This window comes from Dipodomys merriami, unplaced genomic scaffold (genome assembly GCF_024711535.1).
Source record: "Dipodomys merriami isolate MVZ:Mamm:240054 unplaced genomic scaffold, mDipMer1.0.p SCAF_24, whole genome shotgun sequence".
In the NCBI taxonomy this organism is placed as follows: Eukaryota; Metazoa; Chordata; class Mammalia; order Rodentia; family Heteromyidae; genus Dipodomys; species Dipodomys merriami.
The window spans coordinates 17,848,149-17,919,659 of NW_027203826.1; the positions used below are offsets into that span (position 1 = coordinate 17,848,149).

The 71,511-nt window shown below is 44.6% G+C and overlaps 1 protein-coding gene across 5 annotated transcripts; it reads left to right on the forward strand.

Annotated features, from left to right (window-relative positions):
* Positions 1-11,088: 11,088 nt before the first annotated feature.
* Rgs8 (regulator of G protein signaling 8) lies at positions 11,089-51,338 on the forward strand. Of its 5 annotated transcripts, none has more exons than XM_070034305.1 (6): positions 11,089-11,293; positions 22,678-22,751; positions 28,393-28,494; positions 29,227-29,291; positions 44,434-44,600; positions 45,985-51,338. In XM_070034305.1, the coding sequence occupies exons 1-6, from the start codon at positions 11,192-11,194 to the stop codon at positions 46,165-46,167; spliced, it is 693 nt and encodes a 230-aa protein (XP_069890406.1). In that variant the 5' UTR covers positions 11,089-11,191; the 3' UTR covers positions 46,168-51,338. The 5 variants fall into 5 exon arrangements, with proteins under 5 accessions (XP_069890406.1, XP_069890407.1, XP_069890410.1 ...); XM_070034306.1 differs by lacking the exon at positions 11,089-11,293 and adding an exon at positions 21,483-21,515; XM_070034309.1 differs by lacking the exon at positions 11,089-11,293 and adding an exon at positions 22,241-22,277.
* Positions 51,339-71,511: the final 20,173 nt, after the last annotated feature.

Below are 71,511 nucleotides of genomic sequence, written 5' to 3' on the forward strand. Positions count from 1 at the left end.
TCATGCATACAAGGCAAGCATTCTACCACTGAGCCACCTTCCCAGCCCCCAATGAGTACATTTCTTATCAAGCATTGTTGCCTCCTCCTTTGTTTTTACCCTACCATCCCTTCCCATGAAACTTTTATCTTCAATTAACTACTAAAAATCTGGAAATGGAGCAGCGAGTGGCTATAGAGGTAGAGTGCTAGTCTTGAGCAAAAAAACGTGCACACGCATGCGTGCACCATTCCCCCCTGCCCCCCACAAGAATATGAGTGACTACAGCAGTTTTGTAAGGAATTTAAGCTTGGTCTTCAGGGCTCCCCATTTGAGCTATGATTTCTGCAGTTTAGGGTGCTAACAAGGAAGAAGGGCTGTTTTCTTTCAGAGTGCTCTGCACAGAGTAATTATTGCTGTTTATTATATAATCTGTCTACTTGTGGTGGTGCTAACATCTTGGTTCATTTTTTTAACCTATGGAGATCAAACCTGCTCCAATGTAGATTTCCAGCATCGATATGAAAAAAAAAGACCAACCCTTTTTTTTTTTTTTTAATAAACAGAACTCATAAATGCTAAAACATTCCTTAGATGTTCTTATCAAACACCTTTTTCTGTCTGTGGTTCTTTGGCACCAGGTAATTGTTTTATGTACTCAATGGGGTACTAAAATCCATATGTAGGTTCCAAGTCAAATGTAAAGTTATCACTGGCCACAGAAAAAATGAAAACCAAATCAAACCAACCAACCAAACAAAACCCCTTAAACACCCCAATTCAGTGTGTATGAGTGTTTGTACATGTGTATTTCTCCATAGCAATTTCCCTATACATCTATGTAAGTATAAGATTCTCTTACCCTTCATTCTGAAATTATGTCTTTTATATATCTGTTGTATTTCAGTTATTTTATTTTATAAAATGATTATGATAGTTGATCTCATTTAAAAATATTATTTGTTTTTGTGCTGGTACTGGGGCTTGAACTCAGAGCCTGGGGTGCTGTATTAGCTTTCTTTGCTCAAGACTAATGTTCTACCACTTGAGCTGAAGTTTTATTTCTGGCATTTTGGTGGTTAATTGGAGATAAGAGTCTCTCAGACTTTTCTGCCTGGGCTGTCTGGGAACCACAATCCTCAGATCTCCATTTCCTGAGTAGCTAGGATTAGAGGTGTGAACCCCTGGTGCCTGGCTCCATAAAAATGTTCTTCTTTTGAAAAACAAAAGGTTGATCACCCTGTGATTGCTGAATGGGAATGTAAAAAGTGTCCTTAGGCTGTGATTCGCATGTTGGCATCCTGAAGCATCAAGAAAGATGAGTCCTTCCCATGAGCAGACATTTTGGAACAACCCTCTCCAAAATTAGACATTTGGGTAATTTAAGGCATGAAGTTATCTCACAGAGCTGTGTTTGCCAAGTGGAATTGTCAATGATAGGTGTGTATGTGTTTGTATATATTTTCAAAAAAGAAATGAAGTGAACCACTTTGGGGAAAAGAAGAGTTGACCAAGAATTTTAGAGGAAATAAACACAAATGAATTTTCTAATACTGCCCACATCGTATTTAGTTGATTGTGTCAGTTTTGCTTTTAATATTAGAAATGAAGTAGTAATGAGCAACTTAAAAATGGCTAGTATTGATGGACTGGGAAGGTGGCTTGGTGGTAGAGTGCTTGCCTTGCATGCATGAGGCCCTGGGTTCGATTCCTGAGTACCACATAAGCAGAAAAAGCCGGAAATGGCACCGTGGCTCAAGGGGTAGAGTGCTTGCCTTGATCTGAAGAGCTAAGGGACAGTGCCCAGGCCCAGAGTTCAGGCCCCATGACCGGCAAAACCAAAACAAAACAAAAAAATGGTTAGTATTGAAACAATAAAAAAAATGGCTGGTCTTTAGGAACTAGAGCTTAAACTGGGGTTAATCCATGATGTATCAGTGTGCTTTTGCTGTGTAACAAAATATCCTAAAAATTTGGTGGTTTTAGACCACAACCACTTATTGCTCTATAATTATGAGTCAAGTTGGGCAACCCTTCTGCTTTGGGCTGGTTTTATTAATCTTCTCTGGGCTCACTCATCTGTCTATAATTAACTGGTAGATGGGTTGTTGGCTAGATTTTCTAATATGATTTTCTAATTCATATGTCTGGCAGTTAGTTGGCTCTTGGCTAGAATAAGAGTGTTGAGTAGATCATGTGTGTCTACTCATCCAGGCAGTCAGTGCAGCTTCTTCAGGTGTAAGCTACAAGATCTAAGAGAAACAAAAGACAGCAGGCCTAAACTCCTAACAGCTTTTCAAGTCTCTAATTTGTCACCTGCCTACACTGAGTCAGTATGGGAGAGCATATCCATGAGCAAGGGAACAGAGAGCTGTGACTAGCGTGGGTCATCACATCAACATCACCATGACATCTGTCAATGATCTACTAGCAATGGTTTTATTAAATCACTATGTGGCTTTTGTCCAAACAATTAGACCAGGAAGAGACATGGAGCACTGATTTATAGACCTAGAAACAAATTTATAGATAATCTAGTCAAGCCCTGTCATTAAACAGAATAAGAGGTGGAGACCCAAAGGAATGAAATGATGTAATCAGACAGAGCTAGGAATGAACACATATTTTACACATTTGTGGCTGTACTCCAGGAATTGAGTAATTTGGAAAAGGCACGAGACTCCATTTCATCATTGATATTTTGAGCAGCCAGGATAAGATAAGGAAAGCAAAAATAGACAAGAGATTTGGTCCCTGCCTTATGGAACCTCTTGTCTACTCGAGTGATGCTGACGGGAAAGCAGGGGATTAAAACGTTGTGTAATATTTGAGGACAAGCATGGGATCTTATAGGAGGTCCAGGGAGTCATGAAGGACAGAGTCAACATTATATATAAACTCATTAATTCCCACAACCCTCAAGGCAGGTATAATGAGTATCCTTGTGTTATGTTAAGTGGCATGCTGGAGGTCACACATAACTGGTAAGTAACTGAATGTGGTAAGAGTCAAAGTCCATACTTCTAGAGAGTTCTATCTGCTCCCTGCGCAAATAGATCAGGGAGAAGTGGGAGTTGAAGGATGAGAATAGATGTCCTGGGTACTTTGAGTTCTATTCCTTAGAAATAATCTTGAGATTCTTTTAAGACCTCAACTCTGTCAATGAGATTTATGTCCATAGGGGCCCAAGTGTAGGTAGAGTTAAAGGTTCATGGGTCTCTATATAAATTGTTCTGTGTGGAAGTAACGCTGTAGCTCAAGTGGTAGAGCGCTCGCCTTGAGCTGAAGAGCTGAGGGACAGCGCCCAGGCCCAGAGTTCAAGCCCCATGACCGACAAAAAAAAAAATGTTCTGTGTGGTAGAGTTCAGCAGCTTTCTTGATTTGACCTTGAACTACATCTATCCATCTATTGATTGATCCATCCATCCTATTTTCTTTCTACCTAGAAGTTTCTCTTTCCAGAACCTTCTAACACCTTCCTGACTAGGGGTAGATTATTTTGGTTGTTTCTACTGTTTATTTCCTGTCTTTCCTCCAGTGGGCAGGCTCTGCTTTCTGACTTCCAAAGATGCTCTTCTCTTGTGATGAGAAATGCCTCCTCTTTCCTTTTCTTCCCTTAAACCTTAAGCATCAATAGTGTTTTCTGTAACAGACAATATTAAGTGGGAAAGCAAAGAGAACTATTGTCAGAAGAGAATAGTCAATGAGAGGTATAGGTACTTTTTGCTGGAAGGAAAACTTGCCTAGGAAGAGAATCTAACAAATTACTTAAGATTGAGTGCTTTCGCAGTCACTTGTGGTGAGCTGTGTGTGCATGCATACGCGTGTGTGTATGTGTATGTGTATTACTTTTAGGGTATATTTAGACCTTACATTTCACTGAAAGAGAACATGTGATTTCTGATTTTGGTTCTCAACAATCTTTTGCATGTCTACATTGTCACTATACATTACTTTTTTGTCATAGAAATGTAAATGCAGAAATGTGTAAATTTAGAAATGCCCTTACTACAACCAAGAACAGCCCCAGTGCCTTAGTTTTCTATTGCTGCCATAACAAATTACCACACACATAGCGACTCAAATAACACAGATTTATGATCTTACAGTTCTGTAGCTTGGAAGTCTCACAGGGCTAAAATTACAGTGTTGACTGGATTGTGTTCCTTTCTGAAGGCTCTTGGAAAGATGTGTTTCCCTGCTCTTTTAGATTCTTAAGCTGCATTCAAGTCCTTAGGACTGCTGGACTGATGCTCTTGCTAGCGGGTGCTCTATCACTTGAGCCTGACATGACTGTCCTTCCCTCTTTCCCTTCCTCCCTCCCTGCCTCCCTCCTTCCCTAACTCACTCCTTCCTTCCTTCCTTCCTTCCTTCCTTCCTTCCTTCCTTCCTTCCTTCCTTCCTTCCTTCCTTCCTTTCTCCCTTCCTTCCTTCCTTCTTTCCTTCCTTCCATGACCTTTCTCCTCCATATTTTTTTGTTTCTTCATTAAAAATGATATTTAATTTGTAGGAGCATCAGCTATATCATAGGCACTGTAATAAAGCCTGGCAACAAACGGATGCCCTCAAGTAGTTTATAAGTGAATGGGAGAGTTCATTTTATTTTAAAGAAAAACAAAACAAAACAAGATATTAGTGTAAGTTTCTCATACATCCAACATCTTTAATTTCTCCCTTTTCATAATTGAGTCTTTTCCCCCTAAAAACAATACATATTCTAAATGAAAATTTCCCAAGCCATCCCCCAACAACAAATCCTCAAAGAAACAACTGTCCAATAAATAAGTGGGCTAAAGACTTAAAGAGAAACTTCTCTGAAGAGGAAAGAAGTATGGCCAATAGACACATGAAGAAATGCTCAACCTCCCTAGCCATAAAAGAAATGCAAATCAAAACAACATTGAGATACCACCTCATTCCAGTTAGAATGGCTAAAATCAAGAACTCTAATAACAACAGATCCTGGAGGGGATGTAGACAGAAGGGAACCTTACTGCATTGTTGGTGGGAGTATAAACTTGTTCAACCACTTTGGAAAACAGTATGGAGGTTCTTCAAAAGACTCCACATAGAACTCCCCTATGACCCAGCAATCCCACTTTTGGGCATTTACCCAAATGTTTACAAACAAGAACACAAGCTACCAGCACGACTATGTTTATTGCAGCATTATTTACTATAGCAAAGATATGGAACCAACCCAGATGCCCCTCAGTAGATGAATGGATCAAGAAAATGTGGTATATATACACAATGGAATTCTATGCCTCCATCAGAAAGAATGACATTGCCCCATTTGTTAGGAAATGGAAAGGCTTGGAAAAAATTATATTAAGTGAAGTAAGCCAGGCCCAAAGAAACATAGGTCCCATGGTTTCCCTTATTTGCAAGGTGATGTTAGGGAAATGAACCCTAAGATATGTATTCAAATGGTTTTTTTTTTCTTTCATGAGATTGTTTCTAACACATTTATAAGATTATTTCTTTGTTGCTTTGTATGTCCCTCCCCCCCTGCTTTCACTGTATTTGATGTTGGTATAATTTGTGGAGGGGAAGGGAAAAAAACAAATCATTTAAATAGGGATACAGGTGGACCCACTGCAACAATGAGATGTACAAGTTGTTATGTTGAAAACGAACTTTACAACTTTGGTGGGGGGGCGGGGAGGATTGGATTGGGGGGGGAGGATGGGAAGGGATGGGAAGGGGAAACAAAGGAGGAGGCTACAATGCTTGATAAGAAATGTACTCATTATTTTGCCCATGTAATTGTAACTCCTCTGTACAGTATTTTCACAATTAAAAAAAAATCTGCTTTAAAAAAAAAAGAAAATTCCCCAAGCCTCCCATCTATAGACAGTAATAATGTGCAGCTTATTTAAAAAAAATTTTTTTTTTGGTCAGTCCTGGGCTTGAACTCTGGGCCTGGGCACTGTCCCTCAGCTCTTCAGCTCAAGGCAAGCGCTCTACCACTTGAGCTACAGCGCCACTTCCGGCTTTCTGGTGGTTTATTGGAGATAGGAGTCTCACGGTCTCTCCTGCCCAGGCTGGCTTTGAACCGAAATCCTCAGATATCAGCCTCCTGAGTAGCTAGGATTACAGGCATGAGCCACCAGTGCCCGGCTTAATATGCAGTTTAGAAATTACTTAATTTTAGGTCTGTGCAATCACACCACAGACCATAGTGTGGCCTCCTATTCTATCACTCCTCTTCACCACGATAGTGCTGGTATTTCCTGGCCAGGGATAGGTAGAGATTTTGTTTCTGCCTTATCAAACCTGGTTTCCTTTCTTCCTTGTTTCTGCTTTTCTCCCCCCACTGGATTATTTAGTTCTGTACTTTCTGAAGGCTGCATTTTCTCCTTTCTCACTCTCCTAAACCAACTCCTTGATAGCACTTTCTCCTAAAGCTAAATCCTTTTTTGTTGTTGTTGGTCATATGGCTTGAACTCAGGACCTTGGCACTGTCCCTGAGCTCTTTTTGCTCAAGGCTAGTGCTCTACCACTTGAGCCACAGCGCCACTTCTGGTTTTCTGGTGTTACTTGGAGATAAGAGTCTCATGGATTTTCTTTTCTTTTCTTTTTTTTATTGTGAAAATACTGTACAGAGAGGCTACAATTACATGGACAAGATAATGAGTGCATTTCTTATCAAGCATTGTAGCCTCCTCCTTTGTTTCCCCTTCCCATCCCTTCCCATCCTCCCCCCACCCCCCCAATCATTCCCCCCCCCAAAGTTGTAAAGTTCATTTTTTGACATAATGACTTGTACATCTCATTGTTGCAATGGGTCCACCTGTATCCCTATTTAAACGATTTGTTTTTTTCCCTTCCCCTCCACAAATTATACCAACATCAAATACAGTGAAAGCAGGGGTTATACCGTGGGGGAGGGACATACAAAACAACAAAAAATCATCTTAGAAATATGTTAGAAACAATAGCATGAAAGAAAAAACCATTTGAATACATATCTTAGGGTTCATTTCCCTAACATCAACTTTTTTGACCTTTTCTGCTTGACTCATACATATACTAGTTACTGCAAATAAGGGAAACCATGGGACCTATGTTTCTTTGGGCCTGGCTTACTTTACTTAATATAATTTTTTCCAAGCCTTTCCATTTCCTAACAAATGGGGCAATGTCATTCTTTCTGATGGAGGCATAGAATTCCATTGTGTATATATCATGGATTTTCTTGCCTGGGCTGGCTTTAAACCAGTGCCCGGCTAGCTAAATCCCTTTTTCTTCTCAGTTTAGTTCTCACTTCATTTATTCTATCAAATAACAGAAACTCGTACATGCTAAGAATTTACTTGTCTTTGGAGATATGAAGATGAAACAGAGTCCCTGCTCCTTAAGACACAATTTATTTTGGTTGCCTTGCTAGGCTAATCACACACTGCTCTTGCTGTTGACCCTTTTTCTGTTTATTCCACTAAACCAAGTCTTCCTAACCTGTTCATTTAGCAAGCCCTTCTATAAGCAGAGTGTGTCTTCCTCCAGACTTTGGACAGCCTTGAGACTCTACTATAGTGACCATATAAAAGTATATGTGCCATGATGTGAAGATCTAAGACAGTGCTCTGCACTCTGGTCCTCCCTGTGTGATGATCCCCACCAAAAATCAAGGTATCTGAGTTACTGCCAGTTCAGTGGCAGAAAGTTCCTTCTATTGTGTAGCCTGAGTCCCTCCTTCTGCAGGAAACTTCTTTTCTCCCCTGAACCCCTTTCCCTTAGAAAAGAAGGATATGCATGAGAACAAGAATGTGAAATCAGAAAACAGAACAAAATTATTGATAAAGGGCAAAACCTCTTGGTAAAGAAAAACTCCAGGCTAAGGCTGCCACTTCGCTAAAAATCACAGACAGCCTCAAGAGTTATCATGGGTTAAACTGAACTACTGTATTAGTCAGAAGCTTGCCCCCACCCAAGCTTGTATTTCGACTATTGTAATCCACGGATATGTTTTGACTTTTGTCATCAAGTATCAATAGAATTGATAGTATCAGTCATGCTGACCAGCTCCAGATTATGTTTTGCTTCTACTTCTGCAAACTCAAGGCTATGTTTTGCTTCTGTAACCTTGCTTGCTTGCTTTGGCAAACATCACCTACATGAAAATCCTTCCTATAAAAATCCCCCATAAAAAGCAAATGGGACTGTTCTCTGAAGCTCTGTGAGCGGGAGACAGTTGCCACGTGGCTAATAAAAGTTTCTAGCCAGATTGACTGAATGCTGTCATATGTTACTGGGAAATTGGAATACTACACCTGCAGTCCTGAGACAAGCAGCATAAGCATCACTGGGAATCTGTTAGAAAAGTCAATTCCAAAGGTCAGAGAGTCATAAGCTATGTAGATTAAGATAATAATGACTATCATTGTGAAGATTAAAAGGTGTTTGTGACTTCAGCTAAGTATAACTATGCCATAGTATTGGGAAATTTATGTAGTCACCTAATCTCAATAAAATAATATTTGGGGGAAAAAAAGCCAGTTCCCAAACTCTACCTTTCTACCTGCTGAATTGGAAACAGGGAATGTCCTCTCTCAATCTGAGGTTTCACAAGTGCTGTAGAGGATCCATATGCACTGTGTGTGTGTGTGTGTGTGTGTGTGTGTGTGTGTGTGTATGTGTGTGTGTGTGTGTGTGTGTGTGTGTGTGTGTATGTGTTGTGTGTACTGAACTCAGGACCTGAGTGCTGTCCCTGAGTTTTTTGCTCAAGACTAATGCTTTACCCTTGAGCCACAGCGTTTTTGGTAGATAATTGGAGATAAGAGTCTTACGGACTTTTTTTGCTTGGACTAGCTTTGAGTCATGATCCTTAGATCTCAGTATCCTGAGTAGCTAGGATTACAAGCATGAACCATACTGATACATGGCCAGGCTTCTTAACTTTAAAGACCACTGCTCTACAGCAGGTTCTCAGTGGTCTCCAAAGCCTGAAATTCAAGGTCCACTATCTTCCCTCCGATTCTTTCTCTCATTGACTTGTCTGAAGCATTTGAGTCTTCTCTGGGCTCATCTCTTCTGACTTCTGTTCCACTTCCGCCTGCAGGTTCTCTTACTTTTCCCCTATCTGACCATTTTTATTTTCAGTATCTTTGCGTTAGCTCCTCTTTCTCTACTCCTTCTCAGGGTCCTGCTCTCAGTCCCTCCTTTCTTTCCCTCTTTGAGTGAGTTCATCTCCCATCATCTCCGATTATGAAGTGGAGGGCTGCCATCCAGCGCTGCATTCCCACCTGTCTCTTCTTCATCCGCTGTCCTGGGGTAGCAACAGAGCTCAATCAAATCCCAAGCTTTCTTCAGCCAGCCCAGTCTTTAAAATTAGTCTCAAATGGCAGATTAGAATAGTTTTCAACTCCTCTCATTCCGAACTCACCCGGTCCTCCTATCACACCAAGTCCAGCTGATTCAGCCTTGCCAAATTGCTGGCCTTTGTCCTCGTCTCTCAGATCCATTGTGCTAGTTTGGCTGCCATTCTTTTTCACATTTGAATTTGATTGGCTTCACTTTCCTCCAATTCTATCCCCCCTCTTCCCCCGCCCTGGTAAATGTTCTCAGGACATAGATCTGAGGATAAAATTGATTTGCTCAACAATTAATCTTTCACTTATTCAGCTGGGCTTACCAAAATTACATGGAACTATCAGTGTGCAAGTCAGGTGATACCTCTTCTTGGAGGCCCTCTTTTTTTAGGCTGGTTTCAATCTGTCTTCCTGTTCTCATGAGCCCCAATATTTCTATGATACCTTGGAGTTCTTAGCTCATTTATAAATGCATTTGAGTTAGTCATGTGAATCTTTCTCCCCTTGCCGGAATCCCCTGATACCACAAGAGTGTCTTCATTACCTCCACGGCATTGACTAGGTCCCCAGCATGGTTTTCTGCATCAACTTGACTGTTGAGTACCACAGTGTCTCAGGCAGCTGTGGAATGGTGATGTGAACATCTGCAGACCCCAGATGTCATCTCTGGGATCAGTGCTGTGCAGGACCTCTAGACATGGGCCTGACTCAGAGAACCAGCTTGTAGCCAAGGAAGGACCATTCCCTAGAAATCTGCAGCCATCAGACTGTCTGCTTCCTGGGGCCTTCTTGAAATCTTTTCCCCTTCATTAGTTGCGCTTCTGGGAGTTGCCAGCTGCAGCTTCCTTTGCTCTTCTCTGGCTTCCACTGTTTGTTTATTTATTTCCCTGTCAGCCTCTTTCTCTGGCTGTGCTTGTAAATAGAGCTGGTGACTGTCTGCCCAGGGCCTGTGCTGTGAACCTGCTGCCTATAGACTCTGGAACTTACATAGAGGGTGATTCTTGGTTCAAAAGTGGCTCTGGGCACTGGCCCAAGTGATCCAGAAGGTTTTGCTCCTGATCATCCAAGTGGAACTTTACAGACATGCTTCCTCCAGCCCCTCTGACTCTCTCATTCTTGTTCTTACCACTATGGTGCCCCCCTTCTCCAGCCCTGCCACATTGGGCATGGGGAAGAGGGGGCATTAGACTTACCTCAGCATAGGGTGACAAAGGACACTGAACATCTCCTACTATTTACCTGTGTCTAATGTTTTCCTTCTTTTAAAAGGTTGGAGCTGTACTTGACATAAATTATCTTGCCAAATCTTAAGCCAAAGTGGCTTTGTTGGTTCCAAGAGGTAAGAGGGTCACCTGGTAGGCCAGGCCAAGAATACACATTTGTGTATTTTTTTTCTTTCCCTGTTTTATAGAGCTTCTATCCTGGCCTGATTTGGAGCAAAAACAGCTCATCTTTTCTCCCCCATGCCCATTACCCTGCTCGATCTCCTTGTGCTCAGGTAGCCCCCTCTCCCCTCTGCCACCTCCTCTTTCTGTCACTCTCTTTGTGTTTCTCCATCTCCTGAATTCCAGGGAGCCACTGGCCCTAGGAGCCAGCTTGCCGGTGAACAAGGAGCAGAGCCATCAGCGGGAGAGCCAGGCAGGCAGTGCCATCCTGCTGGAGCCTGCGGTCCTCCCCCGACTGCGTGGCAGAGCGCATCATCTGTCAGAGTGCCCCTCTCCCCTCCCTCTGCCTCCCTCCCCTCTCCCCCCTCCCCTGCGCTCTCGCTGCTTGCTCTTTCCCTTTTCATGAGATGCAAAGCCTGGCAAAGAGCAGAGCCGGGCCAAGGCTGATCAGCATGTCATAGCAGCTATTCTAGAGAGCTGTGGTAAGGTGGCTACCCTCTACCACTCTCTCTAATGTACCAGGAGGCAGCTGTCACTCAGGGCCTCACCGAACCATGCCCAGCTGGGGCCCACACCAGCCACATCTTCCCAGATGCGCTGCCCACCCCCAGACAGGTAAGAGAGAGCAGCTGCTTCCAGCAGGGCCTGGTGGAATGGCTGGCAGAGCCAGTTTTGTTGGGAGGTGTACGACACGTTGGGGGCAGAATCCCATTTTACCCTCTCACAGAGCTTCTCAGAGCAGGGCAGGCCTGCTACCCTCAGAGCAGGGGGCAGGAATAGTTTGTTCTTCCTAGTTAGTAGGTGCTGGGTTGTGAAATGCTCTTTTGTTTTGTGTTGTCTTTCTCAGCTCCCACGGCTCAGGTCCCTTGAAAGCAGCTTTGTGGTTAGAAGGGGATCCAACTGGGTGCTGGGCTGCATTGTATCTGGACTGTGGCATGGCCTCCTTTATCTTTAGTTCCATTCATATTCTTGCTTGGCTGCTATTTAGAAGGAGTCACCTGCTCGGCTGCCTGGCTGAACACAGCATGTGTCAGTGTGCAGATCTCCAGTGCTGCCGGAGACTAACACTGGTGACACATTCCAATGCAGAGAATTGAAGGGAGATTAAAATGCACAGGTAAAAGGCTACCCATGTCTAAGCAGCAAGGTGAGGGCACAGATACCACCTACAGGAGGTAATAAGCGCTGGCTTGTCTGGCTGACTTTTATAGGAGCACGGGGGAAGAGGGTGGATCTTTCTGTGTTAGAGCCATTAACTCTCAACCCCTTGTTGGATTGCATACTGAAAGTCTGGCTTTATGGTCCTTATACATTCTGATTTGGGGATGTTTGCATTTTACATTCTACTGAAATAACAAGGAAAAGCTTAACCCATCAGATCGCTTGTTCGTACAGATTTGGAAAACTTTTAGTGTTTTCTTGGAGGATGGAGGAGTTTCAGTGAAGTGGGAACTGTACTGTAGTCATGAGATCGTATTAGTGCTGGGGAAAAGTTAACATGTTCTAAACAAGCAATGTAGTGTTAGGCTTTTGATTGGTACTACTGAGGGACCCACAAGCAAGCAATCCAGTAACCTAGCTTTTATTAAGCATTCACTCTCTGCTCATTCTTAGTGTACGTTTCCCAGAAAAAGTATGCATCTGGGCAGGGAGGCTGGCAGGATCAGGCCAAGTTAAGCTGGGTATCAGATCCTTTCTGCTTAAAAAAAAAAAAAAAAGGTTTCTTTTACATAGTGCCTCACATACAAAGGAACCTGAAAATACACTCATGTTCTGTGTTCAGTTGAATTAACCCTTCTGGTGTGAGGGGGTTAATTTCTTAATTTCAAGGTCTTTCTCCCAGAGGTCAGTGAACTCTGACCTGGAGAACATGGATTCTTCCCACAACAGTCAAGTTATTAATGCAAGGTACTCTCAGGAGACTGAGCAAGCGTGTGTTTGGATGGCTGAGCACAACCCATTATACTTTGCCGTAAGACTCCCTGCCCCCAGTTCTCCACCCCATGTGGATCTCGGTGGCAAGGGCAGCAGCAGCTTCTGAACATGCAGAGATGCTGGTGGGATGCAAAAAGCTCCTGAGGCTCTAGAGTTGTGACATCCTTGGGCCATTAGCCTAATTACTTCAGGCCCTCTTGCCCAAGGCCTGTGAGCAGCTTTGCTTTGGAGATCTGGGAAATGGGAGCAATAACAAAGTGCTCCATTTACTTTCCAAGGTTTCGGAGACTCAATTAAAAGGAATAAGATGGCCTCCCTGGTTAAGATGTACCTAGTAATTTTTGATAGGCATGTTCCCTACATTATGCTGTTTTAGCCTCCAACTTCCCAGGCAAACCATAAACTCAAGGAAGTTCAAAGGTCAAGTTCTAAGTTGTGACTGTAAAATGGCCTTATGGTTTGGAACTTCTTTCCTGCCAGTCCCATCCTAGGCTCTCTGTTAAATACACTCTCGCTTCCTCTTTGTCCAAATACTGACACCTCTATACATACTGGAAATACCCCCTGCTTTCCTTCTGTTACTTGTAGCTTGAGATATTTTCACTGTTTTGAAATTCACTGTCTAGATTTCCATCAGGATCTTTGTAGCACTCTCTGTATGCAATTTCCAAAAAGCCTTTTGAATTTTTCAACAAAAGATCCTAGAAGGAAGAGGGTCTCAGAAGAGCTGAGTGGGTTAAGGTAGATTCCTACCAGGGCCTTGTCTGTCAAGATAACATACCAGGGAGAATTTGCTCAGCATCTCTGTGCATCAGAGTGCACCCACACAGCCCTTGCCCCTCCTCCCACCCCCAGTGCACCCGGCACATGCAAAGCAGCTCACTAAGAGCTCTCAGTTCCCAGAGGACTCTGAATTGAAGAGCAGATTCCAGTGGGAGAGCTGTCCCCTGAGTCCCTGTCTACAGGGCACTATTTCCTCATGGTGTGGCTGCAACTAAATTCCATTGCTGATGGCTGTGGATTTTTCCCTTCTTCCTGAGCTAGGTAGCCGGTCCGATTGGAGCTAGAAGGGAGGACAGGAAAGCCGTTGCCTGAAGTCATTAAAAATGGAGGATTAGAAAGAGCTTATTTTATATTCAGAGGAGGGGGAGAATGTTGAAGCTGCTTTCTGCCAACAGCTGTGGACCCTGACAACAAATGGTAAAGCTTTTGTTACTGTCTAAGAAGGGAAAGAGATTGATAACCTGGCACTGAGAGATAGGACCAGACAGCCACGTTTCAATTGTGGCGGTGCCTCCTGCTTACAACCCCAAGGCTTTGGAGATACGTCCTCCTTTCTCCCTACCTCCCACCCTACTGACTTTCCTATGTAGCCCCCTGTGCTATATGGCCCTTGCCTTTTTTGATGGATGCTCTCAACATGACTTTATGTTTTCGTAGGATAAATCATTTGCTTCTCTGCCTCAGTAATTCTTCTGTCGCAGCATAGGTAGTTGGCCTTGCTTTAGTACTGTTGAGTTCAAAGATAAGAAAGTGACATCCTAAGTGAAGGTGGACCTAGCTTGAAGGGCAAGCGTTGGAGCTTGAACCCTTGTCATCTCCATTGAAGCCTGTGCTACCTTTATGACGCCATGTTGCCCCTGTGGGCACCATGCTACTCCCAAACACGATCTCATTTATCCTATTGGCTGAGTCAGGTCAATTCAACAAAAACATATTGAGCATCCTGTCAGTGTTGGGAGCTGTGAAAAGTTGTGTAGATGTAGATGATAAATATATCCTTTATAATAAGTATAGGAAATTCCATGTATCCATGCCTGGCACATTGCTTGGCACACAAGGATACTTAAGACTTAGATGAATGAATGAATATACTTCCTTGAGAAACATAGAATCTGGTGGGCAAAGAGAGATGAGAGTATCTCCTATGCTAGGAGTTGAGGTAGAGAAATATGTGCAGAGCCAAAGAGGTAGAGAGACTACTTACACATTTGAGTAGGTGGAAGAATCTTCTTGGAGGAAGCAGTCTTGAAGTTCAGCTTGAAGGCTGAGTAGAACTTTGGTCAAGGCCACTCTTGTAAGAAGGAATAGAACCAAAAAGGTTGAGAGCTATGGAACCCTGTGGTATGGGCTCAAGAAGATTAGCAATATAGAGTTATTGGAACATGAGCCTCATGCAAGGAGAGTTGTGGACAACTCTTAAGGGGGGGGGCAGGACTCAGACTATAGGGGTTTAATGTTACCAGGATCTCTATTAAACTCAAAGTAGGGGAGTTTATAGGGTAAGAGAAGAGAGCACAGATGCATTTATAATTCAAACAGGTGACCATGACTGCAGAATGGAGTTGAACTTAAGGATATATGCTGGATCAGAGACAAACTACTGTGAGCATATCAGCCAGAGACTATGCATGAATCAGGGCCATGAGGACAGGAACTGGGACAAGGGTAGTAGGCATGTAAGGAAAAAGATGCATTTGAAATCCATGCAAGAGAGTTAATCAGCAGGATTTGTCCTGGCTTGAGTGACCCAGCCAGTGGAGGAGCAGTCTCAGAGATTGATAACCAGCAATTCCAGGGGGAACTAGGGTCTAAAGTATGCGTTGAGTGGTGGTAGGGGAGAGGGGAGGAGGCTAGGGGGGTAGAGTGGGGATGTCAAATAAAATGGCTCAGGGAGACAGGAGATGCAATGCGTTTGATGAGATGTAGATTTCCCTTGCTTGTACTGGTGTGTCTAGCAATCCAGAGGCCACAATGGTCTACATAATTGGGAGAGGAGCTGAATTTGGGGAAATGGTCCATATACCCAGTGCATGTAGGAGTACAGGCAAGGATACCAGACATCATGTAAAGAAGGCAGGAAGCTAAGGTTAAAGAGAAGGGAAGGGGCTGGGAAGGTGGCTCAGTGGTAGAGTGCTTGCCTTGCATGTATGAGGCCCTGGGTTTGATTCTCTTGCATCACATAAGCAGAAAAAGCTGGAAGTGGCGCTGTGGCTCAAGTGGTAGAGCACTAGCCTTGAGCTGAAGAGCTGAGGGACAGTGACCAGGCCTAGAGTTCAGCCCCATGACTGACAAAAAAAAAAAAAAAAAAAAAAGAGAAGGGAAAATCTTCTGTATAGGATGGGCAGAGGAGATGTAGCCAACAAAAGAGGTATGGGGAAGGGCCATCAGATGAATATTAAATTTCCAATGATCATTAAATATCTAATCAGTGCTCAAAATTTCTCTCTCTCTCTCTCTCTCTCTCTCTCTCTCTCTCTCTCTCTCTCTCTCCATGCATCTATCTATGAGACAGAATTTTGCTATATAGCCCAGAATGGCTTTGAACTTGCCACCTCCCTACTTCTATCTCCTGAGTGTTACATGATTACAGACATGTACTACCAGGCTCAGAAAAAGTTATTACTTTTCATTTGAATCAAGGTCTGGCATAAACTCCATGCATTTTCTTTGTTTGATGGTTATTTGGGAGAGGTTTGTTTTTATCAGCACCAACAACTTTGTCTGAGAGGTAGTATTGTGTAATCTTGTTTCCTGATTTGCTGTCAGTTTCCTCAGTGTTGCTATATCAGTTAGTTATATCATTGCTCTAAATGGCAATTGTAGGTCTAGTAACTAAGCCCCCAAAGTTTAACTTTAAAGTTCTTTCTAAAGATAGCTAGAGGGGGAGGATAAAAAAAAAATGTGAATATAGGAAAAAGGACAGTTACTGAGTAATAAGGAGGCTAATGAAGGCCCAAGAGGAAGAAAGAAAATCAGAATGGTGACAGACTTAAAAGGTAAGGGCCTCCCTCCAGTGAGATGATCACTCTAAAATGCGCACAAATGCGTTATGAATGTCTGTACCATTTCAAGGAACAGTGACTTAAAAAGGGAATCTTTAAATTATTACGTTCTACCATTATAGCTCCCATTCCCAAACAGCTTAATGTCAGAACAGACATTCAAGAAATCCCTCTGCCAATAGAGAGACCATAGGAATTATCTTCCCCTTTTACAGATGGCAAAACAAATTGATAAAGTCAATACTAAAATAAAGATGGCTCCCTTAAAAGTCCTTTGTATTGGGCACTGGTGGCTCATACCTGTAATCCTTCCTACTCAGGAGGCAGACATTTGAGGAGCATGATTCAAAGCCATCCCAGGCAGGAAAGTCTGTGATATTCTTATCTACACTTAACTACCAAAAAGCTAGAAGTGGAGCTGAGCCTCAAGTGGTAGAGCACTAGCCTTGAGTGAATAAGCTAAAGGAGAGTACACGTGCACACACACACACACACACACACACACTCACACACACACTCACATACACGAGTCATTTGCCACTTATCAATTACTGTGGTGAACAACCTATTCTCTCATCTCTCTTAATCCTTTGAATGAGCCTAGGATATTGGTACCATTCTTATCTTTACTTTATTCCTGATAAAAACAATACTCACAATAAATAACTTATCCACAGCTGCAGATTTGTAAAATTACAGAGCTAGGATTAAAATTTAGGGTAGTCAAACTCATTGGGCTTTCCTTCCAATTCTGTCTGCTCTGCATCAAAAGTCAACCCCCCCCCTTTATTTATTTGTTGGTAAAATTTCATTGAAATTTTAGGAAGCGAAGATCATCTCCAAATATTATTATAATAGGGAACAGTATACTGGAATTTATGAAACATTTTACAGAACTTCACATTTCTCCCTTGTATCTACCTTGGAAATTAGACAGGGCAAAGGTGTTACTTGCTCATGGTCTTGTGAGTTAGTGACCACAGAGCAGATAAGGATAGGTAGTGTCACATAGCTAGTGAATGAGAAAGTTGGAATGGAAGACCTGTTTTTTTTTCAGATTCCAAATCCTGAGCGTCTCTGGTTTTCTTTCAAACCTCATGGGTCTCCTGCACTAGCTCCTGACCTTTCTCCCTGCCCCTCTGATGTTCCTTAGGAGGGTTATTACAAATTAAATATCTGAATGCTTGAACTGATGAACAGGAAATGAGGCTGCTAATGCTCAGAGGAATGACAGTGAGATGCATTTTTTTAAAGTAGAATTTTGGGCCAAGTGGCCTCTTTCTGTCCTGCCCTTCCCTGTGTCCTTCCAGTCTCCATGGAAACCCCAAATCAATGCAGTGTATGTTGATTCATGTTTCTACTGTTACTAGGAAGCTACAAAGTGGAAATTGCTTTTAAAAGATTTGTGGAGGAGCTTGAACATGCTGACCAGAATTCCAATCTAATATCACAAATGACCATTTTATTAAAAGCTTTTAATGGGGTGCTATCCTAGGTGGTATGTTGATGTTATAAATACACAGGAGGTATTTGGCAATAAACCACCTCTTCTGCTATCATGGCTTTTTAAAGTATTATATTGAAGATTTAATTCCTTTTATCTTCAATTTAATTACGTGTTCATGGCCAGGTACTTCTTTTGCTCCTGATTAATTCCCTTCTGTACTGGTTGGGCTGTTGTGATAGTTTCTAGAAGCCCTCTGTACCTGTCTGGCTCACCAGGAAATCCCTTAGCATTCAGTCCACTTCCATCCTGATCAGGAGACTGTGGATGTCTAATGTGTTTTTCTGCTATATGGAGTTTCTGCTATATGCTTGGTATCTTTGTTTTTGTGAACTCAAAATTAAATTCACTCAACGTATTAAACACCTGCTCCATATGAGGCAAGGAGAATTGATAGCAAGCAGATAAGTCACAAGGTCTGTCTTTTAGGAAGGATAATCAGTTTGGAGGATCAGAAATCCCAAATCAGAAGGACCAACTAAGACTGAGATGTAGGCTGTCAGAATCATACAGCAAGGTGGTGATACTGGGAAGGATCCTTTGGATTGAAGATGGAAGGTGTTCTGATAAAGCCTGGGAAGGAGAATTTTTAGCTGGGAAGTAGTGGGTTTGGAAAAGGAGCTGGTAGACTTAGGATGGAGGACATTATAAGTAGAAGGAATCAGGTGTGTGTGTGTGTGTGTGTGTGTGTGTGTGTGTGTGTGTGTGTGTATGAGAGGGAGAAAGAGAGAAAGAGAGGAGAGGGAGGGAGACAGGAAGAGGATATAGGAGGGGGAGAATGAGCATTGGACTATGAAGTTGGAAACATAAATGGGACCAGCTGATAGTCAGACAATGCAAGGAGCTGCAACAGAGCCCATCAGAGATGATTACACAGACGATCTACTTTATGGTGTCTATTCAGTGGGTGGCTGACATTGGAATCATGTTGTAAAAGGCTTGCAGGCAGGTGGGGGTGGGGTGGAGGAATGGAGCAGGGGATCCATCACTCAAGGGTGAAGACAGGCGCTGTGCTGCAGGATGAACAACCTTTGACAGGCAATGCCCATGGATGAAGTTAAAGAGTACTGCAGAAATAGAATGCTGGGATTCATAAGTCAAGAAGAATGGAGAAAAATAAGCCAGAAATATCTGCACTTGTTACCCCGAGTGACTAGGATAAAGTGACATCATGAAGGAAAGGAGGGGCCCTGCAGGAATGGGAGAGGAGAGATGTTGATTTAGGATACATTGGAGCTGCCCGCCTGAGGCTCCTGGAGCTGTCCAGCAGAGCTCTGGACGAGCAGCCTGAAATGCTCCCTAAGAAAGAAGCAGGACCGAAAGCCCTGATTTTCAGCAGACAGTGGTTGGCAGTGGTGAGGGCAGGTTTTTGAGCATGGCTTGTCATCAGAGTTTTCCTGGGGAAGAAACCAGTAATCATCGCCAGACAGTGAAGATATCCCAGACCTAGATTTTCAGCCAGCAAGTCAGGAGCCCAGCCAGAAAAGAATCCAGAACTGGAGTTTTCTGGCTAGGGCTCAGCCCAGGGATGCCGAGTCCACGTGGATGAGTTCTGCTGTCCCTCCCCACCTCTCAATGCTCCAAACCCGATTACCTTCCTTCTTCTGACTCCTTCCTTTAGCAGAGAAAACCAAGCTAGAATGTGTTACTTTGAGTTTAGCTTCATCTCCTTCCTAGAGGTTTTCTCCCTGTGAAAGATTCCATTAGAATCCTCCAGTGGATGGGACTGGTGTTGGGTCTGTGCTTCTCACAAGGGCGGGGGTGGGAGGGGCAGCTTTGGGGTTATTTCTTGTTGAGGAAGTGTTGGGGTAAACATGTTTGAAGTCGTTTGAATTTTCCCCTTTTCCTCATGGGATATATGCATATGGCACATACTAGCAGCCCCATACTCTTTCTTCCCTCGTTCCTTCCTTTACCATTTTATTCATCTATCTTTTCTTAAGCATTTGACTTATTGACTTCCTGTGACTATATTATTTTTCTGAAAGCTAATTGGGGATTCTGATGCCTGGTTAGTATCGATCAGCTCCCACTTGAGACTGGGGCTCATCTGCAGCCCTGCCCTCTCCCCCAGCCTCCGGGCTTTTCCATCCTGGACAGCAGATTTAGCAACATGAGGCTTGGGAGGAGATGGTACCTCACCATTTTAGCACTGGTTGAAGAGTGCCATGATGTTACTACTTTTGTGTTAGAGGGAGGGATCAGACATCAGCTCTGTCACTTTGAGACAATGACTTGTTTTGTCTTTGCTTTTGTTTTTTTTTTTACCTCTAAAGGAGGCTGATAAAGGTGATGATCTTGTCAGTTTGTGGTGAGAATTAAATAAGATAACTCAAGTGTAATGTTGAGCATGTTGTCTAGCACATACTAAATGCTCATTAAACATTAACCATATATATATATATATATATATATATATATATATATATATATATATATATAGTCACCATCTAAATATATGGTCACCTTATAAATCCATCATGGATTAGTGAAATGTTTGCCAATGAACTTTCCTCTCTCACGTCCATTATGGTACAGTGTATCAGGAAAAGGTCCAGAAGTAAAAGGTTCTCTTTTGGCTTAGGCTCTAAATTAATTTGGATTAGCAGCAGGGTTTAAGACATGAGTTACAATGAATGGAAAACTTTCCTTTTGAATCTCATTTTGTGTGCATTGCCTGAGATAAGGGCACTGTGGACATTATCGGGAGAGACAATGAGTCACGGTGGAGGGAGCACCAGCATTTTTATTTTGCCCAAGAATCAATGAATAGTTGCAGCAAAACTGTTTCGCCGTCAAAATATAGGTTATGCACCACTCTCTGCTCAGAAAGATCCGAACGATATGGTAGAGAAAGCACTTTTGTTAGCATCATTAGACACGATTCTGGTCCTTGTGCTGCCACTTGTGTTCTGTGTTATTTTGAAGAAGATCCTTTATCATGTCTAGCTGCCCTTTTTCTTGTCTGTAATTTGGGAATAACAACACCCTCTCTGACTGTGGCAGGGGATAGTTGAACGACAATATGTAGAAATGCTTTATACAAGATGGTTTACACTTGAGACAGAGTCTGGCTGGGTAGCTCAGGCTGGCCTTGAAATTGTGATCTTCCTGCCTCAGCCTCCTGAGTGCTGTACTTTGGTGATGGGCCATCAATCTGGCTTTGCTTTATACATTTTAAAAGGTTAACAAATGAAATCTATTACTTTAATCATAAAGCCACCCTTTTCTGCAGAAATGTCTGCTAGGTAGCAGACACAGGTTTTAGAAACAACTTGTAGCCAAGGTCAAGTGTTTGTGGAGCTAGTGGCTGAGCAGAAATGGAGACTCAGCCTTTGAGACTCCGGTGTCTAGAGACAGTGAACAGAAGACAAGCTTTATCCCAAAGCAGGCTGCAAACTTTAGTATGTATGTATCAAATCTCCTGGCATCTGGGCTCCATCCTGAGTTTCTGATGCTGTAGGCCTGGGTGGTGCCTGAGAATTGATTGGCATGGCCAATACATTCCGAGGTGATGCTGAGGATGCATCACTTTTGAAGACTCACTGTTTTAGGGCAAGCATGAAAAGAATCTTCTTTATGGGCCAGAGAAAAAGACGGCATGGAGCTCCATGTGGGTAAAGAGACTGGGGAGTTTAACTGGAATAGAGACAGAAAATAGGGATGATCGGGCAGAACAAAGGGAAAAGTCCCACTCCATCACAGATACAAGTAGGGGGAAGTTGCTAGGTGATGGATGAGAAAGAGAGGTGAGTTTCTGCTGGAGGAAAAACCAGGTGAGAGGCAGCAGCAGCACAGGGTTGGAATTCTGCACGTTTGGGGAGGCGGAGGAGGTGGAAATTTCTCATTAAGAAGTGGGGAGTGGTGTGCTTGGCATTGGTGGGGGATGGAGAGTGGAAATGGGCTGCCTCTTGTAAAGTAGGGGCCAGCCAAGAAGTGACACAGAGAGAGGGAGGTTAATTTCAGGGCTGTGTGGCTTGGCTTGGTAGTGCCGCACAATAGAAATTGGGAGAAAGGGGGGTGGAATTTAGATGTGTGACCTGCCCCATAGCTTTCCTGCACTCTGCATTTATCACATCACATCACACCCAGTAAGACAGCCCCCTCCCCCCCTTCCTGGCTCATTAGGAGATTTGATTCCGCTTGGATCCTGCTGTCAGCAGCTGTCTGGGGCAAGATCTTTATGCTCCCTGCTCCCTATGCGGCCATCAGCCCACAGCCGGCACAGATCTCATTAGAAGAGGGCGCCCTGGACACTTGGTTTTCAGCTCATTGGTGGTCCGAAAGAGTTAATACCTACTCTGCGCTGGGTGTGGAGAGGCAGCTGTGGGCTGTGGGGACTTCTCTCCCTGAGCTGGAGCCAGAGGAGCTTCAGGTTAGCGAGGCTGAGGAGGAAGGTGCAGGAAGCATGCCAGGTCAGCTCTGCTCAGGGGCACCTCTTGGGTCCTGCCAATGAGGATGGGCGGGCAGACTGTGCCCGGGAGCTGAGTTACCGCCTGCTGGGTGTAGGCTGCTTCAGTATTTACTGGATGTGACAAGCAGAGAGAAGAGCTTTCAGCCTGGCTGCTCGCTGCCTGGTGCAAGTGGTGGGAGGTGTGTTGTGCATGCATGTTTGTGTGTGTGTGTGTGTGTGTGTGTGTGTGTGTGTGTGTGTGTGTGTGTGTGTGAGAGAGAGAGAGAGAGAGAGAGAGAGAGAGCGCCAGTGTGCCCATGCAAACATGCCCTTCACCCGCTGAGGATTTCACTGCTAAAAGAAAGATATACTCTTTCCTCAGAGCTCCTTAACCCGCAGCTTCTATGATCATCCACTTGGCAAAGACCTGCAGGCCATGAGGACAGGTCAACGACTGTGAGTATAGTTTTTGCTTTTCTCCTTTCTCGCTGGGGCGTCTGTGTGCACCGATTTGCATTATCCATATTTAATTAACCTGCCTCTTCATGCATATTGATTGCTTTCTCCCCACTGAGGTTCTTAGCTTTCCTCCTTCTCTTTATAAATCTTTGCCTTTTGCTGTTTTAAGCGTAGTGGTTTTTTTTTTCTTCTTGAAATACCATCCCCTCCACCATTATGCCCCTGTGTCATCTGTGAGTGGATGCTCACTTACAAGGGTACGTGCCCCACAGTTTTGAACTTCCTGGGGTAAGGGGAAACCCCTTACTCCATTCCCCCATAAGTCTAGGGTTACATGGGATAAGAGTACCAAAAACGCTGGCATGAACTGGCGGTCAGGTCACAGTGTCCCACTGGCTTTCCTTTAGTGGAGTCCAAGACTGGACTCATTAAATGGAGTGGCAGTGGTGGGATCGGAGGGGCAGGCTAAACAGTGCTAGGGGAGGAGGAGGGAGAGAGGCGGGCAAGACACCTGGTGGCACAGGAAGGCAAAGCGGGATGGCAGCAGAACTGGAAAGAATAAGAGGGCGGGGATGGAGCCCTGAGTGACCTTGCTTGTGCTGTCTGTGGCATATTTGCTTCCGGTTCTCCAGGATAAGTGCCACCCCTGGCAGAGGCTTGCCCCTCTCTTGGCAGGGGATTCCCCCCTCCCCTCTCTCAGGGGTGTATCCCACAGAGAAGGGGAAATAAAGCTTAGGTGCCCCAGCCATGATTTCTAGGGGTGTTTGTGGCTGTCAAGAGCTTTGATTTCTGAACTCCTGGGCAAGCAGGAATGAACTAAAGTCAGGACAAGGATGGAGGAAATGACCCTCTCATCAAGGAACGTAATTCATGGGAGCGAGCCTTTCCATAAGAATTATTTTTTTCCTCTCTTTTCTCTTCAGGTTTTAGTAAAAGCAAATCTTTGTCCTTTATTGGATTCATTAGAATATTTTTTAAGGAAAAAAATTAAAAAAAAAAAGCCTTTGTGAAATGTTCAGGGAAATACCAAAATAATCCCAATGGCGTCCCTTGCCTAGGAGCCCTGGCTGTCTAAATTAGGTTTCTTTGCAAATGGTTTCTATGTTTGGTGTCAGAGTTCCCCAGGGAAACCCTTTATGGGTAGGCCGCTCTCTTCACGTGTTTCTTCTCCTCAGTTCTCTACTGGGAGAACAATGGGTCTAAGCACTGAGAATGGGACCTTCAAGAGCGAGACACCATTAAGTCAATCAGCCTTCAACCTCAGTATCCCCTCCTCCCCACCCCCACGTCCTCCTGGCTTCGGGTCAAGAATAGGCCATTTCCCCCAGGCTCAGGAAGGTCACACACACTCCATATGGTCAAGAAACAGTGGCTTGCATATTCATTTTGCAGCCTGTGCCTGCAATGGAGAAAGTCTGTGGGGTGAGTGTCTGACGCCAACCTCCCTCCCATTCCCAACCCTCTAATTCTTCATGCACTACCACTTGGGACAAATGCCCTTGGAAGGAGGTGACAACCAGACCAGCATCCAATCAAGTGATTGTGGAGCAAGCCCTCCTCCTTCAGCCCTCCTTGACCGGTCACTTGGGTCTCACTCTAGTAAGAGAAAGAGAACAGTAATTTGTGGCTTGCCAGGCCCAGGCTTCCCCAAGGACCCACGTCCTAATTTTTCTAGATGGCCAGTGGTTGGGCATCGGCGATGTGAAGCCACCCAACAGTTTCTTCTTGTCCATTCTTGGTTGGTTGTCCTTGTGAAGGACAAATGAGTGTTTATGGGGGCTGGGGTGTCCATGTGTGGGGAGGTGGCCCTTGGGTGCAGAGCCATTTGAAGGATAGCTGGATCAGGCAGTCAGATGAGAGAGGGTGGCCCCTCTTACAGCAGATTCTTTGATTTTAGGTGAGAGGACGTGAAAGGGTAAATCCCTCATCCCCGCAGTATTATTTCCTGCCCTGACGTCCCTGCAAACCAGCCCAAGGGGTAACTGTAAGCGGATGCCTGTATGGCTGCCTTACTGATGCCACGCAGGTAATGGATGATGACCTGTCTTCTTGTCCCCGCCCCTCTCCCCTTTTCTCCCCTTCCCATCACCCTTGCTGTTTGAGTCTGGTCCGAGAAGCCCCAAGGTGGTCCAGTTGCATCTGCCCGCCTGCCTAGGCCATCTATGGACTGCGCTGTCCTTGCCTGTGCGCTTCTTGCAAAGCTGTGGCCTTGCAAGCGGGACCTGCCTTAGCTTGGTCATCTCCCAGAGACTTGTCAGGACCTCTGGGCGGTGATTTATGGGGTGGATGAGGAATCATGCATGAGCTTGTACGAAGCCATTTAGGACCTCTGTGTGTTCCTGGGACAGGTGCTGTGGAGAAAGGGCAGGGAGGAAAAGCCTGTCTGCCTTGCCTTTCCTCCCTCCCTCCCTCCCTTCCTCCCTCCTTCCCTCCCTCCCTCCCTCCCTTCCTCCCTCCCTTTCTTCCTTCCTTCCTTCCTTCCTTCCTCCCTCCCTCCCTTCCTTCCTTCCTTCCTTCCTTCCTTCCTTCCTTCCTTCCTCCCTCCCTTCCTTCCTTCCTTCCTTCCTTCCTCCCTCCCTCCCTCCCTTCTTTCCTTCCTTCCTCCCTCCCTCCCTCCCTTCCTTCCTTCCTTCCTTTCTTCCTTCCTTCCTTCCTTCCTTTCTCTCTCCTTCCCTCCCTCTTTCCTTCCTTCCTTTTTCCCTCCTTCCCTCCCTCCTTCCCTCCCTCCCTCCCTTCCTTCCTTCCTTCCTTCCTTCCTTCCTTCCTTCCTTCCTTCCTTCCTTCCTTTCTCTCTCCTTCCCTCCCTCTTTCCTTCCTTCCTTCCTTCCTTTCTCCCTCCTTCCCTCCCTCTTTCCTTCCTTCCTTCCTTCCTTCCTTCCTTCCTTCCTTCCTTCCTTCCTTCCTTCCTTCCTTTCTTTCTCCCTCCTTCCCTCCCTCTTTCCTTCCTTCCTTCCTTCCTTCCTTCCTTCCTTCCTTCCCTCCCTCCTTCCTTCCCTTCTTCCTTCCCTCCCTCCTACTCCTATTTTCTTCTCTTCCTTTCCCCTCCTTCTTTTCCTCCCTTCTTTTCTTCCTTCTGTAAACTTTGACTCTTGCTTCTGCTCCTATTATTTCAGACCTAAGACAATTATAATTGAAGCCTAAGCTAGAAAGATGAAAAAAAATACAAAGCATTTTGCTCCACAAAAGGATTTCATTGAAGCCAAAAACAGTTTCGCAAACTCTGGGAGAATCACAGTTGTCTTGGTAGCAAGTGGAACTCTCTACACTGACCCCTGCTAAGCTTGTTTCATGGTTTGTGTAGATTTGCTATTTTTTGAGAGTCCTCTTAATTGCTCTTTGGGGGCAATGGCCTGATCCTTTTTCTGATGGATGATCCTAAGACACTGGGGAATGAACCAGCTCTCTGGAAGTTGGGTTTTTGGCCTGTGGGATGGCCTGAGCAGGACCTCTGCTTGAATCCAAGGGATGTGATGACTCGGGTGCCGTTTCATCAGTTGCTCGCATGGCCCAGTGTTGGGCACCCTGTGATTTGCAGGAATGAGTAGACACAGAGGAGGCTTGCTGCCTCAGGAGAGAGCATAGCTGTAGCAAATGTTTTGAAACGCAAGGAAATAGCTGGCTTCCCAGTACAGCCTGGCTGAGAGGAGAGGTGGAAGCAGGACCTGAGGGCCAATTTTCTGCAGAAGACAGGATATTTCTGGAAGCTTGGATAGTCCAGTCTTGAAAGGCTCTTTAGAGATGTACTGTGGAATATAAATTTTGTCCATTCCTGCCCATATACAATGTCACTCTACTAGTCGTTCATTGAATAACAGTTCTTCAAACAAAGACAATTTGCAGGGTTACAGATGGGAAGTCATTTGAAGTACCAGAGAGTGATTGAATTGAATGACCTCTCAGGTCTCTGCTTAGCCCCAGGATTTATGAAAAAAAAGAAGAAATAAAAAGCCAGGTGGTAAGGACTTGCTTTCTACATGGAGAATGACATTGGCAAGAACCATTTCCATGACAGGTTGTTAACACCAGGCTCACGGCAGCTCTTTTCATAAGCCAGTCTGATTATCCCAAACCTTTCCTACTTACCTTTGCCCTTGACATGAGCAGTTTCCATGATTACAGGTCAGAGGTCAGTAAATGTATTCTGTTGAGAGCTGGGGAGTAAATGTTTTCAGCTTTGCAGGCCATACGGTTTTTGATGCAACTGTCTAACTTCGCCTTTGTAGTGGAAAGCAGCATCAGACAATATGTGACCAAATGGTGCTGTGATGTTCCACCAAAACTTTCTGTCCACAAAGAGGTGCCTGGCAGGGCTATGGTTTGCCAGTCCCTGGGAAACTGAGAGGCTGAGGTTGGGAGTCAGAAAGAGATATTAGTATGATTTTTCTCTGGATCCTGTCATTAGGTAGGGCTTTTGGAAATTGAAACCTCAAATATGACTAGGAGTATAAGAGCTTAGTTAAGAGCGTGTAAGAAGGGATAAGGGGTTATTGGTTTGTATTTGTGCCAATATTGGGGCTTAAATTCAGGGCCTCTCATTTTCTCTTGGCTTTTTTTTTTCTCAAGGCTGGCATGCTATCACCTGAGCCATGCCTCCAGCCTAACTTTTTGCTAGTTATTTTGGTGATGGAGTCTTACAGGTTTTCCTGCCCAGGCTGGTTTTGAACCATGATCTTCCTATCTCAGCCTCTAGTATAAGAGCATTATGGGGATGAGCCCATGGGCTCACTCAGGCGTGGATTATTGGATCTTAATTGCGGCTTCTATCCATGGCTCTTCTCTTCACCTGTAGTCATTAGCCCTTGCTAGTCTGTAGTCATTGGTCGATGTCATTTGAATGGAAGGATGAATGGGGAGAAACCAATGGGAACTGACTTCCCTGATGGCCTGCACTTGTCTGTGTCCTGCCTCTCCTGCATTCAACTCTGCAAGCATTCCTCACTTCCAGGGCTTTGCAATTAGAAGCTGCTGCTGCTGCTGCTGCTGCTGCTGCTGCTGCTGCTGCTGCTGCTGCTGCTGCTGCTACTTGACCTTTGCCTTCTGATGGGAAAGCAAAATGTGGATTGTTATTTTGTCACCACTGTATTACATTTCCCCATAAAGAATCCTAATTTAGAAATTCTTCCTACATAATGATCTTCATTGACTTACCATCAACTTCTTGAAAGAGTAGGGTAGGGTACCCACTGCTCCCAGTAGTCATGAGAAGGAGTGAGCCTGTTCCTTGCCTAAGTGTTCTCATGTTTTGGTGGTACTACAGTCTGAACTCAAGGCTTCTTGCTTGCTCGGCTTGCTTGCTTGACTGGTGCACTACCACTTGAGCCATGACTTCAGCCTAGCCTTTTGCTGATTACATTGGAGTTAGAGCCTTATAGACTTTTCTGTCTGGGCTGGCTTTGAACCTCAATCCTCTGGATCATGGCTTCCTGAGTAGCTAGGATTACAGGTGTGAGTCACTGCCCCTGGCTTTAGGCATCCTCTTCTTGGTTTTATTTTTATTTATTTATTTTTTAGCTTTGAGGGGCCACGTGGGGGTGGGAGCCGTGCTGACTCTCGCAGCAGCTGTTCTGGGGGACCCTTCATCAGCCCGGCAGCTGTGATGATGACAGTCTTGTCTTTCTGCCCCCATGCGTGTTTGCAGGAACAAAGGGATGAGGACGCGACTGGGATGCCTGTCTCACAAGTCAGATTCATGCAGTGATTTCACAGCGATTCTTCCTGACAAGCCCAACCGTGCTCTCAAGTGAGTCGTCCGGCCATCCAGCATTCCCGGGTACTCACTGTGGGGTACCTGTGGAACACGCTTCTCTAGTAGTTGCTGACCAGATAAGCCTTGGGATAACAAATTCCCGCCTCTGGGCAGCTGAATGTGGATGTAGGGCAAGTATAGCTCAGTGGTGATGTCAGAATGGAACCCTCTTTCCCCCAAGAAAGCCTATCTATCACCCGTCACTCGTGGAGCTGTGGGTGGGGAAGGACACTTCTTGGTTCTACTCAGTTGTCAATCAGAGCTCTCAATTCGGCAATAAACACTCAAGTTCTCTAAAAATATCTTAGACTCAGAGAATCTGGATTCTGCACCTATACTGTGCAGGCACTGAATTCAGTGATGTCATGGACATGACCTGGTGTCACCCCCACACGGCTCCATGAGGGATATGGTTAGCTCAGCTTCAGAGATGGAAAAAACAATCAAGTGGGATGGATCATGAGCTGAGCCTAACTTTTCAGACTCCTGAACCACTTTGTTCCTGCTGTTATTTTGACATCTTGAAACCATGCAATTCCTTAGCTTTGCTGTTTAGACTGAAAGCCAGTACACTGAATTCCCACCTGGAAGTTTTTCCAACTATAACTGAAGAATGTACCCAAAGGATAGTATCAGAGTTGCCATTGTTCTCCTGAGCAAATCTCTGTAGCAGCTGAGAGAAGATCATTCCAGAAATTCTCAAGAGAGATGTTTCATCTTTCCTAGGAGATTATCCACAGAAGAAGCTACGAGGTGGGCTGATTCCTTTGATGTGCTTCTCTCTCATAAGTGTAAGTAGAATTCAGGTCACATCGTGTTGTAGCAAATTGTTCATTTAGTAAAAAATAAATCTGCCTCTGAGGCTCTGGTTCCTGTGTTGGGTGTCCCAGACCTCTGGGGAGTCCTAAGCATCCTGCCTGGAGGAGCAGATAGACAAGAAAATGGATTATTTAAATGCAGTAAGCCTTCTTTTCTGTTTTCTATGTTCAAAGTGTATAGTCCCAAGAAGCTTTCAGGTTCATCGTCATTTCAGCTGCAGAGAATTTAGTTTGGAAGTTGGAGTGATGGGCTAGACAGGAATAACAGTTTCGCTTCCAGACCAATGCCTACTTATAAAACAATATCAAACGATATCCTCTTCCATCAGGTTTGGGAGAGGCTTGGGCTGGCTATTTAGTCAAATGCATATGCTGCACACTTTATTATTTTCTTGTGTGGATAGCATTGTGGATTTTCGTGTGCTGTTTTATTTTGAGAAGAGAGTATCTCAACTCCTTGCACCCCCCCCCCCCAGTTTCTGCCCAGAGCACCACTTCTGCATCCCTCCTCCTCCCTTTCCTCCCTCCTCAGCTGTGGTGTCTTCTGTTGCCTACAAAAGCAGAAGGAGTTGGGTGTATTGCAAACTGGGGAGGTTAATATGTCATCAAGCTTTACAGTGGTTTTCTTCCAGTTTTTATTTTTTTCTGTGCATGACAACGTCCAGATTTGGTGGGCATTGAAATTCCAGTGGCATCAAATGAATGGGAGTGGCAGAGTAGGGGACTCCAGGCAGTGAGGGAAGAAGGGAGAAGCTGTTCCAAAGAACAAGAAGGTTTCGGTCCTTCTCTTTTCCTCTGTGTCACTCTATTATTAAAGTCTTATGGTCCTGGGAGTGAGAAGCTGCTGTGAGCTCAGTGTTGATCCCACTTGATTGGGGAAGATGGTTTGGAACAATTAAGTTGAAGGCATTGGATGTGAGCCACATTTGTGGTCTCAGTGTTGACCCAACTTGACTACAGATTGCTGGGGTGGTTTTGATGGAGGTAAATATTTCAAAGCACATTTTTCAATCAAATGCAAAAAATTAAGAGCACGTGTGTATCAGAATGTGTAATTTCATGAGACAAATAGCCATATTAGTATTTCATGCAGGAAAATGAAGCAGAGCCGAGATACAGCTATATAACATATGGCTATACCATAAGCAGCAAGCTTACACGAGAAATTTGCCAAGGTAATGGCATATGTAGAGTAATATTCAAGATTTGACAGTAGTGGGATGTGTGTGTGTGTGTGTGTGTGTGTGTGTGTGTGTGTGTGTGTGTGTGTGTGTGTGACGCCATTCAGACTATTTTTTTTTCCTGGAGCTATGCTGGGTTAAATAAGTGTCACTAGCAATTTATGCTTTCTTTTCTGGCTTGATTTTTGTCAAGGTCATCTTGGAATTTGATTTCTAGTTCCGTTTCACAACTGATTTACTTAGTTTAACTCTCTGAAGCTCTTTTCTCATTCTAAAATGGGGTTGGGGTTAGAAATGCCTGCTTGCTACCTGACATCTGTCTATGGGAAATTGAGTAAGCCTACACCAGTTGGGAAGCCTGGGCACTCTCCTGGAAGGTGTATTATAAAGATATGGTAGTATATTTAAAAGTGGTATTTTTACTTATTCAGTGCAAAACAAATCTACTCTGCAAACGAGGCTTCAGGTTTCATAGCCAATGATAATTGGTAGCAGACCACTATAGACATTTTGGAGGTCACATCAGAGATTGTGTTGTTTGAGTGAGGAGATCTGAGGAGAATTCAGAGGTTTGACACTGGACTGCCAGGGAAGAGTCTCGATTCCAGGAACGTGGTAACACTTTTCTGATATGGGAATTCTGCTAAGGGTGATGAGCTGGCAACCAGTTTGCTTCTTTGTAAAACTATCATAGAAACAAGCTTTTTAAACCTTGGAGTTCTATGCTTGTGTTTGAAGTTCTGTTTATTATTATTATTTTTTTTATTGTGAAAATACCATATAGAGGAGTTACAATTACATGGGCAAGATAATGAGTACATTTCTTATCAGGTATTGTTGCCTCCTCCTTTGTTTCCCCTTCCCATCCCTTCCCATTCCCTCCCCCCGCCCCCAATCCTCCCCACCTCCCCACCAAAGTTGTAAAGTTTTTTTTTTTTTTTTTGGGTCCGGTCATGGGGCCTGAACTCTGGGCCTGGGCGCTATCCCTCAGCTCTTCAGCTCAAGGCTAGCGTGCTACCACTTGAGCCATAGCACCACTTCCGACTTTTTTTCCCCCCCTGCTTATGTGGTGCTAAGGAATCGAACCCAGGGCCTCATGCATGTAAGGCAAACGTTGTACTACTAAGCCACCTTCCCAGCCCCCGTAAAGTTTGTTTTTTGATGTAACGACTTGTACATCTCATTGTTGCAATGGGTCCACCTGTATCCCTATTTAAATGATTTGTTTTTTCCCTATCTGTTTTTTATTTCTGTATATAGAGAAATAAATTAGAACTAATGAAGAGACGGGCTTTATTCTGGCGTTGCTGGTAGAATTTCAGGCTTTTAGAATTTGCATGCTTACTACCCTGCAAAAGCTATAGAGGAATTGAATCCCAAGTTGCCTTAAAAAGGTGTTGACAACTTTCTAGAAGTCTAGTTAATTGGGGTTGGTATTATGATTCAATTAGGGCTGATTAAGCTTTTCCAAAGGGCTTGCACCTATGCCAGTATCATTGATGAGAGGTGTGAGGAACTTATAATAAAGTTAACAAAATGTCCTAAGAAGAGCAGAGTGCCTGAATGCCTAGGTTCCAGAAAAATGTGCATTGGTCTGGAACTTTCTCCCTGCCTATTCTCCATACCCGGGCAGTTATCCTCCCTACTTTTTTATTTCACGAAATCCAGGCAATTATTTTTCCCCATTCTCAATCTGTAGAGCGTCTTTGCTATCTTGACATTGCCTGGTGTTTTGGACACATTTAAAAAAAATGTTGTACTTAGTGTCCATTATGGATTAAAACCATGTTGTGCTACTAGGAGGAGACATCAAGAAGATTAGTAATACCACAACTCTGGTGGAGAATACAGCCCTTTGAGAAGACAGACAAGCAAACAAACAACACCACACAATCCTGCATGCTAGGTGGCCTGAAGATTTCAGGCAGAATCTTGACAGTTGGCTTTACTTTTAAATTCCATCTTGTCAAGCAGTCCTAGAAGTCCTAGCCCCTCTAGGAGCAGGAGTGATTTCTACTTCATTGGGGAGCATACTTATTGGATAATTAAGTGAAGAATGTGGGCTGGTAGAACTGTATTCTCAATTTTGACCTCCTATCTGCTACTAGATAGCTGGGCTCTGTGTGTGTGTGTGTGTGTGTGTGTGTGTGTGTGTGTGTGTATGCCAGTACTGGGGCTTGAAATCAGTACTGGTGCTGTCCTTAGCTTTCCCACTCAAGGTTAGCACTCTACCACTTGAGCCACTGCTCCACTTCCGGCTTTTTGTTGGTTAATTGGACCTAAGTGTCTCATGGATTTTCCTGCTCTGGGTGGTTTTGAACCTCAGATCTCAACCTTCTGAGGAATTAGGGTTACAGGCAGGACCCATTGGTACTTAGTGTTTGGTGGTCTCTAAGGAATCCCTCAGCCTCTTGGGAGTTTGGTCTCAGGTGTGCAAGGAAGGAGCTGGAATAGGATGTATCAGAGGCCACCTCGCTGTTCTCTGGTGCTCTGTGTAGCAAATAGTGAGGCTGGGTGATAACCAGTCATCTGCAGCAGGTGGCTTGGCTCAGTGTTGCCAGGAGGGTTATGTAAAACTGCTTCTAAGTTGAAATGGCTCCAGCAACCAGAAGAGGGACCAAGGCACTGTGTTCCAAGCCTTCTTTCTCCCCTTGTCGGCAGGGTGCTCTCTGGCAGTGCACTGAATGAGCTCAATCCTGGAAGGAAAAAAAAAGAAAGCAACTTCAACGTTTTTTATAAACCTTAGAATAAAGAAGCTGGAAGGCAAATATTTGGAGTAGTTTTATTTCCAATCAGATTTGTTTACAAATGTAGAATGAAGAAGAAAAAATGTACGTAGAGGTCTGAGAGGTAACCTGCTAAGTGCTCTTTTTTATCTTCCATTTCTTTTTTTTTATCAGTGTACTTTTTTTTAAAGCTAACAAATGAAACTAAAATTGAAATTGCTGATGGCTTCATTAACTAGAAGGATTTCTAATGTGTGTTAATTTGACATCTTTTTCCTGTCCATCCACTAATAATTAGACTTGATGTCTGGGAGTTGTGCATGTAATCTACCCTGTGTGTGTGTGTGTGTGTGTGTGTGTGTGTGTGTGTGTGTGTGTGTATGTGTGCGTGTGCATGCATGCACATGCATGTATGTAGTCACTAGTACACGTGTGTTTGCACACACATGCATGCATGCACAGGCGCGCAGATGCCTTTCTGCTCTGCAGCTCATACCCAGGAGAAGGAAGGCTCCTGCCTAGTTCGTGAGAGATCTTTTCTGACAGGTCGCTAGAGGACAGGAACAAAATTGAGTCTTCTGCTTTTTGTTCTGCATGAGATTCAAGCATATGCTTGTCATTTGTCCAGCTTTAGCAGGACATTCAGTCCAGAATGCTGAATAAATTTTCTCTCCTCTGTTCTCCCTCCCCTATTCCCTCCCTTCACCCTTCCTTTCTCCCTCTATCCTTATCTCCTTTCCTCTATTTCTTCCTTCCTTCCTTCCTTCCTTTCAGTTTTCCTTCTCCCTTCCTCCCTCCTCCCCTCCCTCATCCACTCCTCCTATCTTAGTATATTTTGGACACGAGGTTGGACTCATTTCAGCAGGAAGGTGAAGCTGTCAGCTGCGTTTCTGCTCCTTGCTTTTACCCTTTCCACCTGTCTCTATACTTATGTGGGCCAGGCCTCACTCTGGGCCATCCGACCACTCCTCCCCCCATGCCATCCAGTGAAATTTGGCAGGTGGCTTTGTTTTGTGGTTTGCACAGGGGATGGAGGTTCTGTCCCTGCCAGGCCCAGGGAAGGCTAGATTGGTGGACTAGAAATGTGAGAGCATCTCTGCAGAGTTAGTATTTATCAAGAAAGGAGCTTTTAGTTGTTTTCTTTTTTAAAGAACTCATCCTCTTTGAGGGCCAGGTGTGGTGGTGCATACTTGAAATTCCAGATGCTTGAGAGGTAGATATTGGGAGGATTAAGGTTCAAGGCCAGTGCAGGGAATTATTAGCGAGACGCCCATCACAAAAACCAAGCCAGGTGTGGTGGTTTGTCCCTGCTACACAGGAGGTACAAGTAGGAGGATTGTGGTCCAAGGTTGGCCCTGGGCAAAAATTTACCTAAAAAATAATTAAAGTAAGAGCCAGAGTATACAAGTGGTAAGGGCACCAACCTAGCCAAGTGGAAGGTCTTGAGTTCAAAACTCTGTACTGTGAAGTAAAATTAAAATAAACATTAGGCACCTTTGAGATATAAAACATAGTAATTTAGCTGAGCGTCAGTGGCTCATATGTGTAATCAGCTGTGGGAGGCTGAGATTAGGAGGTTCAGGGCTCAAAGTCAGTCTAGGCAAAAAGGCTTTTTTTTTTTTTTTTTTTTTTGCCAGTCCTGGAGCTTGAACTCTGGGGCCTGGGCGCTGTCCCTGAGCAATTTTGCTCAAGGCCAGCACTCTACCACTTTGAGCCACAGTGCCACGTGTGGCTTTTCTGAGTAGTTTATTGGAGATAAGAGTCTCATAAACTTTGTTGCCTGGGCTGGCTTTGAACTGTGATCCTCAGATCTCAGCCTTCTGAGGAGCCAGGATTGCAAGCATGAGCCACTGGTACCTGGCTTCAGCAAGGCTATTAAGACTACTTCTCAACCCATAGCTGTAACTTGAGTGGTATAGCACGTGCCAGCATCCCCTCCACCGTCCCCGCACAAACCAACCAGCGATCTGTGGAAGGCAGCGGTGGCACCAGCATGCACTTGCCAAGAACTTGTAAGAAACAAACTGTTTTGGGTCTAGCCTCAGACCTGTTGAATCAGCATCCCTGTGGTGAGCCCCAAGTCTATTTTTCCACAGCCTTTGGGGATGTGTAATCACAGTGAAGCAAGAGAAACAATGCTTCCAAACTCAAGCAAATACAACGAAGGCCTGTGCCAATCTGGAGGGACAGGTGACCCCGATTTTCTGAGACGCACACAAAGACTGTGTTTTGTGTTACTCTGTCTGACGTCCTCAGGCAACAGGGCCCTTTCATGGGACACTGGGTGTCACAGATTCCACATATGTAGGGCGGGGGGTTCCATGGTACGTCAGCAACTACAGAAGAAGCACTATCTGGAGACGTAGAGGCTGAGGGTTAGAAACAGATATATGAAGTAGAGAGGCGGTTGGCTCTCATCTCCGCATTACTGTGTTACTTGCATCGGGGAATGGGGAGTTTATCGATACACTGGATCAGGCAGCAGTGAAAAGCTTATTGTAAAGGGTGAGGGTGCAGACAACTGGGCTGGCTTCCAACCCCGTCTGTCCATTAATGCAGATTACTTAATGCAGATTATAAACCTCGCTTTCCTCATCTGTACAAAAGGGGCTAAGTCCTGCCTTGTGCCGTATGAGAATTCAACATTCTTGCTGTTGTAAACTGCTAAACACGAACACTGATACATGGAGGGGTTCAACGGAGGACAGATACTTCTATTACTTTTGCCCTAACAGCACTAAATTCATTCAGAAGCCATGCTTTTCAGTATCCTATCTGCCTAAGATTAGTGTCAGCTTCCCTATCCTGTAGACAGCTTGAGGTAGCAGATTGGGGTAGAATTAGAAACACTAATAGGACTTATTTAAGTTGCATATTACTCATTCCTTTGCCTCCTGAGACTGTGGGCTCCCTGCCTCATACCTTCCTACTCCCTACCACATGTACATCAGAAAATACTGCGGGAGGTGCACTTGGCTCTTTATTTCTTCTTGGTATTGCCTTTTCTTTTCTTTTTTGGTCTTTTGGTACTAAGGATTGAGGACTAAACCAATGCTCTCTCTCTCTCTCTCTCTTTCTCTCTCTCTCACTTCCTCCCTCCCTCCCTCCCTTCATTTCTTTTATTCTTCTTTAATGCCAGTCCTAGGGTCTAGGTGCAGGGCTCTTGTGCAGGGCTAGCATTCTACCACTTGAGTCATGGCTCTATTTCCAGCTGTTTTGGTGCTTAATTGGAGATAAAAAGTCTTACAGACGTTTCTGCTTGGTCTGGCTTTGAACGTTGAGCCTTAGATCTCAGCCTCCTGAGTAGTTAGGATTCTAGGCATGAGCCACTGGTGCCTAGTTTGTTTGTTTTTGTTATTTGGTACTAAGGATTTAAAGTTGAACCCAGGGCCTCTTACTTGCTAGGCAAGTGCTCTACTATTTGAACTATGTCTCCCGCCCCCCCAATTTAGCTCTTGTTCTTACTTATTTTTGTGCCAGGTCTGGCACTCAGGGCCTGGGTGCTGTCCTTGAGCTTTTGGGTTCAAGGCTAGCACTCTACAACTGGAACCATAGCTCCTCTTCCAGCTTTTTGGTCAATTAAAGAGCCTTGTGGGCTTTCCTGCCTAGGCTGACATTCAACTGTGGTCTTTAGATCTCAGCCTCCTGAATAGCTAGGATTACAGGCATGAGTTGCTAGGTTTATGGACATGAGCCACCAGTGCCTGGCTTTTATTTTGTTTTTGAAACAGACTCTCACTAATATCTTTGCCTGGGTTGGCCTTGAAATCAAGATACCCTGCCCCCATCTCCTGATAGTTGAGATTATAGGCATGCACCACTACACCTGGACACTTTCTAAAAGTCCAGTAAGTGATATGTTCTCTCTTTGAGAGATCCTCTCAAACAAACTTGATATTCCTAACCACTTAATTTTTGTAGTTTTTCAGGCTGTGGACTGATATGCATGAAGGTATAATACTTCTTTCCTGAAGGAGTCATTTGTAATGCTAAGCTTTTACCCTATTAGGAGCACATCTCATTTATCTCTTCCTAAGAGAAATTTCTTGCCAATTTTTCTTTTGCTTTCTTTCTTTTTCTTCCCTCTACGATGATGAGATAGCTGTACAATGAAGTTACAATTCCATAGGTCAAGTTATATGTATAAGGTTTCTTGGTCACTGTCATCCCTTCTACCATTCTTCCCTGTTCCAGGGCTTAAACTCATGGCCTAGGTGCTTTCCCTGAGCTTTAGTGCTCAAGGATGGTATTCTACCAGTTGAGCCACCATCCCACTTCTGACTTTTTGGTGGTTAATTGGAGATTAGGTTCTTATGGACTTTCCTGCCCAGGCTGGCTTTGAACCATGATCCCTAGATCTTAGCCTCTTGTTTAGCTAGGATTACGAACATGGGCCACCAGTGCTCAGCTATCCCTTAGCTTTTTCATTCAAGGATGGCATGCTTTATCACTTGAACTACAGCTACACTTTTTTTTGAGGGGGGAGGGGTGCTTAATTTGAGATAAAAGTCTCATGGACTTTCCTTTTGGCCTGGCTTCAAGTCTTGATCCTCAGACCTCAGCCTTCTGAGTAGCTAGAATTACAGGTGCGAGTCATTTGTGCTTGACTAGCCAATTTCTTATAGTAGTTGCAGATATAAGCTCTAATTTGTTATTGCTTTTTTGTTGTTTGTTTCTGATTGTTTGGCTCAGTGCCTGCTTGATGGGATAGGAGAATGCACTGGAATGGGAGGCATAAGGCTTAGGAGCTCTGTCCACTTCTGCTTTCGCATCTCAGGGGTGAGAAGCCAAGGAACCTCAGATTGTCACTGCTGCTCTGAGTCCAATGTGGGGTGTGATTGAAGGATCTCTCCAGTCTCTTCCAGCCTTCCAGTCCTACTACAAACACCATACGTCATCTTGCTATATATACACTGAAAAGTAGAGCTCATTGAGGAAATCACACTAATCACCACACTGATGTATAATTAGCATAGCAACTGCTTGCCAATGCATATCAGAACTAGCAATAGTGTATTCTCTAAGTAATATCCCTACTCTTGCCTAGTTATTTCTCTAAAAACCTTTATTTCATAGATAATACAAAAGAAAGGCTCTGTTCCTGATACTATTTGCATCACAAATTTCAAATCAGTGGCTTCCTTCCAAATCAAAGAAGAATTGATTCACCACTGAAAAGCATTTTAAAATGCACCCCACCTTTCCTATCCTCCTGAACTAGGAACTCATTCACTAGATTATTTGCTCTGATTGATCAGGGATACAGAAGCTCTTGATCTTTGGGAGGACACTTTGGTAAATACTGAGCTTGAAAAAAATATTTTTTTTCTTGTGATCTTGTATTTTTCCAAACCTGGAAACAAAGCCAGGTTCTAGCCTCTCCCTGATAGCAGCAAAATGAAGGCTGCTAGACCTTGAACTGTTACCTAAGCCATTCTCTCCACTGTACCAGCAGCACCACTCATTCATAATGACCCAGTTTTTTCCCTTATGTAAGTACCCTGTATCAAAGAACCAGAGGGAAATAGCCAGCAGCCAGCAAGCATGTGTGGCTATGGCGTCGTTCTCAGAGAATCTGGGGATGTTCAGGAGGGAGCCAATATCCTGCTCGCTGCTCCAGGAATCCTGGATACAAGTCTTTCTCTTCCTGCTACTGTATAGGCACCCATCTAAAAATGTGGTAATAATCTCAGAGTCTTGAGTCTGTAGCAGGGGTGGAAAACCTTTTTCCTGCCAAGAGCCACTGGAATATTTATAACATTATTCATGGGTCATACAAAATGATCAATACAGGCAGATGGATGTGGGCAGCCAGAAGGAGCATACATGTCTGTCCTGTCATGTGCCAAATCATTTCATGGGTCATACACAGCCTGAGGGTGAAATGTTCTGCACTGCTGCTAGAAGGTCATACAGAGAAAACCGCAATGAAATGGAAAGGAAACAACTAGAAGGAAGATCCCTTTGTCTCTCCTCTACTTTCCTAAACTGCTTACCATCCACTGTCTTCAAGTCACTGAATTTGGTGTTGGGTATATTGTGTTTGGAGGAATAAGTCACTAATATTGCTGGAGTACTCCTTGATATGTGGTAAGCTCTTCATGTTGTGTACATGTATGAACTCATATGTTCCCGTAGTCCTGGGCAGGAGGTTCTCCATGACACAAAACTAATATTTGCAGTTTCTTTTTTTTAAATGTGTATGTGCAGATCTAGGGCTTGAACTCAGAGCTTGGGCACTGACTGTCTCTTAGCATTTTTGCTCAAGGCTTGCACTTTACCACTTTAGGTACAGCTCCATTTCTGGCTTTTTGGTGGTTAATAGTCAGCCCTGGCTGGCTTTGAATCTTTTTTCTTTTTCTTTTCTTTCTTTCTTTTTTTCTTTTTTCTTTTTTTTTTTGGTCATTCGTGGGGCTTGAACTCTGTGTCTGGGCACTGTCCTTGAGCTCTTCAGCTCAAGGTGAGCACTCTACCACTTGAGTCACAGCGCCACTTCTGGTTTTCTAGAGATAAGAGTCTCACGGAATTTCCTGCCCTGATTGGCTTTGAACCTTGATCTTCAAATTTCAGCCTCCTGATTAGCTAGGATTCCAGGCATGAGCCTGGCAATATCTGCAGTTTAAAGCTGAGGGAACTGATAAATGAAGAGGTTAGGCTTCCTTACCTGTGAGATCATACTAGCCAGTGTGCATCAGAGCCAGGGTGCAGAGAGCAATCTGTGCAAGCTCTGGAGCAGGGCTCCCTCCAGTCCTTTGTGTCTAGCATGTAGGTGAAGCCTGGGCCCTGATAGAGGAAGTACGGTGAGTGTTAACTTGACTACCGCTGGGGATTTCAGGAGATACTGATGAGCCTTTTAGTGACAAGCCAACGTGCCACATGTGGACCTACAGAGGTTTCTAGAAAAGAGGAAGACCAGGAAAGGGACCTGTTGAAGGAGGAGGGGAGCAAATGATAGAAATGTATGAGAGAAAAATGGCAAAGGATGGAAGAAAAGGAAGAAGGTCAGGGAAAGATGCTGAGGAACTGGTACAAGGCTTTCTGGGAGGAAGTAGAGGTGATGGGAAAGGAGAAAAGATGTGAGTGGGAATGAAAAAAGTCCCACCGGTATTCCTCCTGTGCATCCTTTGCTTGGTCCCAGGAGCAGAAGAGGTGGGCCAGGTTGGGGGCAAGTGGTGTGCACACAGAAGCCAGCTGCTGCCATCTGCTCTGGGTCGAAGGGGGGCTCCGTTAGCAGTGGCTGCCTCCTCCTACCCCTTCTCACTTCCATTATTATAGGGCGAAGCTTCTCTCTGCCCAGTGACCCTCTGTGACCTGGCTTGCTCAGCGCTGCCCTGGGAATAAGAAAAGGGATTGGGGAGGGGGCAGGTGGAGAACGTGGTGACAGAGAAAGAGGGCCAGAGCAGATGCAGGCTGAATGGGCCTTTTTCATCTTTGTCTATCTGCCCAATCTGTTCTCGGCTATTTCTCTGGTTCCAACCCCGGGAGGGGCCCTTCCAAGCAGTACAATTCTCTTTCTCTTTTCCTCTCTCTCTCTCTAGGCCTCTCCTTGAAATTTCTGACAACCTCAAAGTGTCATCTTTTGTTCAAATTTCTCTCCTCCCATTATCTGTGAGCCTACTCTAGAAATGCAGGCATGAGGAAGCATCTTTGCCATGGCTGGGAAAGATGCATCTTTGCCTTGCAAGTGCCCACCAGCGTGCTGGGAAGGCTGCTGAAAAGTCAGAGATAAGGTTGACTGTCAGCACTGTGGGAAAGAAGAGAATGTAGGCACAGTCTAAGATCTGGGTGGCACCTAATGATCTCTGTTCTCACCACAGAGAAATTGATAGCAGATGTCCTCCTGCTGGACAAACCCAGGTCTGTGAGCCAAATGGTGATTTGTAGGGCCAAGGCATACATACGTTCAGTGCGTTTGTCTGACTGGGGTTGCTGTCCAACCTTCCTTTGGAGCAAATGATTAGGGACCATCAGCAGGGGAGAGGCTGGTGGAATGGGTGAGACTGGGTGATGTGTACACAAATCCACTCACTCTTCTTTCTGGCTAAGGGACCACAGACAATTCACTTTCTGTTTTTTTTTTTAAATTGTTATTGTAAAGGTGATGTACAAAGGGGTTACAGTTACGTATGCTCAGGCCTATTTCTCTTGCCTTCTTGGGGCAATTGTTATTGTTTTCTGTAATTAACCTCTTTCTTTCCTTTAACTTCAGTTCCTCTTGCTCTGCAAGTCTTTTCTGGTCAGATCAATGGTTAAATATACTCAAAGCTATCTTGAAAAAGAAATAGACAAAAAAAACCCTCCTTTGACCTGTTTCCTCCCAGCTTTGTTGTCCAAGCTCTACTCCACTCCTTTCTTGGCTAAATCTTATGCAGTATTATCTCCTAATCCTTATAAAGACCCACCAAACTTGGGACTTAGCTTAATAGAGGTGACTGTACCTTATCTAGCTTGGGGCCAGACCATTTCAATAGCAGGGCTGTCTTGATAAATACTTTAAAGGAAGGTAGAAATTTAGTATTCTTTCCTTATCTGTAACTACATTTAACTTGCTCTAAGCATCTATTTTTGTCCAACAAAAAGCAAAATAAGATCTGATAGGATCGACAAGCTTGGAACTCTCTTATTCTAAGAATTTAGTTTCTTCTGGCTTAAAAACAACAAGGGACTATTCTGAGTCATTTTCCAGTTCATCATCTAAATAAGTGCTATGATGGAAGGCCCTCCTCTTTTCCTTTCCTCTCCACTCCCTAATTGCAGGGAAACTGTGGAGAGGGCAAGTGCTGTATGACCTTGCTGAGTGATATCTGAAATTGCTGATCTCATAGAGATTGAGACTAGGATAGTGGTGACCAGACTCTGGGAGAGAAAGGAGGAAGGAATCAGGAAAGGTTGATTAAAGGGTACTGAATTTGAATTCAAGACTTTGCACTTGTGATTTTTAGCTTTTTTTTTTTTTTTGTCGGTCATGGGGCTTGAACTCTGGGCCTGGGCGCTGTCCCTCAGCTCTTCAGCTTAAGGTTAGCGCTCTACCACTTGAGCCATAGCACCACTTCTGGTTTTCTGGTGGTTTACTGGAGATGAGAGCTTCATGGACTTTCCTGCCCGGGCTGGCTCTGAACTGTGATCCTCAGATCTCAGCTTCCTGAGTAGCTAGGAGCCACTGGCGCCCGGCTGTGATTTTTAGCTTTAAAGAGAATTAAATCTCTGTAATTTAAAGCTTAGCTCCGAGAGCTCCCGTAATCTCCTCCTCTTTTGTCATGTCTCTGTAGCTTTTATAACTATTCTTTTAGTATAAACATTAAAATACCTGGTTTGAATCAAGTATAGGGGATCATACCTGTAATTTCAGATCTCAGGAAGTTGAGCCAAGAGGATCACAAGCTCAAAGTCTGCCTGGGCTATGTAGTGAGTCCCTGTCTCAACAATTCTGAAAGACAAAGATGATGATAATGACTGCGTGTGTGTGTGTGTGTGTGCGCGCACGCGCGTGTGTGCGTGCATGCAAGCTCATCATGGGGCTTGAACTCAGGGCCTAGGTGTTGAGCCTAAACTTTTTTGCTTCAGGTTAGCACTCTACCACTTGAGCCACAGCTTCAGTTCCAGCTCTTTTTTGTGTCTACACTTAATTAGACCTAAGAGTCTCATGGACTTTCCTGCCCCAGCAGGCTTTGAACCATGATGCTCAGATCTCAGCCTCCTGAGTAGTAGGATGATAGGTATGAACCACTGGCTTCTGGCTATAATAACTTTTTTTAATTAGGAGAAATAAGTGATGCAGGAAAAGCACAAACGAACATTTAAATACAGGATGGCACCAATAATCTGTTAAATGACCCTGGTAGGTGCACTGGCCTGGTACATATTGGTGGACCTCAGATATCCAAGTCATCTATCATCTGGAATTAAGATTTTTCAAACTTGTGCCCTCCTAGTGAATTTTAGAACAGTCATGAAAATGTCCACTGGAGTCATTCCTAACCATGCAGAACTTCTCTGTTCTATGGGTATCTGGACTTCCTCTCTAGAAAAGCTTCCTTTCTAGAAAGCTATGGCTGTCATTGGATTAGAAAAGAAATGCTTTGAGGGTTAAACATTTATTTTTTAAAAATCTTAAGGTAAAAACATTAACCAGAAGCATGGTCTATTAATAAGAATTATTTCCCTTTCGACTTGCTGCTTATCTTGTACTGGCTAGAGGCTTTGCTTGGCAATACATCTGACACCAATTTCATAAGGATGAAAGGTTGTGTTTATCATTAAGTTATTTGGTCAAAAATTATAATCAGGGGCTGGGAAAGTGGCTCAGTGGTAGAGTGCTTGCCTTGCATTCATGAGGCCCTGGGTTCGATTCCTCAGCACCACATAAGCAGAGAAAGCCGGAAGTGGGGCTGAGGCTCAAGTGGTAGAGCACTAGTCTACAGCTGAAGAGCTGAGGGACAGTGCCCAGGCCCAGAGTTCAGGCCCCTCGACCGACCAAAAAAAAAAAAAAATTAAAAAAAATATAATCAACCCCAATTAAAACTTATAATCTGCAAGGCCAATCTTAAAGAATGCATGGAATAAAACATCAAAATACAGGGCCTCTAGAGGTTTCTAAAAGAGGCAGGGAATCTGTCCATGGGGCACAGCGGCATTGCTGGCTGAATTTCCCTATGGTGTGGGCTTCCAGGTGGCTTTCTGACAGCAGTGGAGGCTTGGCTGGGAGGCAATCACATTCCTCCCTAAGTTGTCTTATGGCAGATTGTGTTTCTCAGGATGTGTACTTGGATTAGGTTAAGGAATAGATTGCATATTTCAACCGTGGCCTAAATGCGCAACATAGCTCACCAGGACCCTGAGGAAAGACAATGCTGCCTTAGCGGACAGATGATAATCACTGAAGACTTCTTAGAAGTTGAGACGAAATACATATTTGCCATTGTTATGGCTTCATAAACACTACTCTCCAACGTCACTACGGTCCTTGGTCAAGGAGCATGGCTTGCTTTGAGGGTACCCATGTGTCACTGAGAAGCGTGGAGGAGCAGTGGGCTTGGACTCTGTATGTATGTGTGTGTGTGTGTGTGTGTGTGTGTGTGTGTGTGTGTGTGTGTGTGTGTGTGTGTGTGTGTGTGTGTGCTCACATTATCACTACCTTTTCCTTGTAAGGTCTCTGAATATTAGCTTCTTCCTATTTCTCTTCTCTTCTGCCTCCTCCCACATCCACAGATGGAGTGGCTGCCTTCCGCGCTTTCTTGAAGACGGAGTTCAGTGAGGAGAATCTGGAGTTCTGGTTAGCCTGTGAAGAATTCAAGAAGACCAGATCAACTGCAAAGCTGGTCTCCAAGGCCCATAGGATCTTTGAGGAGTTTGTGGACGTGCAGGCTCCGAGAGAGGTGTGTTGTCTGTGGTGACTACCTTGCCAGATCTCTGTCTAGGACTCTTAGCTTGCATCTGTTTCCTCAGAAGACTTCGGAGATAGGTTTTCTTTTACTACACTGAGCCTCACTGCTCTGTGGCTCTTGATGAAAAAGGGATTTTTTTTTTTGGAGCTGGTCCTGGGGCTTGAACTCAGGGCCTAGGTACTATCCCTGAGCATTTTTGCTCAAGGCTAGTGCTCTAGCACTTGAGCCAGGTTCCACTTCCAGCTTTTTGGAGATAAAAGTCTCATGGTCTTTCCTGCCCAGTCTGGCTTTGAACCTCAATCCACAGATCTCTGCCTCCTGAGTAGCTAGGCTTGAGCCACGGGTACCATGCTGAAAAAGAGATTATTTCTAAGGAGCAGAAGCTCAGGGCTTCTATCAGAGGGGGGCCATTAGGAGAATTTGGCTGTCAATGCTAGCAGGAACTATGTTGCTAGAGGGACTTTGCAAGTATAGATGTCATTGAGTCTCTGTTTGTTTTTCTATTAAAAGACAGCATAGTTTAATGGAATAAATATTTGTTTTGGGATTTTGTTCCAGGCTCAGCTCTACCACTAACTAGCTAGCTGTGTGATTTGGGTCAAGTTAGTCACTTTCTGGGCTCCTCCCCTGCCCCCATGTAAAAGGCAGGATTATTGTCTTTCAAGACTACTGTGAATATTTAGAGATGAAGAACCTAGTCAGTATTTGTCACTATTTATTAACAGTCATTTAGTTGTGATAGTTATATACAATAAGGTGAATTGATTTCTGCATAGAATTTTACTTGGGAGCTTTTAACTGAAGAGCTGTATTTGCTGCGTCTGAGCTCAGGCACACTGCTCACCTAGAGCTCTTCGCTTCTGCTTTGACTGGTTATACATGAGGTCTTTCCTGGCTATGATGCCCCCTATGATGTTAGTGGGAATAGAGATGTACGTTTTAACTAGAGTCTGGATCTTTAGGGCACCTGCTCCCTTAGTAGTTAAGAAGAGAAAAGAGGGCTAGTTTATGAGAATGGCCATTACCATCTGGCTTAAGTCTAATCCCATTCTGATATGAAGACCCTAGGATTAAGAGTGGACTGATGTGGAGGTTTTTTGTTTTGTTTTTGCCTTGGCTCTTGTTACTTAGACAAGTTTTCCTAATCTCTTTTCTTCAATGTCTTACTTAAAAATAAAAATTCAGAATGTCTGGCCTTTAGGCCACACAGGACTCTTGCTGTCATCTCAAAAGACGAGTCTCATGGCCCAGTTTGGAAAGCACAAATAATCTTAAAGACATAATATGCTATCATGAATGGTTATTACATAGCTGAGTTGCCAGATGCTATGGGTCCTCCAGGGCCTGTGACCTTGCTCTCTGTTTGTGTCTCCAGGTAAACATTGACTTCCAGACCCGAGAAGCCACGAGGAAGAATATGCAGGAGCCATCCCTGACTTGTTTTGACCAAGCCCAGGGAAAAGTACACAGCCTGATGGAGAAAGACTCTTATCCCAGGTTCCTGAGGTCCAAAATGTACTTAGATTTGCTGTCCCAAAGCCAGAGGAGGCTCAGTTAGACCTCAGATGGAGACTCTTGGAAATCACTGGCTTTTTCCTCCCCTTGCTGCCAAGACCATATTCTAATGTAAAGTGTCATAGGTGTTTAAAGGCGGTGACGTTCGGGATGGGAGACTAGGGCTGAGGAGGGGATGAGGAGCCATTCCAAAGTAGGACCCAGCTGCCAGAGCTTGGACTCTTATCCATTTACCCACATTTGTGTTTTGGTTAGTGGTAGCACTGCCTGCAGTTACCCCTCTCTGGGTGGGTTAGCAGCCTGCCCTTCCTAATGCCTTGGGTCATCTCCACTGAGAAGGCAGATTTGCTGCGCTGGGCTAATCTGTAAATAATGCAAATGCAATTTCCACCACCTCCACATCCTCATCAGTTAGGATTCCTGACTCTTCACATGTCCTTTCCCACTGCGAGGAGAAGTAGAAAGACTCAGGCTGTCACTCATGACTCCTTGTCACCATGGAATGCCCTCCCCCCTCCCCAGGTGTGCTGGGACCTATCAGCCTAGAAGAATTGTCTCTTCAGAATCTCTGGGAGAGAGTGTAAACTCCCTGGAGTCAGATTGTCTTCCATATCCACTGGACCAGTGTGACAACCTAGGATCACTACCATCTTAGCCTGGGAAACTCAAAGAACTTTCTTACCCTTGTTATTTCCAGGAAGGGTCTTGAGAGATTTCCTTTGTGACTTCTAAGTGGAGCTATCATTGGAAAGAGATGACTCACAAATCTTCCTCAATTCTACCAAGAATTTTTCCAGAAGTTGAATGACCAGGGAATGTAGCACCATAGATTTGTGTAGTGGGGTTGCGTATAGTCTGTCTGTTGCTTAGTATGTTCTCTGCCCTTGCCTCCCAGTGGTACCACACATCATGGATCTCTTAGGATGAAAGACAGCATGACAAAAGGAGGTGAATTCTCACAGTACGACAGCTCTCTGAGTGCCTAAAACTTCCCTTGTTCTCCACCTCTCCTGTACTACCATGCAGGCCATATAATTATGATGGGGGTGGGAGAGGATGGGAACTTAGGCTGAAATTCTCTTTCCAGCTTGCTTCCCAGGATCATAGTTCCTTAGAAAGGTCCCTTTCTTGGTTATTGAAACATAGCTACCTTCTTGGTCTCTGGGCCTCAGGATTGGACATGAAATAGGGAGATCACTACGAACATCTGGCTGTGAAGATCTTCCTAAGATGCTTTCATAATACCCCGATCTTGGAAATGTGTCTGGAGACTCTTCCTTGGAGCATGCATGAAACAACACAGAACCTTTTCTTTGCAACCTAAGGGGGGGGGGGGAGAGAAAACCTCAGTTTGCTATACAGTAGTACCAAGGAAATGAATCCTCAGCACAGAAACAAGAAGAGCCTGGAAGAAGAGCCTGGAAAATGCTAGTGTCTGGGTGAACTGAGCCATGGAACATGTGCTGGAGGTACTCCTGAGATAATTCACTACCAATGGACTTGGATTCATTGCATAGCTACAAACCTTGTGGCTTGATTGAACAGTACATGGTTAGGCTTCTCTGGAGTGCAAGTGGTTGAGAATTGGGCTGATCCGCTCTCCTTCCATGGCATGTTGGCCTTTTCAGATTATGCTGGTATGCCAGGGTGTGCATTCTTCTCTAGTAACTCGAAGCACTTTTGGCCCCAGCTAGACAAAAGCAAGCAGGCCTTTGAGTTCCATTAGGTTAACACCTACTGTCTATGTCATGGCATATGATCATCTGTGAGTGGGAAGAGGTGTGTCTATGTGAAACTCAAGGAGAGAAAACAAACAAACAAACATCTGTTTCCTATGCCTCCTACTGAAGATACTTGTACAAGTTCACATTTAAGGACTCTGAATCCTAGTTAGATCAGTAGCATCTTCCACGCCAGGTAAAACAAAACCATCAACACATTCTTAATGAAAGCTGCCAGAATTGATGTAAAGATTAAATTCTCCTACAGGGTATTTTTTAAATGCTGTTTACATATGAATTGTGTATCTTCTGCCAACTCTCTTCTGTCAAATATGAGTTGTGTATCGGTTGAACTGCACAGTTATGAAAATGTCCAGAGAAGGGCCTTTGCAGAATCCTGAAGAGAAGGGTCTAACCAAGACCTATCTGTTGACTTCATTTAGGGCCTAGAGTTCTTGCTAGGGATTGGTGGAATGCAGGCTGCAGATGGTGATGTCATGGTGCCCTGGCAACTCGCTCCCACAGTGGGAGGTGTGAAGGACCAAGCTTGGGTATCCTGAATTTTGCAGCTAGACAAGGGCATGTCATGTGGGTGTATGTCTGTGTGTAGAGGAACATAATAGTTCTACTTATGGCACTCCTGTAGAGCATCTTGTGTGTGTATGCGTGTGTGTGTGTGTGTGTGTGTGTGTGTGTACGTGTGACAATTGTGAGCACTGGACTAGTAACTGCCGATGTGATCTTCCCAGGGGGTGGCTTTCCTTACAGCTTGTACTCTCTGCTTCCTACAAAAGGCATAGAGCTCCCTGCTCTGATGCCTACTTTTAGGCACTTTGGTCATGCCAATATCCAGATTTTGTTCTGTGACTAAAACAAAGAGAAATGTTTACAACATCTAGAGCAATAGCCAAGCATACCTCATCCTTGACCTTCCATGTTTCCCAGCCCCGCCCCTTCTCCCCTCTCCTCCTCTATCAGCCTCATCTGCCTCACTTACTAGGCTGGCATCTCAGATGCTGGTTCCATCTGCCGTCTTCCTGCTCCTCATGCTGAGCATGTGCTGATGACCACCTTCCGGACTCAGAGCAAACCTGGGCAGCAGGATCGCTGAGCTGTGCGTTTCAGATCTGCTCTCGATTGCTCAGTCTCACCGGAGCATGGATCCATTGCGTGGCTGGTGTTAGATTTGAGTTGCCCTTGGTGGACAAGTAGAATATAATCGTCAACAGCCATTTATAGCTCAGATACCTCTGAGGTGAGTAAAGATAATCTTTTGAGGTAGTATTTCTTATAAAATGTGAGTGTGTACAGGGATTGAAAAACAACAACAACAACAAAAAACAGCCAAACAAAAAATGCTCCCCCTCCATACCTCTCCCCAAACCCTGTCAAAATGCTGATTTCCAGGTTCTATGCCCAGAGATGCTGAGCCTGTAGACTAAGGGTAGAACCCAGAAATCTTCATTTTTCCATAAGCCTCCTGAGTATACATGTAGTGGCCTGTGGACTTTGAACAAAGATGGTCTAAGAAATGGGCTCTCAATCTTGGCTGCTCATTAGACTCACCTTGGAGCATTCAAAACCCAGTTGTCAGGAAAGGTGCTGGTGGCTAATGCCTGTAATCCTCACTACTTAGAAGCCTGAGATCTGAGGATCATGGTTCAAAGCCAGCCAAGCCGGAAGTCCATGAGACTCTTATCTCTGATTAACCACCAGAAAAAGCCAGAAGTGGAGCTGTGGCTCAGGATGTACAGGGCCAGACTTGAGTGAAAAAGCTAAAGGACAGTACCCAGACCCTGAGTTCAAGTTCAAATTCAAGTACTGGCATAAAAAAGAAGGAAAACCAACCCTCCCATCCAACAACAACAACAAGAACAAAAACAATTGTTCAGGTTCCACCCCAGAACAGTGTTAGCAGGGATCCAGGTGGTAGTAGTCTCCATTGTGGTAAGGAAGCACTGGCTTAAGGAGAGGAGAAACAGAGTCCAGAGCAGCACATGGCCGTGGGTCTGAGGGCACTACAGCCCATCCAGATACAAAAAAGCACAATAACCGGGACTCCCGCCTACTCTGGAGTTGGACTCCTGGCCTCTGTGCCCACTCAGGCTGACTTAATCCTTTGAGACCAATGCTTGGACCCAAGCTACATGCCCTGGTTGGCAGAGGTGGGCTAAAGGTGGCGAGTGCAAGGGGCACTTAACTGAGTGAAGCTTTGCTGTGCTTTCCCCGTCTTGCTCTCAGCAATTCCCCGAGGCTTGCTGGCCTCATGGGCAGTGTCTCCCATTGGTTCGTTTTTATGTACTTGTGTGTTTGGTCATGTAGTGTCAGGCTGTGCCGCTGTACCCAAGGCCATGCAACAGGGTAGCTGGAGTTCAGGTAGTGAATGCAGAGTGTTCTTGGTAGTGATAATAGTAGGTCTACAACAACTTCTAAATTTTTTGGTGGAGGGTGTCACATGCTGGGGAGTGTGAATTCAAGACCACATTATTCCCTCTTCGGTCCCCATCGGACAGGCAGCAGGGAAGCTGCTAGCTGGCTTTACTCTCTGGTGCTCTCCCCAGAACTTGCTGCTCTGACAAACCAAAGCTGTGAAAGGGGGTTTTGCCCAGGTGGCAGGGCCAGCCTTTGGGTGGGGCAGGGCCTGTGTGTGCAACAGGATCTTGGTACGCCCTGGATCCTCAGGCTCTGGACAATGAAGGGAAAGTATAAGCCTCTTGTGCTGCTGACAGCAGGAGGAGGCTTGGCATGGGAAAAGCTAAAGAGAAAGGAACGAGGAAGGAAGGACAAGCTGCTGGCATGGTGTCCCATCCTTCCATGTCCCACAGGGACAGATGACACGGGGCACATTCAGAAGCAGAATGGTCTCCCATCAAGAGGAGTACCCAGATCGCTGCCTAGCCTGTCCATCCCCACTTCTAAGCCAGACAGAGGAACTGTTGGTTTCCCATCCTCGACCTTCAATCTGCCACATGTCAGTCCACCTTTGATCAGAACCCCTCTGCATTCAAACAAGACAGGTGGCAATGTGACTCCTGGCACAGAGAGCCTGTGCCACTGTGCCACTTGGCATGAGACCGGGGAGAAAGAGCCAAGAGCTGAGATGTCTTCCTGTCCCTGTGGCCTCTCAGGACTCTACAAGATGCTGTGGGTCACGATGGGCGACTTCAGAATTAGGGCCACTGGCCTCCGTGGGTGTGAGATGTGTTCCCTCTAATAAACTGTCCCTTTCTTCATTCTTACCACTTCCAGTCCTTCTGCTCCCTCCTCTCTGCCAGATGTGGAAAGGTGGCTGAGCTCCGTGTGTGACCAGCCACAGTAGTTTTAGCTGCGTCTCTAGCAAGCACAACAGATCTGTAGCAGCTCATCTGCCATATAAACCGCTTGGCTGACGGAGTCGTCATTGAGTTGTTTCATTACTATGTAAAGTGGAACAATGTCATTCACCTTTACTATAAACAAGGCTGTGAGAACATAATAAACAGAATCTGAACAAGCTGCCCTTTGCTCTCTGCCCACATTTCTGGCCGGCTGACTCTTTATGAGGGAACTTTACAGAACACGTGGACTCCTGAAGGGAGCATGCAGCCTTAGTCTGCAGAGGCTGGCACGGGGCTGGCCACCAGGCAAAACAGGAGTGTGGGTGGAAATGAGATGCGGATGGTCTGGGAAGAGCGAGGGGTGGAGGGTGGTTCTGGGTTATGAGAGTAGCTTTGAAACGGCGAAGTGCTATACAAATGCCAGGTGGTATTTTTATTTGTACCACCTACTGCTTGAAAACGCAAGGAGAGAAAAGGCTGGGGATTGTTTGCCTATTTATTCAGCTGGAGCAATCTGAAAACGCGGTGGGTTGATCTTGCTTGTGGCTCTACCTCGCTTTACGCAACCCATGTGGATTAGTCATCAAGGCTTTGACTGTCCCTCGTGTTCAGGTCCCGTGGAGGGGGTAGAAGGAGTGGAAGACACAGATTATCTATCTATCTATCTATCTATCTATCTATCTATCTATCTATCTATCTATCTATCTATCATTAATAACCCAAATAATTTAAAATGCACCTGAGAAGGTCTATTGTTAAAGGAAAGCTGATTTTTTTTTTTTTTTTTTTTTTTTTTTGTGGGTCGTGGGGCTTGAACTCTGGGCCTGGGCGCTGTCCCTCAGCTTTTCAGCTCAAGGCGAGCGCTCTACCACTTGAGCTACAGCGCCACTTCCGGTTTTCTGGTGGTTTATTGGAGATAGGAGTCTCACAGTCTCTCCTGCCAGGGCTGGCTTTGAACCGCGATCCTCAGATCTCAGCCTCCTGAGTAGCTAGGATTACAGGCGTGAGCACCAGCGCCCGGCACTGATATTCTTTTCTTCCAAGGAAAAACAGCTTTTTATGCAAAATAATCTCCCCAGATCCTTCCTGGCTCACTGGGTCTAGGAGTCCCCTCTCAGCAACCCAGTGCGGGTGAATGGCTCTATTCTAGACGATGTCTCTATGCAGTGTTTTGCTCCTGCAGTTACCATTCTTGAACAGGTCCTATGATTGTCCATGTGGGTCTTCTCTAAGGAGACCTCTAGTTTGCCCATTGGTAGTATTCCGGCCTTGTTTGCTCCTGGAGTCTGAAGATAGTAGGAACTGTCCTTTGTGTGGCCGCCAGGGCTTCCAATTGGCCCACTGCCCATGTTATTGATTTTCCAGGCTGGAATCAAACACTTATCTCCTGGTCCTCAGAGGGCCAGTAGGGGACACATGCCAGGCTCTTCAAGGGACCATGAACCTGCTCCCCTGGGAGGAGGGAAGAGGTGGACACCCTGCCTTCTTCTTGGGTTTGGACTCACCACTAATAGACAGCTCTCACCCAAACAAAAAATGTTCTCCAGCCTCTGGTCTTTTCCTGTGAGACAAGTTTTCGGGTCTCTCACTGACATCCTCCATGGAGTGTTTGCTTGGTCTGGAAACAGCTTTGGTCTCTTCACACTGTCTCCTAGGCTCTGACAGGAAGTTTTTGCCCACAGAAGACACCCAGTGCTGCATCTGGCCACTCTCGAACACAGGTGGAGAACAGGTGGAGAAAACAAGCTCTGTTCTCTATATCAACCGAGTGAGAGCCATTGTCAGACGGAGATAACTCCCTCTGAGGGGTGGCTTTTTACTTCTTGCATAGGCCGTAGTCTATGAGGGTGGTACTATAACAAAATGTTACAGCCCGGTGATTATCAATAACTAAAATGAGTTTTTCATAGTTCTAGAGGCTGGAGATCTGAACACAGGCCACCAGCACAGTCAGGTTCTAGTGAGGGCCCTCTTCTAGTTTGTAGTCTGCTGACTTCTCCTCACACTCTCTCCTAGTGGAGGAAGGGCAAGAGGTTCTTTTTCCTATAAAAGGAACAAATCCAATTCACAAGGGCTCCACCCTCCTGACCTCATCACCCCGTAGACCTCACTTCTATATTCCATTATATTAGGATTAGGGTTTCAACATAGGATCTTCTTTTTTTTTTTTGGTAAGGAGCACATTCAGTCTATTACAGGGGCTGTCTTTCTCCTCTATCTAGTTAAGGTCCTGAAGGCTGGAGTGATATATAGGGGCCACCTTCCCTGTCCATGTCTCCCTCTATAGCATAGGGAGGAGTCTCCCTACCCCAGGTAACGATGTCTGGATGCCAAGGTATGGGAACAGATAAGCCACAAGCCTGTAAGGCCTACTCTCAACCAGAGTAGGTGCTAACACTAACCTGTCTGGGTTAGAATTCTGGCTGTAGTTCTTACAACTTCTGTGAGCCCAGAGAACGTCTTTCCCTGTGCCTCAACAGTCTTATCTGTGAGACATATATACATACATACATGCACAAAAGCAAGTGTTATATACATTAAGCTGGTCAGCGTGGGAAGAGTGTGTTACAGAGTGGGCACACACTGTGTCTGAATTATCTCTTCTTTCACACTGGCATCATTAAGGTTTTCCTAAGCCAGTACCTGCATTTGGAACTCACCTGCCTCTTGGTTGATTGCAACTACCTCCAATGTCCCCTCCAGACAAACAAACCACACACACAAAAACACTGAAAGTATATTCACAAGACATTATGTTGGAGATGATCTGTACAACTTGGGGGGGGGTTGGAGGGGAGGGGAAAGAGGGAGAAAAATGAAGGGAGGTAACAAGTTAGACAAGAAATGTAATCACTACTTCATTTACGTAACTGTAACCCCTCTGTACATCACATTAACAATAAAATTAAAAAAAAACACTGAAAGTAAATATAGTCTAGAATCAATGCTCCACCCTTTCCTTGACAAGATACAAACTCCTTGAAGGAATATCTTTCTTGTTCACTGCTCTTGCTCCTAAATATTGAGTGAAAGAACATTGAATCTATGAGTGTTTGGGGGTACCCATTATAGATAAAGCACTTGAGTAGACTGAGGGTAGCCGTAAGGAATCTAAATGTGAGTCCCCCAAGAAATCAACTCTTCCATGAACTAGTTGCTTTATAAGTTTATGAGTTGTTACATATTCTTAACCAGGAAAACAAATAGGAAAGACCTAGGAACTTGGAAGTTTGCTGACCAATTTAGATGCTGCGTCTAGCTGGGTCCCTGCAACAAGTTTATGAGGTTGGTGGTGATTGCAAAATAAACTCCATAGACTGGCTGGCTTAAAGCACAGAGGTTTTGTCTCCCAGTGGTGGAACTAGAAGCCCAAGACCAAGTTGCTGGCAGGGTTGGTTTCTCTGAGGTTTGAACATGGCTACTTCACATGGTTTTCCCCTCTACCCTTCAGCTATGTCTCTTTTCTTGTATAAGCACACAAGACATACTGGATTAAATCTTTGCCCTCATTGAGCGACCAAATCACCTCTTTAAAAGTTCTAGCCCCAGGCTGGGAATGTAGCTTAGTGGTAGAGTGCTTGCCTTGCATGCAGGAAGCCCTAGGTTTGATTTTTCAGTACCACATACACAGAAAAAGCTGGAAGTGGCACTGTGGTTCAAGTGGTAGAGTGCTAGCTTTGAGCAAAAGGAGCCCAGGGACAATGGCCAGGCCAGAGTTCAAGCCTGACAACACACACACACACACACACACACACACACACACACACACACACACACACACACACACACACACACACACACACACACACACACAGTTCTAGCCCCCAGTTCTGAGGTATACTTGGGTCTAGGCTTCAGTATATGGATTTTTGGAGAAAGCAACAGGTTTCTGTTGCCAAAGAAGAAACAGAACACAGAGGGATTAATTGGTGTAGCTGCTAGCATCAAGCTTTAGAACCCTGGTGCTGTAACCCAGAGCCTAATGTCAGCTGTCCTGGGGACTAGAAGGTCACACCGAGGGTGGAGTGGAGTAGAGGGGGTACTGGGAATGGAGGTTGGGGGGGGGGAGCAGGGCACATGTTTGGGATCCTGGAGCTATGCTCACAGGATGGGAGGGAGGAGTAAATACCAGGGTAGACCAACTAGGGGTGAGGAAGAAAGCAGAATTAGGACTAATTTTCTGTCTTTCGCTCACTCCAAAGTCTGGCCGCCTGGCGAAGTGGGTGGATAAATGATGGTGGTTGAAAGATGTGCTGCGAAGCCCACTTGAATCTGGATTGGCCAATTAAGTGCTGAGCTGTTTCCTGGCAGTGTGTGTGGTTACAGGCACAGGATTTGACCTGTGTCTGTCCTGCCCTGGGTACTCTCTCCATTAGGACAATCAGTCTTTCTTCTGGGCACATCCTTAGGCACATGATTCTTCTCAAGGAGGCTGAGTCATAGCCTTGCCCACAGCCTGGACACAAGTATTGGTTCTTCCTCCTGCATCTGCGCATCTGTTGGGTTCAGGCTGCAGGAAGGAGAAGGAGGCTCTCCTTCCAGGCACCGACCCCAGACTGCAAGTACCCATGGGGGCCAAGGCTCTCTCCAGAGTCACTTGCTAGGAAGGCACAAGGGATTTGGATGAAGACAGACCAGAGGTTGAATGCTGACTGTGTGTGTGTGTGTGACCCTAGGGAAAATGTTTAGCCTTGCCTGTCCTCAATTTTCTTATTGGCAAAAGAGGCTATTAATACCCACATTTCTGGGCAGAGTGGAAGAGCATCTAGGGCAGGACCTGGCATTGTAGGGATGCTGAACAATCATAGTGGTAAGTATTGTAGGAACTGCTTGGTTTAGGTGAGCAGGTCCCTTGGTTTTGTCTGGGGCCTATTGGCAATAGAAGTAATATGGGGAGTGTTCTATCCTGGCCAGGGTATTGGCACGACCCCTTTGTGCCCTGTGAGCTAAATATAACAGGATCACTCGCTTGTCACACAGCTCTTTGATGCAACACCCGAGACAACAGATTAACTGGATGTTTGAGTTGGCAGAGTTAAAAAAACAAAATCCTTGAGCCAAATCAAGGGATCAGGCATTTTCAGCCTGCTCTTTTGTTGTTGTTGTTGTTGTTTTGAAATAGGATCTGAAGCCAAGCACTGGTGCCTCATGCCTATAATCTTAGCTACTCAAGAGGCTGAAAACCGAGGATCTAGGTTCAAAGCCAGCCTGGGCAGAAAGGTCTGTGAGATTCATATCTCCCATTAACTACCAAAAAACCCAGAAGTGGAGCTGTGGCTCAAGTGATAGAGCGTGAGCCTTGAGTGACATGGCTAAAGGACAGTGCCCAGGTCCTGAATTCAAGCCCCAGTACTGGCATAAACAAGCAAGCAAGCAAACAAACAAACAAACAGGGAGGGTCTGGCTATGTAGCCCAGGCTGGCCTCGAACTCTGAATTCTCCAGCCTTAACCTCTTAAGTGTTGAGATCACAGATATGCACTCCCTTGCCTGGCAGAATGTTCTTATCATATTTATCCCAGTATGAGCGGAATTACATTTCTTGTTTTACTTATAGATGTTAGAGAAGAAACACAGGAGGTTCATACTGAAGGTACAGAGCGTGTAAGGCCTTCCAGGATCTAGTGAAATGGAGCCACTTCCATGAAGGAACAGCTGGATGTGGTTTGCAGGGATGTTAAAGGAAATGATTTTAATCACATGTTCTTCAAATGAATTGCTGGCGTTTCCCAGTAAGGGCTCTGTTGGGTCACTTGCAATAAGCAAACAAAGATGATTTAAAGCCATAACTCCTCCAGGATGAATTGGCAGTATCTCCCAGGAAATAGTGAGGAAGGGGCGAGGAGGTGGGAAGTGGGAATCTCAAGTGTAGCTTCTGGGAACTTGTGTGTCATAATAATATTCAAATTACAGCAGTGGAGAGGACAGTGGCGTATTACACCAGAGAAAACTCGTCTTGCAACGTGGGGAGGGAGTTGAATCCTGGGGAGATGAATATGGATAATTACTTATGAGTCATCTCACCCTCACTTTTGTCATGGCTGGGGTGAAGTAGATGCAGGCCCAATGAGGACTGAACCATACGTAGGTTTGTATACCTGACTCAGGAGGCCGGCTGCTAAGGTAAAACAAGCTATAAAATAAGAGGGGATCTGGGAGCTGCTGGCTCACGCCTGTAATCCTAGCTACTTAGGAGGCTGAGATCTGAGGATCCCAGTTCAAAGCCAGCCCAGACAGGAAAGTCGGCGAGATTCTTATCTCCAACTAATCAGCAAAAAGCTGGAAGAGAAGCTGTGGCTTTTATGTTAAGTCCTGAGGAGATGAATATAGGTAGTTCGGGGACAGTGCCTAGGCCCTGAGTTCAAGTTCCCATACTAGTGTGTGTGTGTATGTGTGTGTGCACGCTCGCACGCACACACACAGACACACACACATAGAGTACATGTGGGGAAAGCCCTAAGACGCTCATCCCACTCACTGGCACTTCTGCAGAGGGACTTGTCTCCTCCTGGAGGAAACATTCTCATGCAGAGGGGCTGCACCTGCCTGCTTTGCAGCCACACAGACAAGCTTGGCCTGTTGAGGGAGCAGCTGCTGGCCACCTGCTCACCAGACTGGGCTAAACCCTTTTTTGAGCAGGAATCAGAAGTGTGACTCCCGGAAGAAAGGGCTGGCGGGTAGACAGTGGACGAATGCCATGGAGTTCAGTGCCTCCTGCCTGGGCTGTTAGCTTTTCCAGGTAAGCTCTACTCAGTAGCCCAGGCATTATTCATGTGCCCCTCCTCATCTCCCCTGAGGCCCTCACACAGGCCCCTTTGGCATGTTGGCAGCTGCCTAGCAGGCCTTTTTGTCTAACTGTCACCTCACCCTGTTCCCATTCCTGCGGTATCTGTGTCAGGCCAGGCCAGCCAATATCAGGCTTTGGCATCAGGCCGGAGCTGCCTGGCCTTTGGGTGGGTGGGTAGGGGGCAAAGTTTGGGGAGTGGGAGAGAGATTCCAGGGCTCCCATTTGCTGCCTTCCCCCTCTATTAGGACATGTGGAGCCTGGCCTACAGGCCACTGAGCAAAGCCAACTTTGGGGTGTCTATGCATGTTGGTGTGACTAAAAGGGGAGGCAGACAGTCTAAAGCTGGCGAAGCAAATGTCCTGTGTGCACATTCACCACCCCTGAAGACAGGAAAGAAAGCCCAGAGGCAAGGACATTCATTATACACCCTTGAACTTGAATAGAGAATTTGATTAGGGGAGGGGGTGGGGAGGGAGGACATCAGTTCCTGATGTAGGAACCCCCATTCTTTGTGTAGCACTAATTGTGTGCCTGTGGCCTATCAATACCTTATTTAACCCTCACTGCACCTCCCCCCCCTCCCCCATGGAGCAGGGATAATGAAAAAGGTCAATAAGGCTCTGAAGGGGTTACTGCTTCCCCAAGGAAGTGCAGATGAGATTGTAGACTCAGGACTCTAAGCTCTGTGTGTCTGTATTTCATCTTTCTGAAGAACTTCGACCATGGGCCTCTATACCTCCTCTCTGAGAGAGCTAAGCCACATTTGTTTTCAGTGTGAGTTTATTCTTTCTTTACTCCAAATATGAGTTTTCAGAGGGCAAAGACTCAAGTCTGATACATCTCGGCTGGCAGCTCTGCTACTCTGGGACATAGTAGGACACCCACGTCACGCCTGAATGCTCATAGTGATCAAGGTGACACAGGACAGTCCTTCCTGCATCAAGATGAGATCCTTGACTCTCTATCCGCGCAGGGCTGCAGCGGTACATGTGATCCCAGTTGGAGTCCACCAGTGCCTCCTCCCTGTGAACCATTAGCAAATTCCATTGGAAGACAAAAACCGCTGGGAGTCAGTAGCCCTGCAGAAGCAAGTGAGCCTCCAGCCCCTGAACCTGGGGGAGCGTTTCAGGAAGGATTTTTATGGGCCCCACAGAAGCTTAGACATCCCCAGATCTGAGAAGCCTGTCAGCCGGAGGGTGGTGACAGCTGGTCTGCCCAGGGCATATTTGTCTGATAATTCTAATTTTTATTTGAATGCCCATCTGCCCGTTACTGACATCACCACGCAGCTGCGGGCCGTGTTGTCCCTTCCTGTTGCATGTGCCTCCAGCATGGCCTTGTGCTCAGGGGTGATTAAATGACTCCGTGGGTGGCCTCTCCCTGGTGCGTGCCTGGCACTGGCAGGTGGGGCTAATGGACAGAGCAGGGACAACAAGGGAGACTCTGGCTTGGGGGGGGGGCAATGTACTGTGGGGGAGAGGCATTGCCAGAACATTCTGAGAGCCCTTCATTTGGTATCAAGGTGGAGTGGGGGTAGGGGGTAGAGGGGGAGGTGAGGGGGCAGAGGGAGGAGGAGTAGAGAAGTGGTTGCAGGGAGCAGGCTGCTCCTGAAGCTCAGTATGGTTTGTCATTTTGTAGCAAAGCACTCAGCCCTGAAAGGATCAAGCAATTCTCCATTCAGAACCAAGGCCTGAGGTTGGTTCCACCTTCAGAGCTTCTAGCCCGAGCAGAAGGTAAGGCCCATGAAACAGGTCCACAAAGCATTCAGCACCTCCAGAAAATGGAAGTTCTCATCTCTGGATAAGGATGTAAAATGCGAAGACTTTGCTGGTCCTTCTGATCGCCTTCTAGATCCCTTGCCCCCTCTCTGTGTTCTTTATAGCAAGCAGTCTTAGATTCAAATCCCCATTCCAGTTATTTCCTTGCTGTCTAATCTCAGAAGAGAGTTATGTTAATCTCTCTGAGCCTCGGTTTCCTCATCTGTTGAAATGGAACAGCAATTCCATTCTTAGATCTCTGAACCTCAAAAATATGCTTATATGTATATTGCAAAACAGTAATAACTAAAGGCTGGGCACTTTATAAAAGACCCTCAGATAAAAATAATAAATTATGATACATTTGTAGGAATATCACATAGCTATGAAAATGAATGGACTACAGTGACTGTTATGGCCTCAAGGCAAGCCCTGGAAGAATCATGTGTGAAAGAAATTTCTTGCCAGCTGGAAGATAATGATGGAAGGGATGTGGTTGATCAAGATTCATTGTACACATAAGCTTACATGTTGAATTAAAACCCCTAGATACAACTATTTAAAGATAATACAAAGTAATACCTTTATTGAAATTTAAATACAACAAAATAAGCAATGCATGTTAAAGTTTCCACATGTGTTCAAGAATAATAACAAAAAGAAGGGAGTAGGGGAAGGAGCATCTGAGCAGGTGGAAGTTGCCTTTAGTGGTTTAATTCTTGGATTGGGTATAGGTTCAAGCCTGTCTATCACATTACTAAAAACAAATGGCTGACAGAAAGAATAGATTAAAAAACAAAGACGCAAACATGGGACAATAAGGACAGTATAAAATTAACCGAGGATCATAAAGATGAATTTTGTGCACTGAGTTCTATTTTAAAAATAGGAATTGCAGCATTTCAGTAAATGAGATAACATGTACCACAACCTACTAAGGCACTGTCACCTAGGAGGTATTCAGGAAATAAACACATCTCACTCTCCCATTCAGGCAGGGACTTCATCTTAGGCCCCATGTAATTTGGCTTTTTAGGTCTTTGATTTGTTGGGACTGAATCCTAAACCCCTCACCAACTTTCTTCAATGCCCTCCCTCTTTCCTTTCTTTTCCTCCTGAGAGCAAATAAAGTACATCTTCCCTGTTTTACAGAGTCATAGAGGCAGTGTGACCGTATACAGAAGCTTGAGACTATTAAGTGCTCTGGGTTAACTGTTGTCTTTTATGTGTTCTGAAATTATTCCAACCCCATGACAAATGTTATCTGTCTATCTCATCCATGTATCAGAGCTGAAACTCCAAATGATACTTTTTTTGGGCGGGGGGAGAGCAAAAGAAAACACAACACAACTCATAGGTGAAGTGACACCTGGCCAGTGGTGCTGTTGGTATTTGGAAGGCGAGAGAGGCCAATGAAATCTGTAAAACCCTAGTAACCTATGAGCTGGGGAGGTGGTGTGAGGCCACTTCGGGAATAACATCCAGGGTCTAATGGGAATTCATGAACTGGCAGTAGCTGGGCAAACTGGCCTTGATGACATCTGCTTTTTGGCATCTGTGTAATGGAACTAGGAAATAGAACGTTTACCCCACGCCCACACATGCACATGTGCTTGTGCACATGCATGCACACGCATGCACGTGTGCGCACACACACACATACACACACACACATGCCATGACAAACAGTACAAATGCAGGACACAGAGTAGACACTGGGAAAAGGCTTGCTGAATCCACTTCTTCTCCACAGCTCTGTTTTCCTTTCAGAGGGCTGATAGAGAAAAATGGCTTAGTCCAAATTTAGCAAACCAAACAAAACAAAACACCTCCCCCGCCAAAGACCTCCAAGCATTCAAACCCACAACCAAACACCCTCAAAATCATACAAAATGATACATCTCATCCAAGATACATCGCTGGGATAGATAGGTGACTCTTATTGTTGGGTGGGAGGCGATCCCTGATTCCCAGCCATGCTTCTAGAGCCTCATACACATTAGGTAAGGTTGGGCAAGTCCCAGCTTTTGTGTTAGATGGACACGTGGGAAGGAGACAAGCAAAACAGATCAGAGATGGAACACAAGTCAGGGAAGAGCAGTTCTGGAAATCTGGAATGGTGATTGAAGTTAGGACCAGGTGGTTTTTGAGGGACCTGGAGGCCTGGGGGTAGGTTTACATCCCATAGGCCTGTTAAAAATGGTTAGGCTTGCCTTGAGAAATCTTTCTCCTTTTTTCTTTTTTGCCAGTCCTGGGGCTTGAACTCAGGGCCTGGGCACTGTCCCCGAGCTTCTTTTGCTCAAGGCTAACACGCTACCATTTGAGTCACAGCACCACTTGTGGCTTTTTTTGTTTATGTGGTACTGAGGAATCGAACCCAAGGCTTCATGCATGCTAGGCAAGCATTCTACCACTAAGCCACCTTCCCAGCCCTCCTTTTCTCTTAAGAAGCAATGGCCTGGCCCAACAGCACCATTCAAAGTAGGCCTGAGAGCCAGACAGGAAGCCTGAAGTGATTTCTGATAGTTATTTTCAAAACAGAGACACAAGGAACCCATTGGGAGCTAGGCATGGTGCTAAATTTCTATGTACTTAGGAAAAAGTAAAACCACACACACACACACACACACACACACACACACACACACACACACACACACACACAAACCCAACCCTGTGGTTTCTAATCATCGAATGTCTCCAAATATTCATTTTCCAAGTAGGTAACAGACTTATGACTATTTCTTAGGTCATATGGGTTACTTGCGAGATAAACAGTGAATGTGTGGGTGCAGAAACTAGGAGTAAGGGGAAGTGACTGACAGGAGTGGGTGCTGCCCACTGCCACAGACAGGAAGCGTAGGTGACTTGTGTCTGGGTGCATACTTTGGGTGCATCTAACTGCAGCGGGTGGTATGTAGAGATTTTGACCAGACAGCATGTGTGAGACTTGTGAAGGTGATCCTTGGAGGTCCCCAGCTTCCTGCCTGGAAATACCCCTGCCCTTAACCAAACTTCCACCCTATGAGTCCTACCTCTGTGAATGGTGAATATAAGAGTCATATTGCCTGCTCATGGGCTGATTGCATTCCTACCTGGGATGAAAGGATGAAACTAAGTGAGATTTCATGGATCTGTTGGAAGCTGGGTAAACGGGCATTGTAAAGGGTCTTTCATGCCCTGGTTATCCCTCTGGAAGGGGAAGAATTCTGTCCTAGTTGAAAATGTGGCCTGCCTCCGCTTTCCCCACACTTCCAAGAGTTGCTTATCCTTGTGAGTAGAAAAAGAACTCTTACCTATAGAATTTTTTTTTAAGATAAGATATTTGAAAGTGTTTTATAAATAGCAAGAGTTACATAAGTGTAAGGTGATGCTTTCATTCCTACTTCCCATGGAGTGGCTGCAGGTGAAGGTCTCTGATCTCACTCCCACTGGGATTCTATTTCCCTTCACAGAGTCTGACCCAGATCAGATCTCCAGAAAGAGGTCTTATGTAAGATTAGGCTAAGTGGTTAAATAAAGCCCCTTTTCCCAGTCCCTATTTATTTATTTCAATTAATATTTTTTAAACTATTTACTAGGTACACAGTCACTGTGCAGTACTAAAACTATGAAGGAAAATAACATACATTGTTGTTGTTTTTAAGACAGTACTGGGGCTTGAACTCAGGGCCTGGACACAATTCCTGAGTGTTTTTTGTGCTCTATCACTTAATTCATAGCTCAAATTACACTATGCAAAATATTTGGAAGTTCTGCTCGATAAATGACATTGTTAAATAATGAAAGTAGACTGGGCAAAGATATTCATAAAACATACATCTGACAATAGTCGTATATCCAGAACTTCTACAACGCAGTAGAAAACAAAAAGTCAGGGATGGGAAGGGGAAATAAAGGAGGAGGCTACAATGCTTGATAAGAAATGTACTCATTATCTTGCCCATGTAATTGTAACCCCTCTGTACAGTATTTTCACAATAAAAAAAATTTGAGCTAAAAAAAAAAAGAATTGGAGGCGTGGCTCACGTGGTAGAGTGCTATCCCTGAGTGAAAGAAAAAAAAAGGAGCAAAAGTGGAAGACCTCAAGTTCAAGCCCCAGTACCAACACTCCCCTGCAAAAGTGATTTAAAATACTGACCAAAAGATTTGAGGAGTTGCTTCATCATACAATGTATGTAAATGGCCAATTAACCAAATTTAAAAACTGGCCAATAATCAACCATTAGGGAAATTGAAAACAAAAATAGTCAATAGTTTGTTTTGTAAATAATAGTGGCGGAATTTGAAGCAGCTGCATTTCCTTGCCAGTTCCATGGATCCTTGAGGAGTTAGGGAGCTTATTTTCTGCCAAGGGCCATTTGGATACTTATAATATCATTTTTGGGCCATAAATGTATTAATATAGGTAGATCATCTTGGGCAGCCCTAAAGAAGCATATGGAAAACATACATATCTGTCCAGTCTTGTACCAAATGATTTCACAGGCTTTATATGGTCCAAAGGTCAATTTTGTTCCCCACTCCTGCATGAATACCCAAGACAATTAAGTTATGAAAAGACAGGAGGGGTGCTGATTTAGCTTAGTTAGCATATGTACAAGGCCTTGGGCTCCCTCTCCAGCACTGCCAAAATAAATGAATATATACATTAAGTTTTTAGAAGGAGAGAAAAGATTTATTTTGACTCATGGCTCCAAAGGCTTCGGTTCAAGTTTGGGCAGCCCCATTTTTTGGGTCCTGGGAAGAGCAGCAAAGGAGAGACCGGGAGGGCAGGGTTTCATAGTCCCACTCAACTTCATGCCTCCAATGACCTAAAGACTTCCCACTAGGTCCACCTCTCAAGGGTTCCTTCATTTTCAAAGTCGTGCCATTTGGGGACCAGGCCTTTATTTAGCACATAAACTTTTCGAGGACATTCACTCAAAGCATAGAAATTTCTAACTCTATTTTTCTTCTTTAGTTCTGAAACCTCTCCCAGCCAGATGCCAGTGACTCACACCTATAATGCCAGCTATTCAGGAGGCTGAGATCCAAAGGATCATGGTTTAAAGCCAGCCTGGGCAGAAAAGTTCTGGAGACTCCATCTCCAAAATAAGAAGCATAAATCAGGGCTGAAGGCGTGGCTTAAGTGGTAGAGCACCAGGTAAGCCAACAAGTCAAACAAGCATGAAACCTTGAGTTCAAGCCCTAGTTAAAAAAAAATCTTCCTGCAATGCTTTTCTGCTTCCAAGTTATTTTTATCTATAACACTAAAGCCACAAGATACAGAGAGATTTTCATAGATGTCAGTGGTTATGCAATTTTTCACTTATGGCCTCAGAGACATCTAAGTTCACAAATGACACAGGTTTTTCTTTTTGCAGGGAGCAATCTCTCAGTGGGCTGCAGTTAGCACCTCAGTAAGCACACAAAGGTGCCATAATCAGATGCATTTATGAAGTACAAATGATAACCAAAAAGAGTACTTAGAGACCTCTGCTCAGAGCTGGAAGAAGCTCTCCTAGGGACTAGAGAGCATTTGGAAAAATGGAGATTCCACTGAAAACCCACTGAGATGTGTGAAATGAAAATTGTGATTACAAACAGAGTTGGCAAGGATGTGGCAGGGCTGCAAAATGGAAAGGCCTGCAAAATCCTTTTGTACATGAATGGACAGACATGCATGCTTCCCATATGCTTCTTGTTGGCGGTCTATGATCAATTACCTGTACTGATAATTGCATTGGCACTGTTACCATCGCTAAAGCACAGAGCCCTTCAGAAAGCAGTTTGGCAATTTTTTATAGGGCTATATGTGTAGCCCAGCTAGTCTACTCACACATCTGAAAACCTATTCCATGCAAGGACATTCATGAAGATGTTTATCCATCTTACAACCACCCAAATAAGTAGGACATTGGTAACCCAGTTGTACCATCTTCATACCATGGAATATTTCCTGGTAATTAAAGGGAGTGAACTACTGATAAGTGGACCAACATTGAATATAAAAAACATTCAACCTGGTGCTGTTGGCTTATTCCTATAATCATAGCTACTTAGGAGGCTGAGACTTAAGGATCTCAATTTGAAGCCAGCCTGGTTAGGAAAAGTACATGACTCTTATCTCCAATCATGAGACTCTTACCTCCAACTAACTACCAAAAAGATAGAAGTGGAGGTATATTTCAAGTGGTAGAGTGCCAGCTTTGGGTGAAAAAGCTAAGGGACAATACCCAGGCCCTCAATTCAAGCTCCAGTACTGGCACATGCACACACACGCGCATGGGCACGCACACACCACCACCACCACCAACAACAACAACAAAATCTAGTATGTGGAATCAAAGAAGCCAGACACTTCCTTGATTTTATTTATGTAAAATTCTACATCTATTCTAACCTAATCTGTTCAGATTAGCTGTGAAGCTAAAATTAAAATCTCATTTAAAAAATGTCAAGCAAAATACCCCCCTTTCAGCTTTTGAAAAGGCAGACAAGACCATTCTTATGCCCTTAAAACACGCCACAAATAAGAAACAGCATCATTAAATGGGAGCTCCATGAAACTAGATAGCATCCGTCACCCACTATTCTGCAGGAGACAGAAAGCAGACAGAGGAATGATAAATGACACACCAGTGAGAAGGGAAGACAATCTTGAGCTCTGAGAATGGCGGTGAGGGGGGAGGGAAGAGTCTGTTGATTGGCAGGAGTTAAGTTCATTTGTCTGGAGCATCTCAGAGAGGCTCCTGTACTGGAGGAAAGAGCAGGAGGAATGGCCAGGGCTGCTGACACAGGACTTTTTTTGAAAGCCTACTGAAGAGTGCTCACTTACCCCTCCCCTTACCTCCTGTGAGACACCATTGGAATGCACATATAGTCCCATTTGCTTTTACCTCTCTGCAAACCTGAACCGGTCTGAAGGCTTAGGATCTAGAAGACCAAAACTAAGCTCAGCGGGTGACTTTCTATTTTCCCACTGTGTGTAACAGTTCCCCAACTAAATTGGGCATATCATTAATGATTGGCTTGAATGGAGGAAAGGACATTTTTTTTTTTTGGGTCAGTCGTGGGGCTTGAACTCTAGGCCTGGGCACTGTCCCTCAGCTCTTCAGCTCAAGGTGAGCACTCTACCACTTGAGCCACAGTACCACTTCCGGTTTTCTGAGTCTCATGGAGTTTCTTGCCTGGGCTGGCTTTGAACTGCAATCCTCAGATCTCAGCCTCCTGAGTAGCTAGGATTACAGGCATGAGCCACCCGTGCCAAGCAGGAAAGGACATTTTAGGCAGGAAAAAATATGTAGGTTATTGTTATCAAAAATTATCTAGCTACTTACGTATGAACATGTGCATGTGTTAGATGGTATGCACTATGTGTTAGATGTTATGCACTATTACTACTGCAAATGAAACTATAAGGTAGCTTATGACATTTTTATTCTATTCTTACTCATAAGGAAAAATGAGGCAGAAAAAGATCACAATCACATTACTTGTACAAGGTCACAAGGTTGCATGTTACTGTGTACCCAGAACCAGCCCTGCTCTCTTTATTCTAATATCAATATTCTTCTTCTATTTAATGATGACTGCTTACTATTCTTTAAAAACATAGGAGAGAGAGACAGAGAGATGGACAGACACACACAGACGCACACAGACACAGACACACACAAAGTACCATATGATTCAGTTTATATACAACTCTAAAAAATGAAAACTAATCCATAGTGACAAAGGCAGACGAGTGGTTTCCTGGGGATGGATGGTGGGAGGCAGGAAGTAAGGATTACACAAAGATATTGGATGTGCTCATTGCTTTGATTGTAATGCTTTCATTGGTGTTTACTTCTGCTGCCACTTATCAAGCTGTTCAATTTATCCATGTATATCCATGTGTATTGTATGTTGATTATCCTTTAATAAAAGCTATTTTAAAATATGGGCAGGAATGAATGCAGGGTTTGGAGTTCTACAATGGTCAGTTCCACTTTTTTAACCCTTAAGGAACTCCACCTATGTGCTAGACATAGAGAGCGAGAGCGTTGTCTTCATGGAGTGTGTTTAAAGACAAAGACATCTAAAAGGAAGTCAAGAGAACAAACATTTACTGAAAATTTGACATCTTGTCTTTGTGGTAAGGAAATTTTTAGGCCAATTAATAGTTGGTCTCTGAAGGAACCCAAAATAATTGTTTTTACTCACTTCCTGAGTTCTAAACCCTTCCACACAGCAGCCAGACATCTGATAATGAAAATGTCAAGTTTGTTACTAATTAAAGCTGGTTTGGAGGTTTGGCTGAGAGCCAAATGGGGACAAAGAAGTCTGCTAATGGGTTCCCCTGACATGAATTTAAGTCTCAAATGCAGGCTTCCCTCAAGTCCCAATAAAGATGCCATGGAGTAGGGATTATGGACTTCCGGGGACTGGTCTCTCCTGGAAGAAGACACACCCAGTTTCTTTTTCTAAACTCATCAACCAGGGAGTTGCTAGCAGTATAGGTAAAGCTAACTGCACTTGGAAAGAAAGTTGGAAGGACAGACCCTAGGTTATCTTTAGTGTAGACCTTTCCACTGGAAATACAGGTCTCAGACAGAAGTGCTGCCCTCAGCAGTCAATGGGGTTTAGGTCCAGGTTCTCATGCCAAAGCTCCATCAGTGAACTTCATCCCCAAAATTCTGTGAAAGATAATTTCTGTGCATGGAGTCCTAAATGAAATAGACTAAGGACATTTGATTTGAAGGAACCTAGTGGTGAATTTTTTGTTAATGAGATAATGATTGTTTTTGTGCTCATACATCTTTTTTTAAAATTTACATATATTAATTGTACAAAGGAATTCATTGTGATATTTCCATGCACACATGTAATTTAGAGTACATCTGTACTCTATTTCCCCCTCTCCCTTTTAAAAAGAATTTTAATGGGCTTCTATTTTCATACACATATATGAAGTGCTTTGATCATACCTACTCCTGCATTCTCTTGACATACTTTCCCTTCCATACCAGTTCTGACTCCCAAATCAAATAACAATATTTTGTTCTTCTTTATGACTGAAATATTATATTGTGTGTGTCTATGTGTGTGTGTGTGTGTGTGAGAGAGAGAGAGAGACAGAGACAGAGAGAGAGAGACTAATTTTCTGTATCAATTGATGGATTGGCTGATTCCATAATTGGGCTACAGGGAAACATATAGTGCTTTTATAAACATAGGTTGTGCAGATTTATCTATTGTATGCTGACTTACATTCATTCAAATATATGTCCAGGAGTAGTGTAACAGGATCATATGCTTGTACTATTTTTCATTTCTTAAGGAACCTGCATACTGATTTCTATAGTGGTTTTACTAAGTTACATTCCATTCTAATAGTCTGTGACATTTCTCCTCAAATCCTCACTAACACTTGTTATTGTTTGTTATCTGGATGGGGTGAGGTTAGTCTTAATGTATGCATGTATTGGTGATATTTGGATTTGAACTCAGGACCTTATATTTGCCAAGCAAGTCCTCTACCATTTAAAGTCATGCCCCACATCCCATCTCAGTGTAGTTTTGATGTGTGTTTCTTTTATGGCTAAGGATACTAAGTATTTCTTCATATAGTCTTCTTTTTTTTGAGAATTGTGTTTAATTCATTTGCAGATTTATTAATCAGATTATTCTTTTGGGGGTTAATTTTTGGAACTCTTCATATATTATAAATCTTATTTCTTCTTCTTTTTTTTGCTAGTCCTAAGCTTGAACTCAAGGCCTAGGTGTTGTCCTTGAGATTTTTTTTTGCACAAGGCTAGCACTCCACCACCTGATCCACAGCTCCACTTCTGGCTTTTTGGTGGTTAATTGGAGATAAGAATCTCATCCTTTACTGCCTGGGCTGGTTTCAAACCCTGATCCTCAGATCTCAGCTTCCTGAGCTGCTAGGATTTTAGGCATGAGCTACCAGTACCCTGGTGGATGTTAATTCTAGATTCCATGAATAGTAGGCAATGATTTTCTCTCTTTCTGTAGGATGTCTTTTGATTCTGGTCATTGTTTCCTTTGCTATGAAGCATTTTAATTCAATGCAATTCCATTTGTCAATTCTTGCTCTTAGTTTCTGAGTAACTGGAATCCTACTCAGAAAGGTGTTACATTCCTGTATCTTCCAGGGTGTCATCAACATTTTCCAGTTGTCATTTCAGGCCTTATTTAGATCTTTGGTCCCTAAAGGGATATCTTTCTAATTCTTTCACTCCTTTAAACTCTTTCACACACCTACTCTGTAGAAGAACCTGAGGCATGTACAAACAGACCAGAGTAAAGTCATGGCCACTGTCTTTAGAAGCTCAAGGACTCACCAGCTTCCCCCGAGTGACTTTTAGCAGGTCATTCATGATTGATAGCTTTGTGTCTTCTATTACAAAGAGCATTGCCATCTTTGACTGTTACCCACATGTCCCCTTTTTAATCCTCTTTACTTACATTATTCTCCTTACTTGGAATCCAATTAAAATAAGCAAAAATGCTTGTGCATCTGCTGTGTTAGGACAGAGACATAGAACAACAGTGACAACAACCAATATCTAACCAAGGCAAAGCTAACCTCTTAAATGTCAGAATCCTGTCCATCTTTCAATGCTCACTTCCTCCGTGAAGGCTTCTCAAGTTTCCCAACCAGCTGTGATCTCTAGTATATGCCTTTTGGAGAACTGGAGCTATAGCTTGGAGTGGTGCTTTTACCTGCCGAGCAGGAACTCCTTAGGAACACTACCTATCAGAGCATAATGGAAACACCCCATAATTCTGTGATTCATCTCCATCTTCTTGTCCCGGAAAAGGGCATCTTTCTTTCTCTCTCATAAAATTGTGCTGCCTACTTACTGTCCAGTGGGCAGCAAGGGGTACAATCAATGGATAATAAAGTTGCCATTTGCTTGGCCAGTAGCTGGATCTGCCTCCACTTCATACCAATTCACCTTTGCTTCAGTGGCAAATGAAAAAAAAAAAAAACAAAAAAAACCTTCCTGTTGCCATGGCTACTGGCTCTCTCCATCCTCCCCTGGCTTACTATCTTACTGAAACCATGTCACTTCACGTTTGAATGGGGTCCAGCCATAGATGCCCTCACCTCCCTGCTGTAGCTCAGACTTCAGCCTTTCTGGTCCATTCTTTTTTTGGGGGGGCGGGGGGAGTCCAGTCATGGGCCTGAACTCTGGGCCTGGGCGCTGTCCCTCAGCTCTTCACCTCAAGGCTAGCGCTCTACCACTTGAGCCACAGCGCCACTTCCAGCTTTTTTTTCTGCTATGTGGTGCTGAGGAATTGAACCCAGGGCCTCATGTATGCAAGGCAAGCACTCTACCACTGAGCCATCTTCCCAGCCCTTCTGGTCCATTCTTATAACCATTTTTTTTTTTTGTTGCTGTTGGTAGTGGGGCTTGAACTCTGGGTCTGGGCACTGTCCCTCAGCTCTTCAGCTCAAAGTGAGTGCTCTACCATTTGAGCCACAATGCCACGTCTGGTTTTCTGGTGGTTAATTGGAGATAAGAGTCTCACAGACTTTTCTGCCTGGTGTTGGCTTTGAACTGTGATCCTCAGATTTCAGCCTCCTGAGTAGCTAGGATTATGGCCTGAACCACGGGTGCCCGGCCCCATTCTTGTAACCGTTCTGCAGTCAGAGTCCATTCCCAGCACACTAGATCATCATGAGCCAGATTATATTTTAATGTAACTCTAGGAACTTCTTCTGGTTTTTCCAGGCTTAGGCTTACTGAATGTGGCCAGGACATGTGGCCAGAGTTCTTTTTTGCTACCTGAATGCAGGAAGAACTATTAT

What these genes read in the sequence shown, in the direction of transcription:
- Rgs8 (XM_070034305.1), top strand. Translation starts at nt 11,192, where the DNA reads ATGTACCAGGAGGCAGCTGTCACTCAGGGCCTCACCGAACCATGCCCA. An exon ending in AAGCCCAACCGTGCTCTCAA is followed by an intron (nt 28,495 to 29,226) that starts GTGAGTCGTCCG and finishes CATCTTTCCTAG; the next exon opens with GAGATTATCCACAGAAGAAG. An exon ending in ACGTGCAGGCTCCGAGAGAG is followed by an intron (nt 44,601 to 45,984) that starts GTGTGTTGTCTG and finishes TTGTGTCTCCAG; the next exon opens with GTAAACATTGACTTCCAGAC.